Source organism: Pocillopora damicornis, chromosome 1 (assembly GCF_964200805.1).
Source record: "Pocillopora damicornis chromosome 1, jaPocDami1.2, whole genome shotgun sequence".
NCBI lineage: Eukaryota > Metazoa > Cnidaria > Anthozoa > Scleractinia > Pocilloporidae > Pocillopora > Pocillopora damicornis.
The window spans coordinates 7266533-7336536 of NC_142670.1; the positions used below are offsets into that span (position 1 = coordinate 7266533).

General features: G+C 38.1%; 7 protein-coding genes across 11 annotated transcripts in view; 3 read left to right on the forward strand and 4 right to left on the reverse strand.

The window, feature by feature from the left end:
* Positions 1–1929, forward strand: part of LOC149051698 (adhesion G protein-coupled receptor D1-like) — a 14082-nt gene extending 12153 nt beyond the window's left edge. For all 3 annotated transcript variants that reach the window (XM_089184596.1, XM_089184605.1, XM_089184608.1), the window contains 4 exons: positions 119–207; positions 397–517; positions 823–864; positions 989–1929. In XM_089184596.1, coding sequence (XP_089040722.1) covers positions 119–207; positions 397–517; positions 823–864; positions 989–1141 — 405 coding nt within the window. In that variant the 3' untranslated portion in view covers positions 1142–1929. The remainder of the gene's footprint in view (positions 1–118; positions 208–396; positions 518–822; positions 865–988) is intronic.
* Positions 1930–3555: 1626 nt separating this feature from the next.
* On the forward strand, positions 3556–15944 carry LOC149051699 (uncharacterized). Its single transcript, XM_089184391.1, has 12 exons — positions 3556–3786; positions 8540–8575; positions 8968–9345; positions 9866–10264; positions 12417–12481; positions 12578–12637; positions 12918–13116; positions 13854–14554; positions 14621–14670; positions 15156–15259; positions 15587–15689; positions 15798–15944. Exons 1-8 carry the CDS (start codon positions 3726–3728, stop codon positions 13970–13972), a joined length of 1317 nt encoding a protein of 438 aa, XP_089040517.1. The 5' UTR covers positions 3556–3725; the 3' UTR covers positions 13973–14554; positions 14621–14670; positions 15156–15259; positions 15587–15689; positions 15798–15944.
* Positions 15945–24882: 8938 nt separating this feature from the next.
* Positions 24883–28704, forward strand: LOC149051700 (stimulated by retinoic acid gene 6 protein-like). The gene is made up of 4 exons (XM_089214593.1): positions 24883–26366; positions 26905–27068; positions 27449–27563; positions 28548–28704. The coding sequence occupies exons 1-4, from the start codon at positions 26239–26241 to the stop codon at positions 28702–28704; spliced, it is 564 nt and encodes a 187-aa protein (XP_089070719.1). The 5' UTR covers positions 24883–26238.
* Positions 28705–33722: 5018 nt separating this feature from the next.
* LOC149051701 (uncharacterized) lies at positions 33723–37916 on the reverse strand. The gene is made up of 5 exons (XM_089214598.1): positions 37889–37916; positions 36763–37790; positions 36237–36522; positions 35516–36116; positions 33723–35275 (listed from the first exon to the last, which is right to left on the reverse strand). The coding sequence occupies exons 1-5, from the start codon at positions 37914–37916 to the stop codon at positions 33727–33729; spliced, it is 3492 nt and encodes a 1163-aa protein (XP_089070724.1). The 3' UTR covers positions 33723–33726.
* A 2988-nt stretch (positions 37917–40904) lies between these two features.
* On the reverse strand, positions 40905–49039 carry LOC113681209 (replication factor C subunit 1). Of its 3 annotated transcripts, none has more exons than XM_089185995.1 (3): positions 48897–49039; positions 47158–47313; positions 40905–46758 (listed from the first exon to the last, which is right to left on the reverse strand). In XM_089185995.1, the coding sequence occupies exons 2-3, from the start codon at positions 47282–47284 to the stop codon at positions 46493–46495; spliced, it is 393 nt and encodes a 130-aa protein (XP_089042121.1). In that variant the 5' UTR covers positions 47285–47313; positions 48897–49039; the 3' UTR covers positions 40905–46492. The 3 variants fall into 3 exon arrangements, with proteins under 3 accessions (XP_089042121.1, XP_089042115.1, XP_089042126.1); XM_089185989.1 differs by lacking the exon at positions 48897–49039 and adding an exon at positions 47811–48537; XM_089186000.1 differs by lacking the exon at positions 48897–49039 and adding an exon at positions 47811–48408 and having other exon boundaries at positions 46522–47313.
* Positions 49040–65216: 16177 nt separating this feature from the next.
* On the reverse strand, positions 65217–69079 carry LOC149051702 (adhesion G protein-coupled receptor D1-like). Its single transcript, XM_089184997.1, has 8 exons — positions 67983–69079; positions 67729–67879; positions 67528–67609; positions 67303–67369; positions 66528–66616; positions 66222–66342; positions 65912–65953; positions 65217–65802 (listed from the first exon to the last, which is right to left on the reverse strand). Exons 1-8 carry the CDS (start codon positions 68040–68042, stop codon positions 65680–65682), a joined length of 735 nt encoding a protein of 244 aa, XP_089041123.1. The 5' UTR covers positions 68043–69079; the 3' UTR covers positions 65217–65679.
* A 24-nt stretch (positions 69080–69103) lies between these two features.
* Positions 69104–70004, reverse strand: part of LOC149051703 (uncharacterized) — a 4740-nt gene continuing 3839 nt past the window's right edge. The window contains exons 7-10 of the mRNA XM_089214612.1: positions 69876–69983; positions 69557–69644; positions 69224–69314; positions 69104–69157 (exon numbers count right to left, since the gene is read on the reverse strand). Coding sequence (XP_089070738.1) covers positions 69104–69157; positions 69224–69314; positions 69557–69644; positions 69876–69983 — 341 coding nt within the window. The remainder of the gene's footprint in view (positions 69158–69223; positions 69315–69556; positions 69645–69875; positions 69984–70004) is intronic.

Sequence of the window (70004 nt, forward strand, 5' to 3'; positions counted from 1 at the left end):
TTATTTTTATTTTTCCGACCTATACTAATCGAATAACTTCTATAGTAAGACTGTCTTGGCTTCTCGAGTACCACATCCAGAAACTTAATTCAGTGATTTAAATGGAATTTGATTTTAGCTCAACATCTTGATACTCGTACGAGTCATAAAGGAGATGACCAATTTGGTGCAGCCAACAGGTGAAGACGACCATATTAAGCAAATACGGTAGGATTCACAACATGAAATTATTCAAAATAATGAAAACAAATTGCTTTGTCAAACTGTACGGCGACAATCGCCTGGCTCCCTCATTCCTTGACCAGTTTGCCTTTACGATACCTGTTAATGAGACTGCGAAAAAAAAATTATCATCTCAGTCTTTTACATGTCTCTTCAATTTGTTGTCGATCTCAGAATTGGTATCAAAGCTTGTGCACTGATGATTCCTTTACTGGGTGTCACGTGGCTATTTGGTCTTCTTTCGCCTGTGCAAAAGGCTTTCGCTTACATTTTCACAATACTCAACTCTACTCAGGTGAGTGTCCGATTGAAACTCTTAATCTCAATCAATCTAGATTGTTCAATTTACACAGCTCTAACCAAAGAGAGAAGCCTTTGCAATGATTAGATGATTTAAAAAAAAAATTTTAAAAACCTGTTAACTATTCATTTGACCCGAAATATATTCGTAGCAGTCTTATTAGACTTATTAGATATTGATTTTTGAAGACGATTATTATATGCCTTGTGCACTGAGATACCCAACCAACGCACGCTCCGCCGCTTCCTACTTAGGTGGAATATTGTAAAAAAATGATCTTCAAATTGTTTCTGCAACAGGGTTTCCTGATTTTCGTTCTACACGGCTTACGAAACAGTCAGGTAAGAAAAGAAAACTGAGTCAATAATAAGGAAAGTGCATATTATAGCACAGATGTTTAAGCATGAATAACTATTTGAATGAAATTTGAAAGAAATGTATCGTTTGTTGCTTGTCTATCTGCAGATCAGAGAGCGATTGAAAAGAAAGATGAACGTGGTTTTTACCACTTCAAATAAGGAGGACTCCACAAGGAAGAGCCCACAGGTCAATTTAAGTGACGTCGGCGATGCACGGGCAGTTGAATTGCAGTCTCGCAGTGACATTAAACCGAATTAACACTCTACTTAAGTCAATGGATTTAACTGTTCGCTAATAACATTCTATTGCATTGAACGATTGTGTAGTAAATAGCGATTAGTCGATGGCGATCGATCTGAGTTTCAATCTGCTGTTAAAATGTCACGTAGTAAAAGTAAATTGACATTAGGTGCATTGTGCATTATGTAAGTCGTTAGTTTTTAGTTAGTATGACGGATGTAGAGCTACCGAGTAGAAATGCTGTCAATAAATTGTCATTATTATTATTACTATTATTTTATTACTATTAAGTGAGATCGTTCTCTTGTTTATTGTTTTAGCAATTAACAAGCTGCAAGTTAGTGCTATCTTTTATCTAAATGACTTTTCCAGAACATCGCATACATGTACTTGCTTAAGAATTTTTGTTAGCTACAAGCTAAGTTGCGCGCACTAAGGATCAAATTATCGTAACTACAGGTTGGTCTGGCTTGTCTGTTATTAATTGACTTTCATTAAAGGTTAGATCTACTTTAGAAGTTCAATGAACTCATGGAATGAACTGAGTTATTACAAATTCTTCTGCCTCCTTTCAATCCTCGTGCGCTACATTTTAACGCTTGCTACATGATGCTTTTACGTTTCATATCGGAGAGGATACTTGTCAAACTGTATCTTGTAACTGTAATATTAGCAGCCTCGTCCAACATCTAATGTTATTACTCATAAATAAGCAGATGAATAGATAGATGATGCTGAGTTAATGCATAAATAACTATGTTAAAAAAGAAAGAAATTCTAAGAGATTACATATTTTGACCCTTCAATGCCCAAGATCTCATTTTTAATCCTCCTCACTGTCTGCCATACAATCATCAGGTGCTACTTCTGAGAATTTGGTACTGGATCAACTAGAAAATCCTCAAACTTAAATTGTTCCTTATTCTCATAACCTGGCTGATCGATATTGTATTAATACTGTAAGGAGAAATTCTGTGTTGGTCACTCATGGGAGTTAAAGGATTAAGGATCACTTGAATTTTTCGATATTTATTATCCGCATTCCTTAGATAAGTATTTCTATTTCGAATCGTAAATGTATCGATGAGTTCTGATATTTAAAATTGGAACTATGATAATCAAAATTCATTTTACAGCGATCGAAGAAAAATCGCACACAGTAGACAATTTAAAGGAACAAAGTGCAGTAATAGATATGTTAGGTATTTTGTCTTAAAACCTGCTAATGCATCTCCCCAAATAAGTGCATTTCTTGTTCTTGTAAACACTTCTTGAACAATATTATGGTTTTGACATGTGACTAAAAAAAATAAAATCGGATAAAGATATTATACGTACATTTCTTCCCCTACCTTCAAAGGGGTATAGAGAAGTGTGCATCATAGGAATTGACGCAATCACAGCGTATGTTACAACTAAAGTATTATCTTTGCTAGAAAGACAAATTGCAAAAATTTATCCTTCAAGCTTTACTTTTTCCTTAATTGGCGTCGAGCACTGCTAAGAGATTAAGAGATATTTGAGCAGTCTTTTTCCAGCTCAGTTTATGCCGCAGCGTGATAAGCACGAACGCCTTGCATAAGCTCAGCTAATGTAAACACGACAAAACAATCGACAACATTCTATTATTAGGTCATACCTTTTTATAAATTAGCATATAAGGCTACTTCTTCAGAAGAGAGTAAACAAAGGAAATGATTCTGAAATGCAAGGAATTATTCCTCTACACTGGTCAAATGTGATAGGTATAAACGCTTCAAGGGGCGACTGACTCAATGAATTGCGGATGAGACTAAGAACTATTTGAGGATCATCTTGCAATTATATTATGGGAGAGCACTATAGATGGGGATGAAGAGGCACTTGAAAAAGGGATTTTCCTCCTCACAGGACACACATGGCAATGACTGGGCGTAGACTGGAACTTAGACCTGAATGGAAAAGGTTAGCATCCAAAGAGATGGACTCAGAAGCGATGGTCTTCATGGCGCTTTTACCGTATAAGGGGGGAAGGGTGGGGGGAGGGATTTGTTTTGCAAACTGAGAGCTTGACTATTAGTCGTGAGGCGCCGTTGGTTTTCTGTCCAATTGACGATCAACCCTATTAAAGTTATATTTAACTCACGCTTTAAGAAGGCATCCTTTGACTTGAGGTTTTCCACGTGTGCGAAAAATTAATGACATACGAGGTTAGACCCATCAACTAATACGGCAGTATTTCATCTGCGAGTTGAAATCTAAGAAGTAATTTTCGTTTATTTGGACGAACAGATGGGACACACACATCGGCCACCGGTGAGTAATACAGCATTTTCGTAAACTTTGAAAACAATAAAAGTGTTTTTGTCCCGTTAAATTCTCGATCTTAGAAAGAAAACCAATGCTTTACACATGGTGCAAGTTTCTTTCCGTTTATTGGTCTATCTATTGAAAAAAGTGAAAAAAAAATGATGACTCGTGTCATGAGCTGTCGACCGAGTGTTATCATTTGCATTTATTCTAACTCCTACTAAAGAAATTTCCTTTCATTTACCGCGCCCAAATACAGTAACTTTTGTCTGCCGACAGCTGCTCGTGGCAACTTGTACATTTCTGGGGCTTGATGAAGAGTGAAACTGAATGCTGCAAAATGGCAAAAACCCTTTTTATAAGTTGTGCGTTTGGTAAGTATTACCTTTAATATTTCTGTCAGTTTATCATAAGCAACGAAAGCCAAGCGCTTGACTATCATTTGCAAAAGATTCGACTTATCAACTTCCTGCGACACGCGGGCAAATCTATTAAAAATCTAATTCATGTTGTGTTTATTAGGTATTCTAATACAGAATGTTCCAAGCTCTACAGATATATGCTATAGGCTTCCAGATTATCTCCAAAATAAACGGATTTTTAGCATTAGTTTTCAGGCCCCGGTTGTTCAAAGGATGGATAACTTCTTATCCGCTGGATAAATCGCTATCCTGCGGATAAATTTTACCCATGGCTTCATATCGGTTGTTCAAAGTATGGATAGCGCTATCCACTCGCTATCCAACGGATAAATTTATACATGGTTAGGCAGGTAGTATAAATTTTTATCCACCGGAAAAAAAAAAAAAAATGGCCGCTCGACGGTTACATCTTCTTCGGTGTAACTTGCCCGACAATCAACGTCGTAGAAAGAGAAGAATTTTTCGCTGCCAGCTCGATCCCTTAGAGTCTTACACTGACTCTGAATTGAGATCCAGGTATCGTTTTGGACGAGAAGCAATAAAATATACCATTGCTGCATATAATTTGTACAAAATGTATGAACCCTTTAATTCATAAGTTTCTGTTAGCAGTTCTACCATAAAGTGGTATACAGTTCTTGCAAATTGCTCGAGAAAATTTGATGCAATACTCCTTTTCATTTAGACAATATATTTATTGAAATAAACGGGAATTATTTTCATTTAAAAAAACTATTTGTTGTCAAGAACCTCTTTAATGGAGAATTTCTGATAAGCAGGTTAGAGCACAACTGTAATGCGAACCGTCTAGGAAACTATTTTTGAATAAAAAAACTGAGGGAACTAGACACTTGAAGCAGTGTTTGTTCACAGCACTAACAAAATGGAAGAAAATGACCAGTAGTGAGTCGAAATGTTTTAAAAGTTGAGGTTTTTTTTAATCTAGAAGCCAGGATAAAAAAGGCAACTTGGCTCTTCTCGATCGATTTATTTAAAGAAAGGGTTCATTGAATTTTAGGAACGCAGGCAAATTACAAGGATTGTCTTTTTTCTTATTACACCCTATCATCATTGAACAATCTTTACTTAACTTCCTACAAATTATAGTTCTATAGCATCATCCTTTCCTGGGTCTAACACTGGCCGTAATGTTTTAGTTCGGCCGCTCGCGACCGTACGCTTCTTTACAAAAATTACATTTTTATCGAGTTACAGGCTATTTTTTCGCCCCAAAAAATTATAAATAAAGCAAACTCTTCAAAAGAAGGAAAGATAATTAGTTGTCTTGCATCATATTACAACAAAGTACTGCAGACATATGCATATTCAGCACGTTGCGGGTTACACCGAAATATTACCACAACCTCAACCAATTTGTAAACATTACCACGCGTTAACAGAATCGATGCCGCCCAAAATGCCGCTGAAAGTTTGTTTCAAATGGCTCGATAATTTTTCCCGTTGTAGCCTTTAAGGCATCTGGTTTCTTTCCACCCCTGGTCTTCTTTCTTGCAGTAGAACGTTTGCTATTTTCTTTATTTGCTCCACTGACCATTTCTCTCCACTTTTCCTTCACTTCCATGGTAGTTCTTTTTTGCAACTCCGGGCGCATTGGCTTTTTCAGTTATTAACTCCCATACCCGACTTTTATTTTTGTTTGAAAGTGTCGTGGAAAATTTACTATTGATGATTTTAATATTTTCTTCCACTTGTTTGAAAATAACTGCACATTCGACTGGTGTAAAGTTTGGTTTTCTGGCGCACTTTGCTGGGGAAGGAGCAACATTTTCTGCCACATTGTCTCGCAATTAGCACGCGCAAGCGAAAAGATCACGCAACGCCTGAGTTATCACCATGGCAAATGCCTGGAGAGCGAGTTAACCATCGGATAGTTATACGCTTTGCTATCCGTGCTTTATGCAACAACTTTTTATCCGCTGGATAACTATCCAGTGGATAGTCTTCTTATATACCGGATAAGCTTATCCAGTGGATAAATTTATTCATCCTTTGATCAAACGGGGCCGGGTGTTTATCTACTTTCCGTTCAATGCAAAATTATTGAAAAAAAGTAAGCCAGAATGGCACATTCGTGCGGCAGTCATAGTAATTTTTAATTTAGACGTCATGGCGGTGTGTCAAACAGCATCAATTAGGATCATGCGACAAAAGATTTTTGCTGTTATCCTGTCTTTGCTAAACGGCTTATGAAACCGTTCGCTTTCAATAATTTTTTTGTAATTTTTTCTTCTGGCGAGCGAACGTTATAACTTGGTTCAATCAGAATTCGAATAAGTTTAAACAGATGCAAAATTTAACAACAGTTTAACTCGGAGTTTGGATATAATTGGAGTGGTACATATGTTTTTTCATCTACCTACCTAAAACATCTGACTCATGTTTTTATTCTGACTTTGAGGCAAATTAATAACTTGGTGGACTACTTCCATTCTTTTTTAACGCTGAAACATCATTTACATCTATTTAGATCGATAAAACGATGATCAGTAGAAGCTGAGTAGTTAAAGCTACGTACAATCACTTATATTTAATGAAAAGTTTTTTTGAGTTTCCAACAAAAAATTGGTGACAAAAAGGAACAAGGGTTCGACCTCACCGGCCTTCTTTTTTTTTTTTTAGTCCTTCTTAATTACAAAAATTAACATATGAATATGACAGTTAAAAAAAAAAAAACGGACGAGAAAGTAACAAGCATTTAAGATATGTTAAAAATTATATAATTACAACTTTTAAAAGCAAATTGATATTCATTCATATCCAATGACACACCTACACAAACAGTCAAATTTTGGCCTAACATTTTGAGGCTCCTATAATAGATAGGCGCTACAGTGATATCTTTTGTTTGACACCGAATGCAATGAATTAAAATTGGGTTATAATTGAAGTGTCCCTTCCTGTCACATGGAGTAGATTAGGAATTAAAAATTGTCAATTTGTACACAAAAAATAGAACCACTACCGCATCGCGGCTAACAAGGCAAATCTCTATTAAAGTTCGGAAATAACGCGCGCTTTCTTTGGTTGATTTTTTGATCGTGGGCATCCACACTTCTGGAATTTCTATTCCACTATCCCTGTTGACGTTGTTAGGGTGAAGTCTTATGTGAATTGTCTCCTTGACCCTGCGATCGATCGAGACATTCGACTCGCCCGTACCGAGACCTCCGCCGTTTCAGAGCATTCCCACAACAACGGACACAAGCCACTCTGGAAAGAAGTAAAGTTTATTGATCGTGGCCCTTATTACTACACGCGCAGGGTCAAAGAGGCAATTCACATAAGACTTCACCCTAACAACACCAACAGGGATAGTGAAATATAAATTCCAGAAGCGTGGATGCCCATGATCAAAAAACACAACAACAGGAGAGCCGTGTGACAGCGGACCGCCGAGGTAGCAAATCACTGATCAGCAAGGATCGAAATGCACCAATCAGAGCTGTTGAAAAACAACTAATCACGGCAGAGCATCATGCTTTATAAGATCACGCATGACCAGTCGACCTCATCGCCTAAAGAAGACTAGCAGTATGCAGTCGAAACTTCGGGATCTACATCACACGTGACTACATCGTGAGACAAACGAAAAACTTAGCTTTTATTGTTATTCACCACGATGAATCACCACAACCTTTTCTACAAAACATAACTGACATAACAAAAGTAGTCAGTGGCATAACTGTCAAAATTCATCATAAATTATGACGGTATCAGAGCGACCACGACCATTCTTAGGTTCATTGCAGCTTGCTCATCATGGCGTTCTCCGGTCATTGCAGTGAAGCAAGCCTCAGAAATTACATTAGCCGCCCTTCGAGGGAAAGAATAAGAGCTTGCTTTGATATCCTTTTGGTTGCGTTGAGTGGAAGTCACAGCAGCCGAGTTTTACGGTTCTGTCCCGAGCAATCTTCATGTTCCTGTGATTTCGGTTGTCGTCGGTTCATTAATAAAACAGATGCCTTAAGCAGTTCGTTTTCTAATTGTCATATGTAAAAATTTTGGTGTTTTAGTGAGTAACAATTCGGCCGGATTTCACCAAATATTTCAACTTCAGACTGTGCCTGAGGACTGAAGAACCTTAGGCGTGTCAAACTCAACCTCCCGAGGTATTTTAGTTTGTGAATCATTGCAGCTTGTGAACTTTGATGGCCTAACATTTTTAATGGCTTTAAACTAGTTCAACCAGTCAGATTATTTGAACCATTCTAACAAGGATTGTGATTGGCTTATTTCAGCGTGCTTTATGAGAGTATAGAGCAAGTTGACGGCACTGTTGTTCCCTATGAAGTCTATTTCTGTTTTGAAAATTGAAAGTAACGCGTGGGGAATTTAACGGACTCGTTATTACAAAACAAGTAGGGAAGCCTTGAATGTGCGCTGTTCTGTAGTAAAGCAGTTAGGAAGTGGCTAGAGCGCTCAAGAAGTGGAGAGAAACACGACTAGGAATTCTCATCAGTTTATTGTCGTGCCTTCCTCAATGTGAATTTCCATAGATAACCACGAATAACAGACAACTTCAGTCATTTTAATCAATAAATTGAATGCGTCAAAGAAATACTCTGTAGACGTGTGCCTCCTCCAACTTCGGCAATTGCGATACAAATAGGTGACTCTGATGATATGAAAAGTATATTTCAGTGAAAGTAAGAAACTAAATTTATTTTTTACATTCGTACTTCAGCTATCCAGACTTTGATGATGCAATCCGTGAGAGCAGGTAGGGCTGTGATTACTTTTGGTATGTAAGTGTGAGCTAAAATAAAATTTGGCCCAAAAAGGGGGAGGTTGCGATTCTGTTACATTGATAAGTCGTTGAACTGACATGGAACAAAGCTGCATCTTAAACTATAGAACCACCACCAAGGTTAATGAGGGTTACTAAGATGAAAAAGGTTTGAAATTGTACTTTAAGACGAGATAACGAGCTTATTTTGAACTAGTGAAAGGTTCATAACACATATACGAGACACAGACACTTAGTTAAAATGTCTCTATATTCTACTATATACATATACGTAAAAACATATGAAGTAAAGTGACTACATTGATCTCATGCTTTCAAGAATTCGTTTTCAAATGCTATTTTATGTTCTCTCCTGTAATCTACAGACAGCGAACATGCTTGTTTTGAAAGTTCATGCTATAAGTTTAATCTCACGCATAAAACATGGGACGAGAGCAGAAGGACTTGCAAGGACCACCTTGGTGGTGATTTAGTTTCCATTGAAACCGAAGAAGAATGGGACTTTATTAATGATAAGATTCAAAACCGCACTGAACACCGGTGGCACATCGGTTTGGTAAAAGAGAATGGGGGTTGGATCTGGGTGAGTGGAAGACCACTGACTATTTGTAAATCGGGAGAACCAAGTTGGGGCAGAAGTAAGGGCATGTTAGCCAAGAATGAGCAACAGGGCCACCTTGCAAGTCAAGTCCCTCCCAGCAAAAATGTTCCGACTTTGCCATTTATTTGTGAAATACCAAAAGGTAAGACCACATTAAATCTATATACTACACTGTAAAAACAAGGGCGCGTAGGGAAAGGTTCATCACGCCATAGGAGAGACAGCTATACATGTTCAGGTGTAAGTGTTAAATGCGTGCGAGAAACCCGGTTTTTCTTTTGTTTCCCAAACGTGAAGGAAATTTACTTTGGTTAATTGATGGACAAAGGTATAAACAAATGCTTGAGTTATTGTTGAATATCATGGCATTGCTGCTCATCATGGAGCAATTCCTACCATTATTATATTTTTTTGAAACATAAGCCTGTCTAGACGTTTATCTCGTGAAACAGCCGGAGTGCGATAGTTGACAACGCAATAGTAGCGGCAGAGCGAAAAAAGAGGGAGGTCTGGACTCGGTCGCGCGACGAACGCGTTCGATACGCAAGATGACCCAAATGTTTTGATCCACAGCGACTTTCCTGACGTTTACTATCGAGCTTCGTTATAATAATTGAAAACCAGGACCAATCTATTGAAATATTGTCTTGCATCTTTTTCAGCTATTGGGGAAAACTCTTCCCAGATCAATTATCAAGACTACGTTGAAATACCTTGCACATTAGAATATGGCAAGAAGAGATGGATGCAGAATTGCAATTTCACTGATGGCAAATGCAATCTTAATTGTTCCGTAACCTTCTGCAAGAATGGGCAAAATCACAAGTCCAAGCCCTGCGAACAGTATTGTAGTCAGACGTATAGCCCATTGGTATATCAATGCATTCAAACGGGACACAAAGGGAATATCATTTTTAAGACGTGCAAGGCTACAAAATTTAACCTTACAATCGGCGAACAGCATTTTTTTACCAAAAAGACCTGCTATTGTGAAGATGATGAGTGTTATACAGAATGCAACAAGATAGAGTGCACGCGAACCTGCAGAGAAAAAAAAACTGGTGAGTGCCTAATCAATCTAACTGGCGACCGAAACTCTCTATAAAAGAGTATGATGCTTTTCAATAAGTTATACATCGGCGAAACAGGAAGACGACTGGGTGACCGATTCCGAGAACACCTTCGCGATGTGGAAAGAAATGACAAGGACGCATCCAAACCAGTCGCTAATCATTCTAAACAGCATATGACAGTTTGCGGCCTTTCCTTACATCTAGGCAGTTCGGAAAGCCGTAAAACACTAGAACAAAAATTTATATTCCAAATCGGCACCCTTAATCTCCACGGAATCAACGAGCGCTTTTCATTCAACTAATTTATTCCTGTTTTCTCGTCACCACACTCCCACCAATGGCGTAGCTCTACTTCCTACATATAAATCCACACACAACCCACAATTCCTCTAATCGCTCTGACGAAGGGCTAACGCTCGAAACGTCAGCTTTTTTACCCTTTACGGTGGCTAATTTACGTTTTCAACCCAGTTGTTAACACTAAATTACCTGATGCTTTTCATGTTTAGTAATCGGAAGGCAATATGTGAATTGAAAGATTAAACGATGCGTTTCGTGTACAAGTTAGTGGTTCTACAACAATCGTTTAATTAAGCAAAACATGACTATCACCCCAAAGCATACGGCTTTGCTGTGGTTAATCCAAAAATCTAATTGTCCTGTGATGTATTTATGTAACCATCATCGATTTCTTTATTTATTTTCAAACGTTTGCCTTGAATCGCACCTGGGAAAACTGTTCTACTTTTCTGAGATAAAATACCACGGAAATACGTAATCGCAACCGAAAGGAGTAGAGTCGCACCAGTGAGAGGAAATTGCCAGTGTTTTCACACAATGAGAACTGAAGTAGACTCGAAACTAGAGCTCATGTTCACAGCTCGGAAGAAAAGATACGCGTCCTGTGGATGAGATTTTCCATAATATAACTGACGACCATCCATATCTTAAGCGCAAAGATTTAGAAAGTTCTCTCGTGTTCTCCAAGGTTCACTTACAAGCGTTGACAGTCACCGCTGGGATTTCTTTTGTTTAATTTGACTCTTTTCAAATCTGCCTGCCCCACCCAAGCACTAAGGTGCTTTTGATGTTTTCTACGATTTCAAATTAATCTTTTTTTTAATTGCAAAAATTAGAGCCGCGCTTGGAAATTTTCTTCGACGATAGGTTTCAACCGTAAAGTAAACATAATTTGGAAAACTTGTCCCAAGTGCGACCCTTCCCTAACATATCAAATTTCTTAGAGTGTTACGGCTTAAAAAAACCGTTGTAACACGAAAAATAAATACGGTAGAAGGCTAGAGTCACGTTTTCACTTACTTTTCACTAAGGTTGTTATAATGAGTAAACAATTCGAGTTTCACTTTGCGTTGTGCGTTTCTGTTTGCTTGACTGAAAACATGCACAGTAGTTTTTTAACCTGTAAACCTAAATTCAAGCAAAGAAGTTTCTAGTGGTCATTACAACAGAAGATCAGATAGATACTTGCTTTTATGTGAATCCTCTCACAACTGACATATTTCAAAGCCTGGACAAGGAGCTTCCTGATCATTTTCTCTCGTTATGCCTTAATTAACAAATCCATCAAATTATTCAAATAAAAACGCTGAATCAAATATTTTCCACAAAGACGATCTCGGTGAAGCTAAAAAAATTTAAAAAAGGGCAGTAAATCGGAAACAGTTCGAGACGAAATAAGAAATGAATACGTCATATTCGGTGGTTTGACAATAAATACACGCGCAAATTTTGCGTATTTTTCAATCCCCATGGAAGCGAGCTGTTATGACAAAAAGTGGGCAAATGTGTACTCATATTATATGTTTAAACACTGATTAAGGAATGTTTTTTTTCACTATTATTTCATTTACTAATATTTTTGCATCAAGTTTTCGAAAAACATCGTGTAGCCGTATCTGAACATTGATCTTTCAAGTCGTGTGCGAAAGACCGAAATAGTGCAAAGAAAACAATAAGAGTGTTCTGCCTAACCAATCAAAAATCGAGTGCATTTAGGAATTTTTAAAGTTCATAGCGGCCATTTCCTTACGCCGCTTAAAGTCGGCATTCTTGCTCTTACAATGTATTACTAAGGCATTTTTTTAGTATGAGGTAGTCTTGATTAACATTTTCTTTATAGATTCATCACTTACAACCTCGCCGTCGCCGTCGCCGTCGCCGTCACAATCGCCAGTTCAGCTGCTGGTATGTTTCCTAAATAGTCATTTAGCGTTTTTATGCATGTTCATTTTCAGGATCTTCTCCGTTTACAAATGTGACAGACATTAATTTTTATTCCAGGCAAATGAGTATGTTTCAAGATTTGGCGGAATAAATATTACCAAAAGGGCTTCCATACAAGTATGTAATTTTCATAACTTAAAGGCGTTTTAACCTTGATATATGTTTTTAAACGATAAAAAGTAAATATCTGACCTTTAAGTAGAAACCACCATTAAGCTATATGAGAGAAAATGATGAGGCTTAAAATACAATCCAGGCTCCTAAAAGAGTTCTTTAGCCAATGAATACCCTGGACACCATTTGGGGCCTCCTGCTAGACTTTTTTCGCGTTCTTAATATTTATTGCACATTTGAGACTGGCTGGTTAATAACCTGGAAATATTTTATGTGATTGTAGGAGGCTGTAACTGTGTTTGAAGATTTCACCTTCAAAATCAAGAACGTCACAAAAAACAAGGCCGATATAGAAGAGGTTAAAACTCTGAAAAAATCCATCTTTAAGGTGGCAGAGGCCGTGGAGAAATTTGCTGTTAATTATAGCAAACGACACCTGAGTGGAATGAGACCTTCAGAAAGGATCATTTCCCCAACGATGGGTGAGATTTCGACCTCTAAACCTGTTTGGTTTCAAAGTCTGTTCCTCTATTTTGTACTGACTTGCTGACTGACCGAATGGGTTGTTATAAGCCCAACCTACATGAAATGTTATCGTTGAATGTCATCGATTCATCTGTTCTTTCAATTTGTTTAATACTTTGATTTTTTGCGGTGAAGAACGAAATTCAAGGTATTCTTGAACAATCAACAATAGAAAATCAGAATCTTTCAAATTGTGAAACCCTTCTTCTCGCTCTGTTTATTGAAACTTTTCTTAAATAATAGACTGGTGAGTAACACTTTACTAACTGAAATTGTCAAATCTTACAAATACTTTCCGCATACTTCATACTATACACTGAGCTCAAAATTTGCCTATCGACTGCGATGCATATACTTGTAAATGCAAGATTTTTAACTGTACTCCTAAAAACTCCCTAATGAACTTTATAGTTCTCCGACCAAACGGTTTGAGGAATGAAGTGAGTTTTCACAATTGGGGTCAGTGCAGCACTACTCACTTTTAATCAGTTTTACATTGAAAAAACGTTTTAAAATGGTTGAAATTGTCGAATAGTCGTTGAAGGGCAAATAAGATACAAAAAAATACACTTCCATTCAATAAGATTATGACATATTTTGGGTACACCGCAGAACGTAAGTTTGTGTATATGTGATATTGTAAATTTCACCGTAAGTGCTTTCATTTGTCATTGACTGTTTTTTTTTTCGACAGTTTTGGTCATTCAAAAAGTCTATCGCCAGAATGCGAGTGGCTTCCACTTTGAGGAACAACAATGGCAAGCGAGAATCGATATCGCTTCATCAAATTTTGAGGACAGTGGTTCGTATTAACCAGCGTGTTAACTTTACAACTTTTCATTACCTTGGTCTCTCCAATCGAAATTTCTGTATTGAAATAAAGCCTCATAAAAATGTGTACACAGTCTATTTTCTTTAATCATTCGCCTTCCTTCCAATTTCACATACCTCAGAGCCTGATGAAAATCTCAATTTTGTGGGTTTTTTTAAATTTGATTCTTTGGGGTTTTTAAGGATCATTGGTAGTTGCATTTGTGTACAAGAATCTGCATGAACTACTTCTGACAGATCAAGCCATCACGAGTGAAACAGACAATCAAAGGTGACGTTATTTTCATATTACTCCACTTCGTTTACCCCCAAAACACATCACACGATAACACATAAGATCTAAGTTCAACTAAACTGAACATACAAAGGCTCCCTGCTTGTCGCTGACCATTCCACCTTGCTTAAATCTACCAAAAGTATGTAACATTGTTTCCTTGGTTCTGGTCCATTTTCAGATACAATTTCCTTTATAGGTATCTCAACTCCAGGATAATAGCCGTAGCTGTGGACCCCAAACCAGAGAAATTGCGAGAAAATGTCATCCTTAAGTTCAAAAACCTGAAGGTAAGATGAAAATTAGTTACTATGCGTTGTTTTGATTTATTCTCACACGATAAAATCTATTTTCAGGTCTTGACAGCAGAAAAGCGCTGTATGTTTTGGAGTGGCTTAAGCGAAAGGTAAAAAAACTACAAAACACCATTGTAAAGTATATATTCCTTCTCAATTAAATTAACTACGGAGGAGAATGAATATACTCTCTCAGTCAGATACTTTTGTGCAAGTTAACACTTTCGTGAAAGAGAGGAGGAGAAGTCTGATTGAAATGTTGTCCCAACTAAGACTTCAATGGAGGAAAAAGCGCGAAAAATTATAGAACATTACCTCTTCCCCAGACAAGAAATAATTTTGTGCGCCTCGTTAACTTACTTTTTTTCATGTGTGACAGCTTTTCAGAGGAAGGATGCCATGTAATTACATCAAAAAGCAACTCAGAAGAAACAGTTTGCAGTTGCAATCATTTGACGCATTTTGGCGTCTTATTGGACTACGACGGCAGCACAAAGGCAATCAAATAATTTTTGTCTTACCCAATAATTTTATGGGCTCAATTAAGTAACTTAATGTTTTCCTTTCATTTTCTTTTTCTTTTTTTTTGTAACAGCTCACCGAGGAGTACGAAAAAATTCTGGAAACTATCATTTACGTGGGACTGAGCCTTTCCATCGTCGGGATACTTTTAACATTAATACTTTATTCTTGCCTCACGTAAGTAGTGTACCTGAATATTAATTAGGTCGATTCTTAACTCTCCTCAACTATGCTGGTGAGAAAAGAGATCTCAATACAAGTCTCTATGCAAATGAGAACATGCATGTCGAATACTTCACAAATTCAAACTTCATTTCACGCCTCATCAAGAGTTTCTGAACAGCTTATGGTTTCACGGTTTATGAATGTTTTCCTTTTTTGTCCTTTCTGCAGCAATTTGCTGACTTTTTTTCCTTTGCTGTTCTTGTTGTCTTCACTTTGTTATTGTTATTGTTGTTGCTTTTGTCTCATTCATTCTCCTTGTTTTTGCTATTAATTCACCAGAGATGTTCGTCAACCTCTCTCTCAAATTCGTCTGAGTGTTTCTACGTCTCTTGGAGTTGGACAGATCATCTTCCTCGCCGGAATGAACGCCACAGAAAACAAAGTCAGTGGCCTCTCCTTCTATCCATAGAATGAGTTTACTCTTTGCAACGTATATATCTTGTCGAAAGGAGCACCACGGGAATTATACGAAAACTCTTTCTTTCCACAGGCTGTCTGTGTTACAATAGCAGCTCTGATGCAGTATTTCTTGATGACCACTTTCTGTTGGATGCTGATTGAGGGAATTTATCTCTACTTCTTCGTTGTGAAGGTTTACAACATTAACACCAAGATGTACATGTATCACGTTACCTCATGGGGTGAGTTTATTATTTTAAAGCACTGGTAACTGTAACCATGCTTTCGGATCGCAAAATCTGGTGTTGTCATGCAGTAAAATGTTTTGATTTCCTTCCTTTCTTTATGGGTAGGTCTTCCAGTGATCATGGTGGCCATGTCACTTGGCATCGCTGTTGGAAAAGAAGGGTTACGAAGCTATACGAGTGATAAATAGTAAGAAAAAACGTCGACGATTTCTTCTTGCTCTTCTCCTTTTAATTCGTTGCATTTAATTCTTTGTTTTGTTTTTTCATATATTTTGAGACAGGTATCATTTCATTTGCTGACAATTTGTGTTTCTTTCGTGTCTCTCACCTCTTCGAGTTTAGTTGCTGGCTTTCCTCGTCTGACAACCTGATCTGGATATTCGTCGCTTTTGTGGCTTTCATTGAAGTTGTGAGTTTATGATTAGTGCTGGTAATTGTGATTGGTATACCTGGACTACTTGCTGCTAAACATTTTTTTCTCTGATCTTTAAAAAAGGAATTAAATATGTATGATATGACCTCACACATCATTTACTATTTTCCTTTTCCTATTTATTCACAAAAAAATTTGGACGCAGCTGCTGTTTACAGGGATGCTGGTCAAATTTGACTAAGTGATGGCCTTTAATAGCGAGTAAAGCCTGTTGGTACAAAGTCTACACGGGAAATAGATAGCTTCATACATTCTCCAACTTTAACTACATAGTATGAGGAAAAAGATTCTTCCCATTCCTCGTTGAAGTTTTCTCACTGTTTCACACTGATATACCAAGATATGTTTTTTGCGCAAAAGTAACTCTTAAAAAACATTGAACAAGATGAAAGGAGCAGGAAGTTTAGGAGATATTAAATATTATATTTGTAGGCAAGATTCATCGAAGTAAATCAATTCATAAATTCAAATTTCTAATAGCTCAGTATCTTGATGACTTTCCTTCGAATAAGACCACAGTCTACTACAGATGAGGCGGGAATTCATGTCAAGATATCACGAATTGTCTTTCTTTAAGAAGCACTCTAGCACGCACCTTTAATTGAACGAATTTATCTTGTGATTCTTACGCGCCAACTTTTTGCGCTTACGGCATGATTATTTCATATTCGACGTTTCACTTATTGAGTTTACAAACTTCTCACCAAACGCTGTTATTAAAGGAAAAAGCTTGGCGATAGAAATGCCGAATATTTCCACTGGCCCGGTTTCCAAATATCACTACAGCGGAGACGTAGTATTGAAGAGAAATTTCAACAAGCCAGAGAAGGAGTCGATTATATAATTGTGCCTAAAAATTTACAACAGTCGAGGTTATGTCACACCCATTTATAAACAAACATGAATGACGAAGCATACGATTAAGACGGAAGAGTAAAAAAAAAGAATTATTCTAGAATATACAAGCACATTTCTCTCTACACCGCTCAAATGCGATAGGTCAAAACGCTTTAAGCTTCGATTGACTAAATAAATCGCAGCTAGGACTAGGGAATTTTCCAGAATAAATTATCGATTATTCCATGAGCGCAGAGACATTCTAAGAGAGTAAAATGTCGGAGTTTGCCGCGCTGTGAAAGTAATAATACTCGCTAATTAACACATGAGCGAATTAGTCCATCAAAGTTGAAGGCATACGAATTAATTAGACCCACCAACTGAAACGCTAAGTATGTCATCGGCGAGATGAATGAATAATAATCATTTTCATTAGCAGAGCTCATAAAGACAATAGTTCTGAACATCAATTATTTTTGAGCTGCTTCTTTACAAAACTTCAACTACAAAAAGTGGTTTAATGCCGTGAGGTTTTTCGATTGTATTAAGAAAAACAATGGTCCACATCTGGTGCAAGTTGCCTTTTGTCTATTGGTCCGTCTATGACAGAAAAGTAAAAATGGAGACTATAGCCATGAATATGCGAACACAGACCATGATTTGCATTAAACTCAAACTAGTACCAAAGCGTTTTACGAGGATGCTGCAAATCCAAAACTCTCAGGTGAGATGAATCAAACTTTAGTGTAACTACAGCTCTTAACAGCAACCTTTACATATCTTAGGCATTATGAAGTGGATGATAAATGGAACTAAATCCCGAAAATTTTTCAAAACCTTTTTAATATGTTGTAGACTGGGTAAGTACGACGCTAGTTATCCCTGTTTGTTCTGCTGTAGCTACGAAACTGTCGAAACTAACTTTCCAATTTGTGAAACCAATCTGAGAAAAAATGTCAGGTGGCGGTTATTTGGCACTCTTAATTAAAACAAAACAAGCCAGCCTGTAAAGATGTGCGCAATAAACTCTTAGTTATTAATTAGAGAAGGATCTCTCGTAAATTGGATTCCTGAAGCCTTTTAGATTCCATATAGTGCAAAGAAATCAAAGATCAAATAGCACAAGACAGACATTCATGCGGTGGTCATGTTGTTCGCGTCGTGGTTGTCTGCACAACAGCTTTTGCAGCTATATTTAAGATAACAGGAACAGATAGCTTAGTTTCTATCGTTTTATGTCACTATGACAAGATGTGAAAAGGGAAACGTGTCTCCTCTTTTTATGCGTCAGATAGCTGCTAAACATTTGACGAGCTTAGACAAGCGATCGAACTTACTTACCCAACAGGGTCCACTTAAATTAGCATTAGGTTAGACAGATACATACTTTAACTTTCCATCCGGGGTTTGGAAAAAAATTGATTGGGTTGGTGTACTTTTTCCTTACTCGTAATAAGTTAAAACACCATCACTATTCATGAATTTCGATGGCTGATTTTAAGAATGCGCTGAGGGGTTAAAGTGAAGTGCATTCACAGAAAAAATAATTAAAACAACTCTTAAAATTAAACAATATTTACGTATTAAAATTCAGTTATGGAATTCCTTACAGCCACTCGGAGATTCTATTTTGATTTATGCTTAAATTAAAAATTATAAGATTGGGTTTTTAATACAGCCCTCTTTCCAGTCATGTTTAATGGTTCACCCCGAAATTCTACGAGGATCACGGGCGATAATGTTACTTTACACCTCGTGTTCCTCATTCCAGGGTCATTTACAACGAATTCCAAATTTTAGGTTCACTGAGAGCCTTCGGATGAGGCGTTATTCAAATATCGCGGTACCCAAACCGTTACAGCTTTCGAATTATTGTTCAGTTATTAACACTCAGAGTAGATGACTGCTAACTGCTCGCCAAGTTGGACGTCATGGACAATTAATACATATAATTTCTTTTAAATTTTTCTTTGTACCCGCAAGCAAACTTATACTTATCTCAATGCTCTTCTTTTAGCAAAACAAAAAAACCAAAAACAACAAAAAACAAAATATGTGGGTTCCGCAGGTTCCACGGTCTGCTGATCCACAATTTAGTAACACCCAAGAATATGGAAAAATCCTCACAGATTTTGGAAACCAACCATCAAGATTCAAATTGTGCGGAAGTTTTTATTCAAGCGGTCAGAATTGATACCCGATTCATTTGGTTAAAGAAACAGCCGTCGTCCGTTTTGAATTGTTGTGAGCTAAAACGAAACACTATTTTTTCTGGATAGTGCATTTTACATCGTTTTCATTGTTTTATAATCTAGCTGCACTCTGAATAGCCTGTTTAAAGAATTTTCCGATGGACATTCGCGAATGTCTACCGTATCCTTAAAAAAATTTTACACAAGTTTTGTTCAGCTGGTTGGTAAATTGCGGAGATGCGGCATTTTTTAAAATTTCTCCGTCTCCTCCCTAGGGAAGGTAATAAAAGTCCTGGGTAGATGTTAAAGGGTATGTAGCAAATAAAATACATTAGCAGCGTCTAAATCGAAATCTGATAAACTTTTTCATTGTTTCAAATGTTATTCTTGAGTTAACAATCAATTTATTTATTTTTTCCTTCATTTGTTGGTGGATTTGTCAGGAACAGGTGAGGCAGCTTAATTCCAATTTTATCATTTATGCACCTTAAATTGAACGGGAAAAAAAATAATATCTGACCGATTATGCACATAATTAGTCATAGACTTCCTGTTAGAATTACGTGATTAAAACGTAAGTTGGAGAAAAAAAGAAAAAATTCAAAGAATAACGGCGCTACTACCCTGATCTGCACAATTTCCACTGGTAAAACGAAGCCTAATTCTAATTTTTGCTTTAGTGAGGTAGAGGGTTTTTGATGTCCATCGTTTGTTTAAGGATCGAGGATCGAGGATCGCTTCTATATTCGTGTCAGCATTATCGTTATCGTCAGTAGAAAATTTTTCATTTATTTATTTATTTGCTTCTCATAGAATGCCAAGCAACCTGTTTCAAAAACTCCTCTTACATCTTTTCAACATGGGAAAGAGTTTGGGTTAACAACAGGAATGTCTGCTCCAGTCAGGGAGGCTACTTAGTCTCCATCGAAACTGAAGAAGAATGGCAGTTTATCAATTAAGAGATTCAAAAAGGTGGTACTTGGAATACTAGTGCGTGGCACATTGGTTTAGAGAAGAAAGGCGGGGTTTGGACTTGGGTGAGTGGAGAACAACTAAATATTTCGAAATGGCGATATTTTCAGCCAAATAGTAACGACAAATGGGCGGAAATATCTAAGAGACCTCTTTCATGTTATCTCTACGCCTAGAAGAAATGCCTACATTTGCGAGACGCCCGGAGGTAAGATAACATTCCAACCATAAAGTATGTGATGTGCTGACATTATATACTTGACATTAGAGTCTTGCACTTGTGTCATGAAAATTTCTCTTGCCTCTTAAAAGTAGAAATATAGTTCGCAGAATATACTCAGCTCCTCTGATTTGTACGTGTGAGCGATGAATGAACTTTTAAGCGCGTGTTAGTAGTTGAACATCAAACCCACGAGATTTCCGGGACACATGTTAAAGAAAAATAAATCATTCTAGAATTGTCCCTTTTTGCATCGCCTGCAGCTGGAAAAACAGCGATCGAAATGGCACGTTTCACTACTTTTAACGAGCGCGCTACGATTTGGATAATCTAGCCAACGGAATTTTCCCTTGCCACAAGTTACAAGGCGTGTTCACTGGGGTCAGTGAGTGTATATATGTTGTTTGGAACATAAAAAAACCAAATGGTTTTATTTTCAAGTTTGTGTGTGTGTGTGTGTGTGTGTGTGCGTGCGTGTGTGTGTGTGTGTGTGTGGGGGGGTGCGTATGTGTGTGTGTGCGGGGTGTAGTGGGGTGGGGGTTGTAATGATATTACAGAGTCTTATGGGGGTGATCAGATCCAATTGATCATAATGAACCAAAATCCTCCTGCCCCTACCCCCTCCCCCAGGTGATGAATAATGACCGGCTCCCATTTAATTATTTATTAATATATATATATATTTTTACTCTTTTATTCTATTTATTTATTATTTATTCATTCATTCTTGAATTACTTTTTTTATCCACTAAGGGAGAGTAACAGAAGGAATTATTTTACCTGACATATCTGGGGTCAGTTCTAATCAACCTTTGCCTTGCATTCATTTAGATGAGGTTCGGTATCCTGCTTTACCGTGAAGTGAGAAAGAAGTGGTTCCCATCTGAGAGAAGGGTAAGTCATTTGTGGGGAACACGACACACAGCAGTTCAACATCCGGCATGTGCGAGGGGATCAATTCTGGCTAGCCGTGCGCCAATTTCCGCCTTAAAGGATAATATAAGAAACCACCACTCTCTCGCAAAGTATGCGAAAGAAAATTGAAACGTTCCTAGAGATCTGAAAAAGGAAACAGGGTACATAACGATAATGTATATCAATGAGTTGAAAAGATGTATCGCCCAGAGAAAAACTCGTTTGAATGGTTCAATACTATATCGTCATTGTCTTAACAACAGCTTCTACCTTTCAGAGCCATACGACAAGTCCAAGTAAAAAAAACCAAACATTCTGAAACGCGGGATTGGTTTTAGCTTTGAATCTGATTGGTTGAAAGAATAGTGCAATTTTTCTGGACCAGTCAAAGAGCGAAGTAAAGCATAAACAAAGCGATAATGGTTACTTTCGACATTTACAAGATAAGTGTTTTTATGGCGCGATATTTCGTCGATCACTCGCGATTTTCGTGATAATCGTCTCACAGTTTTGTACGCTGGCTATAAAAAGCTGTCCAAGGATGGAGATTGGGAGGAGTTACTGCTTGCTCCCTCTCTGTACTTCATAAATTGTCTGGAACCATCCTCAGATAAGGGTAACTGTGGTTAAAGTTTGTGTGGAAGCTTTTACTGCTGACAAAATATCATCAGCTTTTCTTTTCCAGGGTGGCGACGAAGTCCGCGGTACGCGTTTGGCCAGAGAAACGAAGATCGCTCACACGACGGAAGTCCTGCATCCAGGATCAATTTCGTAAGCGGTTAAAATTAATAATCTAGCAGGGTTGGATACCAAACCCTGACAATATACTACATGAAAATTTTTTCAGATAAATTGTTGTAAAATGGGTTTTTCCCACGGTAAGATTATTCGCACGAGATCTCTAGCACCTGACAGCTTATGAGGGCAAAGCCTGAATCGAAAATCAAGCACAGAATTTTCAGGAAAATAACAGTATTCTCTCAGTAGAAATCAGCCGAGCATTAATAACTTAACCGCAAGACATGTCCCTTTATTTTATAATCTGTACATAGGCTATTCACGTTACGCACTGTATATCACTAATTAGTATTGAATATCAGTCTCGGATCAAATATGTCACTGTTGACGAGTTGACCAATGGTATTGGCGAGCTGACATGTCGGAGAAGTGACCGGGTACAGAATACATCTATCAGCGTCATGATAGAGAGTTAGTTTTTTTTAAGGGATTAGCCTGACACTATACGGTTGTAAACAAAGAGGATAAAAACACAAGCTTATCTTGTTACTAAGTTTTCTATGATTTGTTGGTTTATTCTTAACCGATAAGATTTGTTGCTTGTGGTTTTCTCTGCGTTATGATTGATTCAGACATCGCACTCGTAACTGCTACGCCTTGTAGAATAACTTAGATACTACGCCCTGATTAGTTAAAACCCTACCGTTTATTGTACTGGTTAAGCCATCTGCTTTGTTCTAAGTTATACTGTAAAAGCAACAGACCTCAATTTTTAAAGGTTTACCAGCGTGAAAACCCACTTGGGATGTTAAAAGAAAGCGGGAAAAATTTGTTAATAAAGAGCCTGAGGTGAGTGATTTACAAACTTTTGTCGTGTTCTCCCAACAACTCAAACAGGTTACTATGCCGGTACACCGGTAGAAAGTTCGGTCTGTTGCTCAAATATTGCTAAATAGTGAAGGATTAACAAAGCCAATCAGACTGCAGAATTTTTGACTAAAAGCTTTTACATTTATACTTGAATCTTTCAATTCACTCATTACTCTTTATGATTGGTCTGGAAAGCGCTCCAATCAGTCTTGATTCCTTTGGCCTACGTGTAACGCTGTCATGTTTGGTTGAAAAGAACGTGTACGTAAAGAAAAGAGCTGTCATTGATCACCAACGATAACATAAACGTGGGATTGATGCATACATCGGTGATGAATGATTTAAGCCATATGTCCATATGTGACGGTGACATATTTCTTTCGTCGTCGCCTAAGCTCGTTCAGATGATCATGATTTTCTAATTACTCAGGATCGGTGGTATAATTTCTTTTTGTTTTGCTTCAAACAGGGGGAATATTGTTGGATTAAACTGGTTTTCAAGGCTGCCTCGTCGTTTCTACAAACAACGGAAATGTAAAGATGTTTTGCCGCGCCATGTCTTTGAGCAACGATCAGGAACCATTTGAATAAGGAGATGATTTAAATGACACCCAGTCGTTTGTTGTTAAAATTTGTTTTAACTTTGCCTGAATTTCACTTTTAGATCTCAAATTTTCGATGCAATTCATTGGTTGGCGCTTTAACGATCTTTCAGGTGAGTTAGATAATTTTATTATACTATTGTACATTTGCTTTCGCTGTTGGTAATACTGTGATGGCAGAATGACTGATTGACCGACTGACTGTGCGAATTGCTTACGGAGTGAATCACGCTCCATGGTCATCGTCACCGTGGTCATTAGTTTATCACGCTCATTACTGTTTTTGTGCTCGATTTCTTTTCTCATACATACCTACATACATAAGTGCATTTTATGTATTACTTTCGATACAGATTTAAAGTTTCCAGCCCACAGGTAGCTCGAGTGCTATAATCTAGGGGAGAGAAGCAATGCAAAAGTGTAAGAAGATCGTAAAGATTTCCTCGCTCGAAGTTTGACAATTTCAAAAGGGCTAAATTCTGTTATAATTGATCCTTTAAGAGGAAGAAATCCTTCGGACTTACCGTAACCATCTTTACCCAGATTTTTCATTTGATCAGTGAACTCTAGAAAAACGGGGTGAATTCTATGAAATTCATCCTTTAAGTGGATTATATCCTACCGACTTGCCGTAGCTATCTTTACCCCGATTTTCGATTTGATCCTTGTGTAAATTTGTCATAAACGGGGAAGATTATGACAAATCCATCCACAAGTGCAATGTATCCTTCAGTGATTTAGAAACTGTACTAAAAAAGAGATGTGTTTAGGTGATGGGATAGAAAACGAGCATGGCTCAGGGGATAGTGTATATTCGTGAACGGCTGCCGTAATGGCTTTCATGTGATGTACGTGCTCATAAGTTTCACGTGAGGAATTTGGTTTTCAAAGATCATTGTCTTTCAGATCACTGAGCTTGAAGTGCTCTGTGGAATAACAAAAGAGCGCTCTAGATTTGTGACAGTATAAAATATGCAGCAAGGTGTAACAACTATAATCAGCGGAACCGCAATAAAATCACAATCTACTACTTTAACATTTTTAACGGAGGGCTCAGTGCGATACAGCAAAAACCCACAGTATTCCAAATAAATAACTGAAGGCCAAACTTCTCTGACTGAAGGAAGACCTCGTGACGCAGACAAATAATCACAACTTTGACCTCTCAGTCGATCTCACCTCTAGCAGATCAGGATGAAGCGTCAAAAAATATATAATTTTGCGTCGACGAATCATAATCTATGATCTTCAACTATTAAAGAAAATAAATCAATTATGATATGGCACCACATTGAGCTTTTGTCTTAGCTTGTGGGTAAAATGTTGTCATTGGAGTCGCAAGTCGAGCAGTGAAGAGTGTAAATAAAGCAAGACTGCAGGGAAGTAATGTGTGTGAGAGAAAGGCCAATGATCTGGTTAGCAATGACCATGTAGATAGCAAATTTTCCTGAAATCAGCAAGAAGTTGTTCATCCGCTGTTACTGGAAAATACTGGTCAAATTTTCCACTTATCCCGACCCCCTTGAATGAGTACTTTTGCTTAAAGACAGAACTACAACGGAGTCTCTTAACCAGTCCCAAGCCGCGTGTTGCTCGATAGATCACAAGATATGATTGGGCACTGTATCACATTACGTCAGAGGATATATCTATAATGAGGGGGCATAAGTACAACGGTACAACCTCCCTCCTATTTTCAACCCGACCCAAACCTCCCTCTTGTTTTTTACCCGACCCAAATTTCGACGCGACATAAACCTCACTCCTGTTTTCGACCCGACCCAAACCTCTTTCCTGTTTTCGACGCGAGTCAAACCTCCTTCCCGTTCTCTACCCGACCCAAACCTTCCTGAAACAGACCAACAAGAGAGGGAAACAAACCAGTAGACGCACCAACCAAAAAGAAAAATATACAATCCTAACTCAGGGCTTCAAACAGCCGCTAATAAGACAATTAAACAGGAAAAACTATTACGAACGACAGATGAGTAAATAAACTTGGTTAGGTGATAAATTTTGATGATAATTTTTTCTTTTTTTTAATTTTCTGTGTAGGCGGGATAGAAGCAGGACTTGTCTTGTCTGCTGTCAGTTCTCTTTTGATGTTGCTCCACTTCATGAAATGCCATCGGTGTATATGTCGTATGGTTATTGTGATCGTTGCGGGCGTACTGCGTAAAAGGCGGGAAAACACAAGTGATCAAATCACGATTCGTTCAAGTTTTGAATATGATTGGTTGAGAAGGTGACGCGAGCTTTCTGGACCAATCACACGGCGAAGTTAAGCAAAATCACAGCAATCATCGATTACTTTCGACACTCAATTGAAAAATACTCTTCTACATGTAGGATGCAACTCTAAAGATTGTTTAAGCATCAAAACAAGATACAGTAACATATTTGCAGGATCAGGATTTCGTGGCTAAGCTGGTTTCATTATTATAATCATAATTTCATAATTATTGTGAGACTTGAAGGCTTTTCGAAAGACGCAATCTAGTACTCATGGAATGTTTTTTTTACAGAGCCATTTTGGCCTCAGCTATTTTTCTGATGTTGTTCCGGTTGTTTCTAACACATTTCGTCTTTCGTGACTCGACTTATCCAAACATCACTGTCACAATTGATAACAGGTATTGTTGTACATCAGTCTGATGTCTAGTTTCTTTCTCAAATTTTGTTACGACTACAGACCGAACTGGACTCCGCTCTATTTGGCTGCTGATGACCAATGGCGCAGCAAATTTTATTATTGTGTTAATTGTATACGTTATATGCTATTGTATGTTTAGTGGTCAACTCACGCCTCGCCGAGAGAACGTTCAATACAAAGCTGCGATAGATTAATTGAACGTCGACGCAAAAACTCGCCGACAGAGACGTCTCTAACAGGAAGATTTTTGGCATGTATCTACATTCTTATGGTTGTTTGGGTGTTTATTGTTGTTATTAATTTTGTTGTGGTGGTGATGGGTGTTGTGGGTTTTGTTGCTGTGATGGTTATTGTTGTTGCTGTAGTTGTGGTTGTTGGTTTGTTGCGTGTTGTACTGGTTGCATCCAGGTTAATTAGTAATTCTCCTAGATTCACATCTTGCTTATGGGTCACTTAGCTTAAAATATTCAGCCCGTATCGTGAACACTTTGTTTTTGGTCTCTTTCTCTCTCTTATAGGCGGCTATTCTCCATCATGTCGTACTATTTCTTCTTCTGCAACATAATTCCTGGACTTCTCTCTGCTTCTATGCGAATTCTAAAGGGCATGCTTTTAGGAGTGATTTTCATCTCTCGTATAGATCGAACATCACTGGTGCAGGGTTTCCAGGCTTGGGACAAAGGTACGTAGCACGCACCCAGTACAAGCAATTTATAAGTGGCAGAGGCTATGTGAAGTGAGATATATAGCATTCAGACCTATTCTGCTGCCAAGTTGCTAACTATTTCCTAAGACAGCTTTTAACCAATTAATTAATGTCTTTAAGACTTCAGGGACGAAAGGAAGGTCGAGCAGAAATTCTTTAGTGACAAGATCCAACAAATTGCCCAGAACGCAGCAAACGGTAGTGGCTTCGTAGCGATTCGTAATAGCTTCACGTCTAATTGTTCGAGAGCGTTGCACGAGATTTATAGAGTTCTCATTATGCTAACTAGAGCATAACCTATGGGATCCTTGACAACCTTCGGCTCTCACTTCAAAGTTTCTTAATTTTCTTTCTAGCTTTTGTCGCATACCTTGGTTTTGTGACTGTGCTGGTTGCCCACAGACAACCCGTGATGCTGGTGTTCTGTCAGTTGCTTATTGACAGAGAAAAAGATCATCAGCTCCTGGAAGAGTGTAAGTAAACTGTCTCCAGAATCACGACTCGGCTGGGATGATGCATTCCTAGGATTTTGATTTGCTTGATTGATAATCCGACAGATGAGCGTGCGCACGAATGGGCGGACAGACGAATGGGCAACTGTAGCTTAGAGACAATTGGCACGTTTGTTTCCCTGATAAGATCAAAACACAGCACTGTATATGCACTTGCAACCGGCACTCAGCAACCAATCAGAATACTAGAAATGATCTTTTCACGGAGGACAAGAAATACATAATTTTCTTTTGTTAAGCGTCGTTATTAGTGTGAAATCCTGGAAAATTAGGCAGAAAACGTACCCCATTCCCCAAGTCAGATTTGATAAAAAATGGGTAACGTTGAGAAGAAACTTACGATGCGAGCTATGTTCGGTTGGTTACTATTCATTTCGTATCCATTCTGTGGTCACGCGGGAATATTGAAAGTTAGCCTTTCTTTTTTGCCAGTTTGCACAGTTTTTTGAGCAACTAAGACGTATCTCACCGACAGTTACTTTTCAAGCCGACCTTTAAAAAAGTGATTGCATTCTGGGTGATATAGAACAGTTTCAAAGCTTTTCATTAGGAGAAAAAGAAACATCCCTACGTGTGTAACCTTTTTTTCACCTTGAGTCTAAAATGCTTAAGTATTCCGTTCTAAACGTTAAAATTAGTTTTCAAGTACCGTGTTTCAAGGCATCTATTTTGTCGCCGGATCTCCGACAGAGCCTGTATATTGTAGGTTTGGCATCGAGGCAGGACGCTCTGAAACTTTGTAATATTTGTTTTAAATGACTTTTCGTTGCCATTCCAGAACAATAGTGAAGGAACAAAAGACATTTAGTCTCCCTTCTTACTCAAAGTACGAAAGAAATTTCTCTCTTTTGGCCTATTTTCTCTATTGCTATGATTCCTTTGTTGTCATGAACTAATTTTTTGAAGGTTAATTAACTTGAAATACTCGACAAAGTCCCTCCAGATCTCGTCCAAACCTTTCAAACGCAGCTTATATTGCCGTTCCTCTCTTTTTGTCTTTCAGGCCCCGTCAGCCGCGCATGTCTCAAAAGGCTGTCAACTGCTGGTTCCTGGCCGTGACTCTCCTACGCAACCCATCTTTTATCAAGTACCGCCACTAAGACCGCCATTTAACGGCATCTGTTGTGACTTTTGAAAGCGTCAACTTTGACGTTCCAGTGTAAAACTTTGAGACTAACTCAGAAGGAAGCACACTGTTCTTTCTTAGTGGTTCCATTTTCCGGAGATCTGCTATAGCTTGGGGTAAAGGTCTCCCTCGTTTGTTACCACAGTATAATACAGTCTGTATCTGGGTGTTGTTGTTGTTGTAGTTGTTGTTGTCGTAGTTGTGGTTTTTGTTTTTTTGTATTTTAAATTTTTTTGAGTCAAAATGTAACTCCCCTAATGAAAGCTACTCTAAATTCTGGGCTAAACTTTATTAAACACGTAGATTGTGGTAGAGAAATGAGCAAGGAAGCACACAAAGTACTATTGAAAAACAATTTAAAATTGTGGATTTTTATTGCTGGCTTCGGAAATGGGAATTATATTATCTGGCAAACATGGAGAGGCAAATGGTAACAACCCGAACAGGCCGATGGGACTAAGTCAAGGATGACCAAGGATGAAAAGCGGTGAAAGTGACAGAGCTTAACAGGAAAAAAAAAATTCGCGAATTTAACAGCCAACCGCTTAATACAGGTTCGACTATTCATTCCGAATAAGCCAATCAGCCGACGTGAAGAGCTCTATTCACCAATGTGGTATATGCTAAAAAACCACTATAAGTGTAAATGTTTCTTTTCAAGCTAGAGTTGGAAAGTCGATTCCCGAGTTGATACACGCGCAGGCGATAATCACCAAACCAACAGCCCACGCAAAAAGCACTATTCACCTGTGTGGTATATACTCAAAACCGCTGTGAGATGGGTAGATGGAGAAGGGCTATTGTGGATTTTTATTGCTGGCTTCGGAAATGGGAATTATTTTATCTGGCAAACATGGAAAGGCAAATGGTAACATTTGCAATTTAAGATGAGTTTTTTTGTGAGTCTATTTCTCTGTAAACGATAATGGGTTCTAAATATTGATTAATCCTCTTTGGTACATTTGAATTTGATGGGTTTTTTTTTTAAAGATAATATATCAGGTATTGGAAAGTAATACATACAAAAAGAGCAAGCGGTTTATGTTAGGCTTAAAGCCAAGTATATAGGAAGGAAAAAAAGAGAAAAATAATAGATAAATATTGCGGTTTGCTTAGGCGTTTTAAGCGGAAGTTTTTTGGTTTTTATTTTTCGTTTGTTTGTTTGTTTGGTTTTTGTTGTTGTCGTTGTTTTTTTCCTTTAACTATTATGAAAGTAAGAAAAGTAAAAATTGGCGCACGATACCAAATAATGTTGTGAATTATTGAGGTCCGTGATTAGGGGAAAGACTTGGGAAGGATGGTGTGGGTTTGGAACTGAGGAGCAAAGAACTAGCGGCAAGAAAGAATACGTAGTTGACAGACAGCTGTGAGCATTAACCACACGAGTGTTTTGGCGAAGGCCGATTTCTTTCACACTTGCGAATGTATTCATATACAATTAGCGAACTCCAACGTCGTGGAGACCTCTGATCTTTCTCGAAAAAAACTTAGCGGAAGTGGAAAGTGAGGAGGAAGTGAAATATTGGATTGGTGGGACCACTGACGAAACCTGATTTCATTCAATTTTGTTTGCTCGTTTTTATCCGCGCGGGGATCCCGGTTGAATTCCCGCTGGCTCCCTGGTACAAATCTCCTCACCGGCATCCCGAGAGCGATCCCGACAGGTGTCCCGTGGGAATCTCGGCGTGAACTTGCGAAAATACCAGCGTACACTCCAGAGGGTAATGACATTAAGGAACTCGTCTTTTTTGTCTCATAACTAACCATTTAATTCTTTCACAAATTCACGAGGACGGCACAATCGAGCAACCGCTTTTAACCCGTAACTGAGTGTTATAACAGAGTGTTATCATCGTTTAATACAGGTCACCAAGAAAAGACAAGAAAACAACATTTTGTACCATAATTTATCATTTCTCTTTCAAGTGAAGCTTATTTTAAAAAATGGCTCAAAAATGTATCGAATAACATCAACAAAACGATGATGCAGCGTAAAAACAGAACGATTAATAAGAATTCTAACGGCCAGACCTCTTGGTAATTACTAAGGAAATGATTTGCGTAATTTTCTTATGTATTATTTGTTAGATACAAACAGTCCTGAGAAGAAAGATAATCTGCAATGCGTTGAGGATATTTGAACTCTAAATACTAACATTGATTTTAGGAGACAAACATGGAATAAATTTTACTTCAGAGACAATTCGTAGTTTTATTCGAGTGATTCCGCCCTAAGTGACCGTTCCATACAACAGGCCGATGGGACTCAGTCAAGGATGACCACAACCGCTTAATAGAGACCACCGCTAAAAAGTGGTGAAAGTCACAATGCATAAGAGGAAAAAATTCGGGAATTTTACAACCGACCTCTTAATACAGGTTCGACTATTAATTCTGAATTAGCCAATCAGCCCACGCGAAGAGCTCTGTTGTGGTATATACTAAAAACCGCTGTAGGGTGGATAGACGGAGTTGAGTTATGTAGCACGAGGAGAAAATTTAAGAAGAAGAAAGAAGCCTAAGTCTATCAATTTCTCAGGGAGATTCTTATCTTTACCTTCTGAAATCGTAGCTCTAAGCTCTCTCATGAATCCGTCCGGAGATGCTACTCATGAAACCACGTAGCTGTTTACACTCCCAACCCGGGGGGATAAACGGACCATCGACTCATCCTTCCCCCTTCCCATGGATCTTTTTTTTTTTTTAAATGATTGTAATATATGCTATCGTCAGTAGAGATGTTCTGCTGAAACATTTACGTTGTCGCAGTTTTTTTAGATCTCCCAGTTTAATCCTCGCCTCCAGGATTTTTCCACGGCTTGTTTTTCCCTAAAAGGTCTAATTCCGAATTCGAATTGAAAATGCCACCCTCTTAAACCGTTTTCATTTCACATCTTGCATATTTCTCAGTCGAGGGTCTCCATAGGGTTAACCGTTAGCCGTAAATCGGTCAAAAAACTAGCTGTTAGGCGTAAAAATTGACAGATTTTAACCCTTAGTTACAGCAAAAATTAACCTTAGAAATCTTTCCTTCCTACAAAGTGTTAATTTGTGTTATTTTGAGTTAACCGCAGCAGAAAAATGGCCAAAATTTAAACCGTTAGCCGCAAGAAGTTCTCCTCGGTCGACCCTCTTCAGTTCTAAGTAAGTTAAGCTGTTTTAGTTAAGTTTACAACCGTGGAAAAAAAAATTCATCAATATTTTCTACACTCGAGGAACCACACCGACCTAGGGTACCCATGATGAGGACTCTTTCTATAAATGGAGTAAAGCATCATCTCCCAAAGTGAAAGGTAATTTCTTTTTCCTTGCCTCTTCAAAGATATATGACAAAACATCATGTCGCTTTACATGCTTACAGAAGCGCGTCGCGTGACATCCTAAGGAACGGCTGCCAATGAAACTAGTAGTAATAAAATCTGAAAAAAAATCGAGGTCTTTATCTTATTTAATAACTCTATCCAAAGCGATGGGCAATAGTTGAGCGAACTAGACACAGGTGCGCTCACTACTTCAAACGACAAGATGTAACAAAACATCATATCTGTCGCATAACGTGCTAAAGAAGTGCGTCGGGATGGATATTAGCAGTTATAGAGTCAGAAAACATCGAAGTTTATCTCTCATTCTGTAAACTAATTCAAAGAAATGAGCAAAATTTTTCTTCCCTTTGTCATTGATTTCCCCTTCCATTCTAACAAAAAACCAAGCGACTTGTTTCATTGTTTGACATTTAAAAGTTAGTTTATTGTACTTAGATAATAAGTAAACAATCTAATCGGAGAAACTAAATGAAATCATTTGGCTCCAACTTTCTAGCTCGTTCTGAGCTTCTTTTAATGCTGTGTACGCCGGTAACTAAAATTAAGATAAAACTTCTCGTTTTGCCTTCGGACGATTAGTTTAAAAAATATACTTAAAATGCATCGATCGTCTTGTAAAAAAGAACACAATTTATCGCATTCAAAATTAAAGGAGAAATCTCAGAAAATTAACTAATACCAAGACTAAATCCTTGCCATTACGGCCAAAATCTGTCATTTTAGGTCCAGATAAACCAAATTCTGATCAGCAGAAACTAACTTTAAGTACCAATTACTGGGTACAAATCATCGAAAAGTTACTCACAATTCCCATCCGACATAAACTAAGATAATCGAGCAATCGAACAACTGATTATTTTCCAATTTCCATGGAAATTCTCCACACACGCACATGGCTGTAACAGCTTTACATCACTCATGAGAAAAAAACCGATTGAGTAAAAGTCTAAAACACTCTGGAAACGTTTTCAAGACTTTTCAACTTCGACGCCAATGCAACGCCCAAATCCGCTTAGTAGGTAATACATAGATTAAAAATTAACTTTTGTATAGATACTCATGATAATTTCAAGACATTATGTGAAAAAAACCAGTAGTTTCAGCTGAACATAAAAGATCAAGCTCTTAAGAGCAGTTCAGACAAGGAAAAAGTCAACTTTTGAATCAATGAAAATCCGTTCTCTTGTTAAACTTGACTTTAGTCGCCTTTTGGTTCTTCCTGCTTTGAAAAGAAGACTCTTGACAAATATTTAATCGGTAGCTTACTGGTTTATGGTCCAAATATCAGCGTTTGCGGGTATTCTAAAACTCCTTGGGGCTCCAATGCTCACTGCCTTAACTGAAAAATAAAAGAATCTAAGTTTAGGAAGGATAGTTGAGTTGCCATAAAATATTTCATAGCACATGAAACGATACATTGCACAAAAGGATTGTTTTAAAAGAAATTTGCTTTTTTACTCCTATCAGGTTTCCTAAAAAGAATGTCATCATCGTAAACGTGTCCTCTTGATTTTACTGCATCTCAACTTGCCGGAGCAAAAACTAAATATCGTAACCCAACTGAAAGGAAAATAACAAGCAAGTATCATTGCTCATAGATAAGCTATAATTACGATTTAAGGTAACTTTGTATTAAATAGAATGTATAAACAGAATATTTACTTGTTTCGGCTTCAAATATCCTTGACATCCAGGTTGACATCATCACCAATGAGTACAAATGGTGCCCAGTAAATCACCTCCTTGAACTCTTCAATTTCTCTCATACACTTCATGGCCTGATTGAGAGCTTCACTTGCTTTCTTGCCTTTGGCAAGTGCATCGTAGAAGAAACTCATGAACTCCAGGGTTCCCTCGTCGCCAATCGCCCACAAGGTTACTACAACAGATCTAGCACCGGCACCCAAAAGTGCACGCGCCATGCCCACCACACCCTCTGCCATGACTTCCCCACGAGCAGTGTGACAGCAGCTAAGTACAACCAGACGAGCTCGCAACCCAGCTTCTATGACATCTTTCATCGTCAGTAGATAGTCTTCCTCATGCGGCTGAGGGTTTACTCTTGTGGTGTTTGGCGCTAGGATAACTTCTCCAGTTTCCATTTTACCGTGTGCTGCTATGTGAACTAAGGCCACTGATGATATTCGTTTTAAAACTTCATGTTTTGTTGCCATTTCTCCAGTGAGGGGGGGAACATTGAGGATACGTCTGATCATTTCCACTTCTTCCCTTGCTCCTGGAAGTTGTTCCAAACGTCTTCCCTGATAGATGATATCTTTGAAACATGGGTCGCCGACAAGCAATGCACCAGTCTTGATGTGAAAGTCAGCTGGACAATCATGAATTAGTTGCAACGTCGTCAGAGAGGGAAGCACACGAATTGTGCAAGAATCACTCAGATATGATGACTTGGAGTCCAGCAACGCTGCATAAGGTACAAGGCAAAATGGCCCCTCAGGAACGAATGTTATCTCGTTGCCTTCGATCAGGTCAGCAATAGGAGCAACGATAATGTCATGCAGCTTCTTTAAAGCACTTGATTGGGAGTGCCTCACATCAACTCGGATCACATCATTGGCCTTTTCCTCTTCTGTCGGCGAATCAGGAGGAAGATTTTCGATTTTAACAGTATCTCTTTCACGGATCTCCTTCAGAGTAGTTTCGTTCAGCAGCTGGATGAAACGTTCCAATTCATCCTCAAACTTATAATCGTTGACGTGTACCTTTTTCATCTGGATGTTATCTTCACTGAGGCAAACCCAGAAGTAAACGCATGGTCCATTAATAGCTATGAAAACTGTGCTCAATGTAACGCACCTCAGAGAAATGTGGGATGCGCCTTCCGTTAAAGAATCTCCAGGCTGATATTTTGTGGTCATGAGATCTCTCAGAGCTTGAGCACGTCCTTTCTCTGTGGCAAGAAGAGCCTTTAGAGCTTGACCTCGTTTGAGATTTATACGCCACAAACCTTTGTATGCTATTTGGTAAAGATTACGATAAGTAATCTTCCACTGATCGTTGAGTTGAAGACTGGCCCTGATATCATCATACAATTCTACACTTGAGTAATAATAGTCAAAGGCCATCATGAGATTTCCTTGGCACTCAAAATGGTTTCCAAGGGAACAGAGTGAGCACGCCACTCCAGGCTTGTCTCCCACTTCTTTAGCAACTTCTAGACATTGTTGATGGTACTTGATGGCTGTTTTGAACTCTCCTAGACTGCGATAAGCGTTGCCGAGATTGCCATAACTTTTTCCCTCTACGGCCTTGTCTCCCACTTCTTGAGCGATTTCTAGAGTGCCTTGATAGTAATCCATTGCTGTTTTGAACTGTCGTAGAACTTGATAATCGTTGCCGAGATTGCAATAACTTGCTCCCTCTCCGGCCTTGTCTCCCACTTCTTTAGCAATTTCTAAACATTGTTGATGGTACTCGATGGCTGTTTTGAACTTTCTTAGCCTGCAATAAGCGTTGCCGAGATTGCCATAACTTTTTCCCTCTCCGGCCTTGTCTCCCACTTCTTTAGCAATTTCTAGATCACGTTGATGGTACTTGATGGCTGTTTTGAACTCTCCTAGACTGTCATAAGCGTTGCCGAGATTGCCATAACTTGCTCCCTCTCCGGCCTTGTCTCCCACTTCTTTAGCAATTTCTAGATGACGTTGATGGTACTTGATAACTGTTTTGAACTCTCCTAGACCTTGATAAGCGTTACCGAGACTGCCATAACTTCTTCCCTCTCCGGCCTTGTCTCTCACTTCTTTAGCAATTTCTAGACATTGTTGATGGTACTTGATGGCTGTTGTGAACTCTCCTAGACTGTCATAAGCGTTACCGATACTGCCATAACTTGCTCCCTCTCCGGCCTTGTCTCCCACTTCTTTAGCAATTTCTAGATGACGTTGATGGTACTTGATGGCTGTTTTGAACTCTCCTAGACCTTGATAAGCGTTGCCGAGATTGCCATAACTTTTTCCCTCTCCGGCCTTGTCTCCCACTTCTTTAGCAATTTCTAGACATTGTTGATGGTACTTGATGGCTGTTTTGAACTCTCCTAGACCTTAATAAGCGTTGCCGAGATTGCCATAACTTTTTCCCTCTCCGGCCTTGTCTCCCACTTCTTTAGCAATTTCTAGATGACGTTGATGGTACTTGATGGCTGTTTTGAACTCTCCTAGACCTTGATAAGCGTTGCCGAGATTGCAATAACTTTTTCCCTCTCCGGCCTTGTCTCCCACTTCTTTAGCAATTTCTAGATCACCTTGATGGTACTTGATGGCTGTTTTGAACTCTCCTAGACTGTCATAAGCGATGCCGAGATTGCCATAACTTCTTCCCTCTCCGGCCTTGTCTCCCACTTCTTTAGCAATTTCTAGATGACGTTGATGGTACTTGATGGCTGTTTTGAACTCTCCTAGACCTTGATAAGCGTTGCCGAGATTGCAATAACTTTTTCCCTCTCCGGCCTTGTCTCCCACTTCTTTAGCAATTTCTAGATGACGTTGATGGTACTTGATGGCTGTTTTGAACTCTCCTAGCCTTTCATAAGCGTTGCCGAGATTGCCATAACTTGCTCCCTCTCCGGCCTTGTCTCCCACTTCTTTAGCAATTTCTAGATGACGTTGATGGTACTTGATGGCTGTTTTGAACTCTCCTAGACCTTGATAAGCGTTGCCGAGATTGCCATAACTTTTTCCCTCTACGGCCTTGTCTCCCACTTCTTTAGCAATTTCTAGATGACGTTGATGGTACTTGATGGCTGTTTTGAACTCTCCTAGACTGTCATAAGCGTTGCCGAGATTGCCATAACTTGCTCCCTCTCCGGCCTTGTCTCCCACTTCTTTAGCAATTTCTAGATGACGTTGATGGTACTTGATGGCTGTTTTGAACTCTCCTAGACCTTGATAAGCGTTGCCGAGATTGCCATAACTTCTTCCCTCTCCGGCCTTGTCTCCCACTTCTTTAGCAATTTCTAGATGACGTTGATGGTACTTGATGGCTGTTTTGAACTCTCCTAGACTGCGATAAGCGTTGCCGAGATTGCAATAACTTTTTCCCTCTCCGGCCTTGTCTCCCACTTCTTTAGCAATTTCTAGATGACGTTGATGGTACTTGATGGCTGTTTTGAACTCTCCTAGACTGCGATAAGCGTTGCCGAGATTGCAATAACTTTTTCCCTCTACGGCCTTGTCTCCCACTTCTTTAGCAATTTCTAGATGACGTTGATGGTACTTGATGGCTGTTTTGAACTCTCCTAGACCTTGATAAGCGTTGCCGAGATTGCAATAACTTGCTCCCTCTCCGGCCTTGTCTCCCACTTCTTTAGCAATTTCTAGATGACGTTGATGGTACTTGATGGCTGTTTTGAACTCTCCTAGACCTTGATAAGCGTTGCCGAGATTGCCATAACTTCTTCCCTCTCCGGCCTTGTCTCCCACTTCTTTAGCAATTTCTAGATGACGTTGATGGTACTTGATGGCTGTTTTGAACTCTCCTAGACTGCGATAAGCGTTGCCGAGATTGCAATAACTTTTTCCCTCTCCGGCCTTGTCTCCCACTTCTTTAGCAATTTCTAGACATTGCTGATGGTACCTGATGGCTGTTTTGAACTCTCCTAGACTGTCATAAGCGTTGCCGAGATTTCTATAACTTGCTCCCTCTCCGGCCTTGTCTCCCACTTCTTTAGCAATTTCTAGATGACGTTGATGGTACTTGATGGCTGTTTTGAACTCTCCTAGACCTTGATAAGCGTTGCCGAGATTACCATAACTTGCTCCCTCTCTGGCCTTGTCTTCCACTTCTTTAGCAATTTCTAGATGAAGTTGATGGTACTCGATTGCTGTATCGAACTCTGCAGCATTATGGTAAGTACATCCGAGACTAGCATAAGTGTTTGCTTTGACCTTTAGTTCAGTATTCGATTTCCTTTTTAATTGAAGCAGACGTTCGTTATTGTTGTCAATCTTAAAACGTGTCAAGGGTAACTATATCATGAGCGGATCTGCGAACATACAATGGAAATATGTTTTAAAAATAATGAGTGTTGGATAAAACCTTAAAATTGGAATGATAATTCGAGTGTGGTTTTCTTGAAGAGATTTGATTTCAAGTTATTCGAGAGTGTTAGCTAGTTCTGAAGCGCGTTTATTAATTTAGATTCGGTCGAAATGGTGATGCTCGTCTCAAGACAAAAACGAGGGGCATTTAGCAGAAACTCTGGGAATTAGTTAATATGGCCTCTTCTTTTAAGTAAAGTTTCGTCGAACAATCGAAAGAACTCCTTAATAATATTTTAGCTTCTTTAAACTGCTCAGTGCAGTATAAGAGAACATGGCTTGCATTATGTGTAGAAGAATCTGCCTGGAACGTATTTTTTTATTCTTGAAATATTATTCGCATTGCATCTCGTATCACGCTGGAAACATTCGTTAAAGGATACGGTCAATCCCATATGCAACCAGCTCCTTGCTTCTTTATACCAGCAAAGTTCGACACAAGCTCTGGCTCCTGAAAAGGAGAGAATAACTGGTGGTGCGAGGTAATTTATCACTGTTAAGGTATAAACGTATTGATAAAATGGACTTAATTTTTCATTTAGCTGGGAACAAAAATTGTGATAATGAAGGAAATTTGAACTTGTGGAAGAACTCAAAATGAACAATAAGGAACTAATACAAAGCGGCTACCAATTAAGCTTCAATTTATGATGATAACGACGAATTTATCTCGCGCATTCTTTCTTTTAATGTGCTGTTATGCACTTTTCAGCATTTTTCGGGGAAGTTTTCGGGAAGACTGCATTGAGCAGTTTAACTCTTGATAGGGAATCTTTCAGGTGCTTCTTTTTCGGGTTTTGTAACGTCCCCTGCTAATAGTTACAGAGAAGATTTAGGAAACGGGGCTCACAGTTTTCCGTCCATATCCGTGACAAGAATATCAAACCATTTGCAGATGTCACAGCTTAGGCGGCAGCACATTGCCCTCAGATATTTTAAGACTCAGGGTGATGGTCCGGTCCAAGGCTTGAACCCTCGACCTCCGGCGCTCTACAACGTGAACTAACCAGGCAGCGGTATTTGAGAGCTTATTGACATTTTCTTATGCTTTATATCCACATAACAGACATTGACACACCAGATACAATTGACACTTGGAGTGCAGTTACCTGCCACAAACCACACAATCCTCTTTTGACGAAATCAGAGAATAAAATGTTGATGGCTTATGTCTGAAAAACCCACCTTTCTTAATAGCTTTGATGAAAGTGGGTTCCAATTGAACAGCAACTGTTGCATCATCCAGACATTCCATGTAGTTTGCTATGAGATTCAGGAAATGAGGTTTAAAAAAGTTTCATCCAATGAAATTGCAGCAAAGAAGCCTGAAAAATTACAATTGCTTAAATTGCAGTCTAATAACGAGAATCATTTCTTTTCTTAATTTTCATCCACTAAAGCGGGATTCATGTATTTGTGCTTTTCCTCTGCTGTTGCTCAACTTCTTTCTTTTTTTGATGCAGATTGTGTATTCCGTTATCTTGTAACGCTGCATGAGAGATTTATATATTTAGAAATGAAATTGTTACCCAAACGGAAATGAGCTGTTGCCCTGTTACTGTAAAGCTTGGCGTTGAGTCGTTTATCTTTGCAGTTCACATGAAGTCCTTCCGTGTAAGAGTTTATCGCGTTATTAGCTTCTCCTTGTCTGTATTCTTTGTTACCTTCCTCGAGACATACTTTCGCTATCCCTGAAAACATACCGTTTTAATGATTTAGTAATGATTTAGTAATGAGTAATACGACCCTTGACCGATGATGCAAACTTTATACTTCCAAACAAACTTTTAGGTTAAAGGAACTTAGAGCTATGAAAAACGAAAAATTAGAAAAGTTTAATATCTGTACACTTTGAAATTAGAAGATCCTCGCAGCTAAGAACACTACTGAAACTAGTAGTTGTAAGTAGGACCTGAAAAAAATTTCAAGCCCGTACGGGATTTGAACCCATGACCTCTGCGATACCGGTGCAGCGCTCTACCAATTGAGCTAACAAGCCAACTGGGAGCTGGTCAATGAATTGGGTACAAGTCAATTGGTAGAGCGCTGCACCGGTATCGCAGAGGTCATGGGTTCAAATCCCGTACGGGCCTGAAATTTTTTTCAGGTCCTACTAACAACTACTAGTTTCAGTAGTGTTCTTAGCTGCGTGGATCTTCTAATTTCATCTTTCCACCGCAGTGCAAGTATGTGAATTTTCATATATCTAAATCTTCATCTGTACACTTTGTTTGTGTGCAAGCTGTTAAGAGTCTGGGCTGCAGCTTGGTTATTACCAGTTCAAGTTTCTCGGTTTACATTTAGGTCGAGAGGCTTTCACAAACCCCTTTTACAACTGGCTTACGTTTTCCAAAATAACAAAAATTTTACCGGGAGCTCCTATTTCAACTCAACTTTGTTTACAATCGCACTTCAGAAGAGTTTATCTTTGCTCTTTGTTTGTTTAAAAATATACACATGCTCTATTAGAGGTTTTAGCTGTAGCTTGGCTGTAAGCAAATCAAGTCTGTTCGGTTTACATTTAGATAGAGAGATTTTCCAAAAACCCTTTTACACCTCGGTTACGTTTTCCCAAATATCAAGTTAGAATATAAAACCCCATAATTAGTGCATAAAGCAGAGCAAAGCCAGGAACGAAAAAGTTAAAACTTGTGAATGTTCTGTTAAAAAAAAAAACAAAAAACATCGCGCTGAGAGTGACCAGGGTTCGTGGTTTTCCCATCGTTCAGAAAAGTGCGCTAAAAAAAAAATGTTTTTTTGTTGCTGTTGTTTTTTGATCACTTGGTTTTTCTCATACATGTAACTGTCTATTGAGAACATACTCTTAGAGGCCAACTGGAGAAATCTGATTGGGAAAGTACTGCTTTCCCGCGAAGTGCCATTTTGCCTGATGTGAAAGTCAGGGGTTCTATATTTTGTTGACTGGTGGTTTATAGCGTGGGCCTGGTGTTGACATAACTGTCTAACGAGGCGTGAAATATTTAGAAGACCAAAACAGGCGATACGGCCGAGACAAAATGCCTCCTCTTCGCTGGAGGATTCTCAAATTGCATAAAATTTCTGCCAAACATGCATTGAACAATAACGGACAAACAGGTGTTAGCATAACTTTTAGTCAAATACTTTCTTCGTGGCGGCCTCAAAAAGTTATCCGTTTGCCATTTTTTTCAGCCAACAGCTCTCTCTCGCTGAAAACGACTTTCACATTAAAAATGACCAAATTTTGAGTATCTTCAAATTCAAAAGGAAAATACTTCTACTTCGCAAATATTATTCATTTTAGGTGAAAATTGTAGCTACATCTTTAATCTTTAAAACGCCGTGCGTTGATTTGGAAGGAAGCACTTCTAAAACTCAGAAAACTGAGTTATACAAAGCTTAGTGGGCCAAGTTGGACCCATTCTTCTCTAATTTAGGGCTCTTCAAAGCGAAGTCGCGTTCAAATTTGCCGCTTTGTGGCTTGTAAATAATTAATGATGTCATCGAATTCTGCTCCATTGGATCGAGCAATAAATTATTTTTTTGTTTCGTTTTTATTTTACTGGTAACAAAGTTTGAAATTTGAAGATATTTTGCTGCTTCAAAAACTCATTCACAAAACATACGCAAATTTTGATGTAAAAGGGACAAAAAAACTTCACTAGGACGTCTTTCAAACAATCTTACTTCACCTAGTTTTCTTACCTCTTAAAGGGTCATTGTATACATCCAGTTCAGCGTCACTTGACGTAACTTGACTTTCCTCTGTTGCTGAAATTACAGAGAAGATATTTCAACTTGTTAGTGATCACAACTATGTGCAATTACAACTAGCGTTCTAATACTGACGTATTTAGTGGATTCCTTAAAAACCTTCAAGTCGAAGTAATCCAAAAAATTGTGCACCGGAATTAAGATATACTTAATTAACAAACTGTACAAAATCACCACAACGAAGTCTCTCCCTGTTGCTTTTTCTTACCTGTGGCTGGAAACTCATTTTTCACCTCCAGTTCTTCTCCCGTTGTTGGGAGGTTGCTTTCTGCCATTGCTAGAAATAAAATTGAATCGATTGTACTGCGCTACATTGTTTAAAATCAAAAGAGGAGACTCAGATGAAAGTAACCTAAAGAAAACATTTTATACTTAATCATAGAGGAAGATTGAAAATCTCAAAGTTTCCTCCGTCACGCTATTGTAATTGCGTGACAGCTCCAGTTAAGTTCTGCGGGTTGTGTCATGTTTGTTTGTTTGTTTTCGTAGTCTCATCTGTTGAAACGTCGTTCAAGGCTGTCCCTTATCAAAATGCGTGAATTGCAATAAACAACCTTGTTGTACCCGGTAGGCATGGATCAAAAATAATGCAATAAAAGACCAATTCCTCTGCTATTTATACGTTAAGGTAGGACCCGCGAGCGAGCAAGAAAGCTGTGCTCTGATCAGCTACCCAAGAGTGCAAAATGTGTATTCTTTAGATTCCCACTTTGATTCCTCACAGAAGGTAAAAAAGAAATGCTTGTAGCCTGTTGAATACCTCGTATAATTTCAAAACTAAACAATATATTTTTGTCCTATGAATAAAGGCTTTTCCAGCATTTTTGGCTAAAACACAGGTCACAGATTCGTCCTAAATGAAAACAAAACAAAACAAAAATCACAACGAAACTCACAGATTTATTTGGTACTTCCATAATGCATGAATATATTGTGTTATCGTGTGATACATCCTTTGATCCGTTGCTGACGAAGCCTTCGTCTCGGTCCCGGCTTAAAATATAGTGAGGGAAATTGGCCGATGTACAGCCTTCTTAAGCTCACACTTGTTCAGTAATACACACGCATACATGAGATATTAGATAACCGCGCGTGGATACGAATTTTACCATCGAGTGTTCATGACATCTTTACTCCTTCAAATAGATAATTCAATTTAAGCGGATAAATTCGTATCGATAGGCCAACATGTATCATCCATTTTATTCAAAAGATATTGATTGAAAATTTGAATCAAATATGATTTTTTAATTAGGAGCATCGATTAAAGAGATCCGTTACACCGAAACTCAGCTCGCCGAAAAATCCATTCAATTTCGGACATTGTAATACAACAGTTTATCATTACAAGAACTATTTTCTTTAAAAAAGAATTGAATTCAGCTTCAGGTAAAAAAAATACAATTGAAAAAAAAAAAAAAACAGCCCGCATGGAAGGTAAACTGTCATGTTGATAAATCCGGTTGTAATGACGATATTGATACCTTAATATGTGAAGATATAAATGGTAATTTACAGCGTGCGGTGGAGATGTCACGTTTTGGAAACTGAACCATATTACCGTTATTATTACTATATATCGCGAATGTTACCATATCAAAAGAAACGTAGGGATTGTGTAATTTTTTTTCAACCTCGAGCTTTGTTACAAACTTACAAAGAGATATTTGCTGATTTTGATATTGACGAGAGCTCTAATTATATACGTCACGTTATCTAGCTCTGTCACATGCTCATCACGCCCTTCTGCCGCATAATCATCACGCGCAGTTAAACCTTTAACTCCAGTGATCTAATTGTTAATTCTCCCCTCTAGCTGCTACATGTTTCATTTCAAAGTAGATACAGAAATTTGGTGTTAGTTCAAAGATAACGAATTCTACCTGATAAAACTTTGAGTATTCTCATTGCCTGTTTGCTGGATAATGTATTGATATTATAAGGATAAGTTACAAGTTTTATCACTTCTAGGAGTTTGAAGCTTTAGGAAATTGCATCGCGTGCAGACTATTAAACCAGTCAAATGAGAGAAACCATTGAAATATCTTCACATCTGATAACAATAAACCGGGGAATTCGACTGAAATTAACCCTGATTGTTGTCAGCCGCAAGAAAAATAAGATTGTGATCTTTCATTATAATTAAAATGAGCTCCACAGCACTAATCAGTTGCAGAATGAAAATTGATTTGTACCTGTTGAACTGTTATCCTCTCAATCCTTCTATTCTCCAGACGATGTCATTTGTTAATTCTACATGCCTGAAAATATAAAAAAATAATATTTTGCTTTACAACAATTCGATGAAAAAATGAAGGTAACATATTCACGAGTTTGAAAGATGTAACCTCATCTAATGCCCAGTATTGTGCTTGTATTTTTGTCTGTTTGTTTTTTTTTTATTCTTTTTATGATTATTGCTTGTTTACATGTCTCTCCATGGCGATTAATTATTTCTGTGATTTAAATTCAGCTCTTTCTCTTTCAGTGCAAAACACTCGCATCCGCAAAACCCCTTTTCTTCTTTGAGCAGGACATGTTACACCCTGCCATAACTGAATCGATAAGGATGAATTTACACCGTGAGTTATATTGTACCAATGCAATTTCTCTTCAAGTGATCAACTCAATATATCCCTCGTTCAATATGATACACATTTGTTTTTGGTCATCTTCCCATTAGCGTTACAGTTCTCTCAAATTTTCATTTTCCGCTCTCGCCGTGACAACTTCAAAAAGTTTCTAAAAATAATAACGATAAGCTTTTTTCTTGTAAATAACTCCCGTCAATTCTGCACTAAATATTTTTGCAGTCAAAAGCGTAGGTGTCCGGTGAAATCACTGGAGGGAGATACAAAGCTAAAGAAATCGCATCAATAATATGTATTCATTATGTAAATTTTTTTCCAATTTTCTCGTCTTTCGATTATATTATGCTACATATTTCTCCATTATCTTTCCTCACCTCAAGATTACTTGCAATAAATTTAACTCCAATCACGTTCTTTTCCAAGAAAAACACTTGACTTCTCGTTGTATCTAGAGAAAAGCATATTTAAATCGTATCGTGTCTTGGAAAGAATTAAAGCGAATACCATAAGTACTGTTCTTAAAGAAATATCCGAGGAAGATATTCAAGATTTGTTTAATCTGTGTACTCCATGCATCTTTGTGTACAGAAACCCTCAGTGTATCTTACAGGAGTTGAATAAATTGTTACTGAAGCAGTTGTCTCTAAGTTGGAAGAGAAATCGCAGGCCGTAGCTTTCTGTCTCTTTGAGCTCCAGCATTGTCTGCTGAGTTTGGATGCAGTAAGCGAGGTCATAAATAAATGTATAAAAGTTCATACAGACAAGTGACACACATGATACTGGAATCAGAAATGCTGCAGCTTCATAGACCCCTCATGGGAAGATAAATAAGCTTCCTCAAGCTCTGGTATGTTTATCTACATGTCAGCATTGATATTTAATCTGTCGTTTAACCTGATCTGACGAGTAGGGTTTTTTGTCGGTCGTCGGTTACAAATGATTTTTTCCTTCGTCACGAAAGAGCTTAAAATTTCCTTTCTATCATTATGTATTTGAAGACATGAAACTTTCGACATTGATGATCAAAGCAGTATGCAGGATGATCCTTCATGTATCCACTGTATGTCGTGGCTCAGTAACGAGAAATATATAGCTATGTGGGTGAACTTCAGATCGTAAAATCCGATGGTCTAAGATTCGATCCTGCGTTCGTGACGAGTAAACAAGATCGATATTTCTTTCATTCTTTTGTCTCATGTTTTAAATTATTTCTATTTGTATCTTTAGTCAATACCCGTTTATCTCATTCACTGCATTAAGTCGCTATCAACTTATTCTGTCCTCACCTTAACTCCTGTGAAAATGTGATTTGCCCCACAAGTGTGTAACAAAACGGTGCACTTGGTAACACCAGCAGTGTTGAAGAAGCTGAATATGAGCTCATCGAACTCGAAACAGAAAATCGTGTATCATTGTTTATTTCGTGATCCATGATTCTATTTTGTAGCTATGCTGTTTCACTATTTATACGCCAAGTGAAGACTGGGCCTCATATTACATTTTTGAACTTTTTATTTCCATCGATCCGGACTGTAGCACAATGGCATAAACATCCTACTTTTTTATTTCGTCTTTTTTTCCTGATGTGATAGTCGTTAATCCATCGCCTGCTTAGGTTGATCAAAGGGCGCTGAAAGGACTGGGGAGAATGAGCATACTTCCGTTGTCTATAAGTACATATTAAAAACCATGACCAAACTGAAGGCTTTGCGTATGCGCCGCAAATCAAAGCGGAAAAAAAAAAAAAAAAAAAAAAAAAACCGCTCCTGAACTTACAGTACACACGTGGAACTCGGGTGAGTAAGAGATGTGGGTTATTCACTTATTATATAACCAAAACTAACGAGACCTCATGTGTTACTTAGGTGTTCTACACCGCAAGAGAAACACTCACATACCGAAAGCATAGTGAAGGAAATTTTCTTATTGATGATGAGGGCGACTTGTCGGCTTGTAAACTTCACAAGTTTTGTTGGAAAAGTTGACCAATAGAGCTGTTATTTACGTTACTAACTCAGTTGATAATAATAAATTAACTAGAAAGTCAGTTTAGTAAGACAGGAGAATGAATGAAGCATCTTTAATAATATCAAAGTCATTCCAAATGTTACAGAAATTTGACAACCTGTCAGAAGGCTATCCATGGTTTTATTGCTCAGTGACTGAGAAATGTGTTCTTCCAAGCTCTTTTTCCTCTGTGTGTCACTAGCATTCATTTCAATGTACGTAAAACCAAGCTCTTCACAAACCAGTGTTGCTGTTATTGTTTTACCAACTCTTGGGTCTTTGTTGAAAAAGAAAGCTGTGCAGAATAAAAATGTTTAAAATTGTGATTCCATTACTAATATACTAATTACATGTATAAGCGACTGTCGAGTGAAATAAATTCATCAAAGTTCACAAGTTACAGCTGTTTAAAAAATTGTATCTCTGAATGTGGGAATTAGGAAACATGTATTTATGTCATCAGTAAGTTGTACAAATGCACTTGGATGCACACAAGTAGGATACATGTAGGATGCTCACTGGTCAGGAAATTTAAGGCATTCAGCTGAAGTGTGAATTAAATTTACTGTGAAGTCATGCTCTTGTGCTAATTGTTGGAAAGGTTTGAAACACCCTCCTTTCAGTGTAGGTGATGATGATAGTGTTTGTGTTGATGGAGACGACACAGATCTTTCACTCAGTTGTGACAAATCACCTTCAAACTGATCTCTTCTCTGGCTGAGGGACTCCACTGGTTCAGCTTTCTCCTTCTTCCCTTGGTGGTTCATAGCTGGTCTTATTGCCTGGTTTTGTTCTGACAAGCTCAAACGGACCATCTTCATCTATTTGTGATGTTCCACATTGCCTTAGCCTAACAGAAAAGAACCAAAGTCGGAAAAAGAAAAAAAAAAGAGCAACAACAACAAAGAAAGCATAGCTTCCTTTTCCAGTAATGTTTAGCTGTTCAAGGTCCAGTAATATTTAGCTGTTCAAGGAAATAGAGACAACCTTAAATCAGTTAAAGGGTCTCTAAACAAAGCAATGTTTAATGACCTCTTCAGCAAGAAATATAAGCCTATGCCTATAAAAAAGAACATCTCGTTTAGAAGCCAACAAACTTGCAGAAGAAGTAATTAATTTCTTCCCTTGTAAATTTTTTAGTTCTTGTCAGTTTGCTATACAGACTTATGAATTGTCAATTAATTGAGTTAATTTATGCAAATTTGTGGCAAGTTTCCCTAGTATTTTTGCAGCAAGCTGCACCCCACATTTGTTGCAAAAATTTAGGGAAAAAGGTGCAACCTATATGTTGGTGTTCATATTTTTGTTTTTGTTTTTTCCTTTTTTGATCTGTGTATTACAATGTACCTTAAAAAATTTATGCCCTCCAGGATCCCGTCCCACAACGACATAACTCGTTTTCTTGCTGACTGATTGAGTAAAATTTCCACCATATCTTTGAATCAAATCAGTGGCCTCCTCTCTCTCAATACTTTCCAAGACTCCTGTAATAACAAATATCAGTCCATCCAAACAGTTTTCCACTCCCTAAAAATTACATTATCGATTGCGAGCATGATTCAGATATTCAGAAAAATAATTAATTCTACCCTTGAAGGCCTCTTAACACTGTTCAAACTGAAAAGTTATAAATGATGAAAAATGAAAAAAACTCTGTAGATACACCATAAACATTTCAGATCAATGTCAGCATCTGTGCACCTAACAACCCCCCCCCCCAACCCAAGAAACCATCAACTGATAACAAGTAAGGGTTAATGTTGGCTTAGGGGAGGGGTAGGTGGGCAGTTTCTCAGATACTGACATTGAACCAACATTTGAACATCAACTGAGAGTAAAAGGATAAAATACATTTTTTTGTTTAACCCTTTAACTCCCATGAGTGACCAAGACAGAACTTCTCCTTACAATATCAATACAATATCATGTAGACAAGTGATGAGAATAAATAATCAAGCAGGGGATTATTAGTTGATCCAAGACCAAATTCTCCAAACTAACATTACAAGAATTGTATGACAGACAGTAAGGAGAATTACTATTGACATCTCAGACGTAAAAGGGTTAATCAAAGCATGCATTTTACAATTTTTTTCTGTAAACTGTATCTGCAGATTTTCCAAATAAGCCTTAATTCTGATAATCTTTATTTTCCTTTGTCTTGCATCTCTCATTAAAATTTGAAAGGATGGAAAACAAACCATAAAGAGCTTTGAGAGATAATAATAATTTAACTACCAGAAGAAATTAACATGTAACTTCTCCCAAGAATATTCATAGATTATCCAGCAAACAGGTAATGAGGATACTAAAACTTATCAAGTACATGTAGTTATAATGATCTAACAACAAACTCTCATTATTAATTTACACAAAAATGTGTAGCAGCTAGAGGGGAGAATTAACAATCAGATCTTGGTCTTTGAAACCTACCTAAGGGATTTCCTTTGAACCAAGTGCCCTAGGACCATCTCTCGCCATAAAACCACGGTAATCAGATTTTTTTCCTTTCCAATGAGAGTGGAACTTCAATCACTTCCTCTGATTTTGAAACTTTTGGTGTGCCTTGGGTTGGAGTTTCCTTACTAACATCTTTTTTTCCTTTTTTGAAGTAACAGTTTTCTTTGGACTTGGTTTTGAGTCTCTAACTGGAGTTTCTGGAACTGTGGCAGCTTTGGCAGCCAATTTGCTAGCAGGAGTTGTCTTTGGTACTTCCTGAAAAGTCCATGGATAGAATTCGAAGTGAATAAAAGTTACATGTGTATCAAACATTCTAACAGCAAAGAGTCGTCCTCACAAGGCAAGAGTTGTCCCAAATAGGAATGTTGATGGTAAAAGACACTACTGCTTTGAAAAATGGAGACAAGGCAGTAACATCTTCCTGGATTGTCAAAGTTAAAATCACCAAAAATGTACCTAAAAGTTTTGTCACTATTGTTACTGTTTTTGTATAAATTCTAGGTACAGTAATGGTAGTATTTTGAGTAGTGTTAGTATTGTAAGTAATGTTTTGTTGCAAGTATTGTTAGTAATGTGTCATTAGTAGGACAGGTTTACATATACAAAATGTAACACCAGTTAACAAATATGAGTAAGCTTTTGGATCTTAAACAAAGCCAAATTTAGTCATAAAGTGTTACTGTTTCATCTAAAAGTAACTTATGTAAGTGCTTAATGACACATACCTTACACGTGCAATCATATCAGATCTAATCCATTCCAGTACCAGGGTAGCTGGTCCAATTAAGCATTAATAGTAATGATTAATTTTGCAAGAACAAAGTATACATTGTAATCAAAAGGCTTACAAACCTTTTTCTTCTCAGGGGAAGGCTTTTTAACCTCAGACTTTGATTCTGAGAAGTCTTCCTTTCTTTTCTTTGATGGTTGCTCTGTTGTGTGACAGCTGACATTCCCATTTTCTCTTCCTTCTTTTTCTCTCCCATTTTTATACTCTTCTTTTCTATTCACTTTGGGTGAGATCTCTGTGGGAAATGAAAACAAAAAAATGATTGATGGTTCAACAGGGAATTAAAGGATGATCGTATAGTGGGCTTAAAGCTCTGGATCAAGCTTAAAAATTTGTACTCTTAAGAGTGATCAATTTTCTAATTTCTCACAATAATACCAATTCACAGTCAACTGAGCAGCAATGTGACGAGAAGAAAGAAAATAGTCAGACAAGAGGATATCACTTGATTGAACAACATAATTATTTTCAACGATATTTTAATAACACTTGTGTGACAGACAGTGAAGAGAATTGATTTTAATATCTTGGAGGTGAAAGGACTTGTTCCTTTAAAGCAGCCCATGGCGTTGTTTCTGCCAAAAATATTCCTCAATTGGTCACTACCGGTACCCATTGATTTTGTGACATGGTATGTGTTCACTATAGACCATCCTGATATAACTATAACAGATTGGCAGAGGGTTTTACAAGGGATGCATTATTATGCCCAAAAATTAACATGTGATGCATGAATTTTATAGAAAGGCAAGGTATGGTGAGGTTTGAAGTTTCCCCTATTCAATGCATGATGCATGAAATACTGTTAAAAATACACTGGATGCCTGAATTTTTCTTTACAAAAAAAAATTGTGGGTAGAAAAAGTGTAGTTAGTTATTCACCAGTTTTTTTTAGTAGCAAATGTTTTCCTGGATTCCCTTTCAACTGGAGTAGGACCAAAGAAATCAAGTGCAGAAGTTGCTTTTTTCTCTTTAGGTTTGACTGGACTGAAGCAAGAATAACAATCCATGTGTTAAATATTTCAGTACCACAACATTGTATTAAATTCACCTTTGATGACACTGTCTTTATTATTTTGCTGTTGTTTTTGGGGTTTGTTTGTTTTTCATTTTCAACCCTGAGCACATTTAAAATCAGTATGCACATTCTCTAAACTGTTCTCTATGTGTTTCTGAGGGTACTGACAAGGAGAATTTATTTAACAAACAAGAGCTTAGTTGGTGATCATTTCCTTTATTCTTGTGCCCTTAACCTTGACACCTGTGTGTAACATGTGCCTATCTAAAAGTTAAAATTTTGGAGAAACCAGAAAAGCAAACACAATTCACAGTAAGTTTTAATAAATCATCTTTCCCCGAAAAGAAGCTCCAGTGAAAGAAGACCATTTAAATAACTTACTTTCAATGAAAAAAAGTGATTGATGCACATTAATGTTTGATTCAGGAGGGATATTGTAAAGAGAAATTAGATGCTGGTAATTCTTCACAGTCAAAGGGTTAAATGTATTAGCATAAGAGCAATGTCCTATGACAGGTCTAACATTTGCAATGCTTGATGGAAGAAAGGAAAGAAACAAAACAAACAAACAGAGAAACAAAATTTAGCAGGATATTATTTTTTAGAAGAAGCCTGATGCTTCTCCAGACCAATATCTTATGTTCTAAATGAACACCATGGTTTGGTGCTGAAATGTCAAATATAATGAAAGAGAATGATGAAAGATACCTCTCTTTAACTTGCTGGACCTCTTTAGAAGCTACGATGTCTGTCTGTTTTGCAGACTTTTTTAATTTGCTGGGCACAACTTCTTCCTCATCTGTAGAAACCACATCAAAATGTAACTCAAGTGCTATAATATTCAAATTCTATTTGAGGCAGAGTGGTCTAATGGTAAGTGTGCTGAACCCTGAATGAAGCAGATGGCTTTGTCTTCTTTAGCAAACTAATACACAAGCAAAGTTAAAGGTCACACAATGTTAAAAAAACTGACATCATCTTACTGTACCTCAAGCTCACCTCACTCTAAATATTTCCCTATCCAACCCTCCCACTCCATCAATAAGCAGAGTCTGCTAAAAAAACCCTTGTGTCGAACTCAGTCATGTAAAAATATTTAGCCATCTTATTCATCATGAAAAGTATCCAAAATGTTTTCACATTCACATGAAATTCAAGACGATCACATTTTGATAAATAAATAATAAAGATAAATAAAACCAAAGAAAAAAATTAAACCAAATTCATATTTTCACTCTTTCTAACCTGTTAATAAAACTGTTAATCCTATGAAAATTAAATATATTTATGTAAAAAAAGATGAAATCACAATTCCCGTGAAGATAAAGTCTCCACATCACCTTTCACATAAAAAGTATCACGTACCCTCAATAAGTTGACATGATTTCTTTACCTGAGTCCAAGCTGATTGCTCTTCTATTTTTCTTAGCTTTCAAACTCTCCTCCTTCTTTACTGATGAGGCTTTTCTGAAACAGAGATGCATGAAAGAGAACCAGGTTCTGAATACAACCTGACATCAGTATGCATATTCTCCATACTGTTCTCTATGCATTTTCTAAGGAGCTGATAAGGAGAATTTGTTTAATAATCAAGAACTTCTATAGTTGGTGATCATTTCCATGACTCTTGATTCAGGGGTGATATTAGGGTCAAAGAGTTTAACTACAACTGTATGAAATGGAATGAAATTGAAAAACAAATCACATACCTGATTTTTGGAGGAAGAGGATCTTCATCAGAATCTAAAATAGACGTAAAATTAATTTAGAAATAGGGTCAGGACATCATTGTGATGTTGTACGTATAATTATGTGAATCTTTTTAAATCATGTTTTTGTAATAATGCAAATTACACTTGGAATTGACAAGGACACTGTACAGCACAATACACCATTAAAACTAATACAGAGGTATAACAGTTTGTGTAGAATTTATTGCTAGCTCCTTAGTCACACCAGGCTTGTGAAAAAAATAGTCTGCATAAGATAAGTCTCAAGGTTTCTTTATCAATCACCTTTCAAGTTAATCAACAATTTCATTTTCCCTTCAGTCTTGTCAAAATTGTGAAATAGGCATTAGAGTTGTATAATGCAACTGCTCTGCAGAATTAGTAAACTGCAGTTTGAACAAATTTGTAGGGAATGCTAAAGTCCTGGATATTTCAATGTTGAGTGAAATTTATGTAGCAGTGTACCACATCACACTGTTTAACCCTTAAACTCCCAGATGTAACTAACATATAACTTCTCCCTAAAATATCTCAACAATATCCAACAAAAGGGTAATGAAAAAAGTTGTTATCTTGATCTATCAACAAATTCCTGTAACAAATGTAAAAGGAAATTTCTAGAAACTAGTGGGGAGAATTAGAAAACAGATCTTGGGAGTTAAAGAATGAAGACAAAATTGCTTCATGTTATGACCTTGTTAAAGATAAAAAACAAAGGCAAACATTGTAACTTATCAGCCTCACTCAGCTACCCTGACATACTCAGAGTATTGAAAATTATACCTACAAAGTTAGTTAACACACAGTACCACACCATTTTTCACGTTCCAGCCCAGAAAGATACCTTAGGTTGGATATATGTAGTGGAATGAAACTCTTGGTTAAAACATGTTGTAAAATTACCTACCATGTGTTAAATAAAAGATTTATGACAGAGGAAATTTTACCATGTATGGCAATACATACCAATTTTAGCGAAACTCTGCCGCTGAGAACTAAAACGACCAACAAACTATTAGTAAAGTGATGTGTTCACATCACTCTCCGACATTTCGCGCCATCTTTGAGAATCTCCTGTACTTCAGTCAGCGGTCACCAACTTAGCTAGTTTCCAGACTCCTGCTATTTCTCTTCCGCTAATTTTCCGAAAAAAGCAATAGGTCATAAGATAACCATAATTTAATTCAAATTTACGGAACGAAATGAAAGGAGCTGTCAGACGAGGTTGAACCACGTGCAGTTGCCCCAATAGATTGCTGTGAAAATGGCAAATAGATCCGCGGAGAACACTTCTCAGGGGTACGTACTCTGTTGTGGATGTCGATATTTCCATGAATGGCTGCGCCCTAGATTCGCGCTGGCTCGTGTTAGAATACATGCCCGGATATTCCGAGCACCCACACTTAAGTTACTTAACACTTGATTTCCTTTGTGGTGAATGCCTGAAATGATTATCGTTCCGTTCTAATTACGCCTATCTGAAAACCTGTATATGATGTGATTCACTGTGAGAAATAAATCAGTTATTACTCCTAGCATTGGTTGATGTGCCATTTTGTGTAACTACTATGGCGACATCGAACTCTTGGAACCTAACAGGTTATGGGCCCAGGAGAACACTCCTGTTTGACGGGGATGACAGTAAATACGAGCTATGGGAGGTAAAGTTTTTGGGATACATGCGCCTTCAGAAGCTGTACAATGTGGTCGTTCCCCCAGAAAGCGAAACGACAGCCCCCAGTGCTGAAAAGAAAGCGCATGCCTTCGCCGAACTTGTTCAGTGTTTGGACGACAGAAGCTTGTCCCTCGTCATAAGGGAAGCCAACAACGATGGGAGGAAAGCTTTGCGCATGTTGCGAGAGCACTACCAAGGGAAAGGAAAGCCCAGAATCATTGCCCTCTACACAGAGCTGACTTCGCTTCGTATGAATGACGGAGAGACCACCACGGACTACATTATTAGGGCGGAGACCGCGGCAACTGCTCTGAAGGCAGCGGGGGAGGTGATCAGCGATAGCTTACTGGTAGCTATGGCACTAAAAGGTCTTCCTAGCAGCTACAGGGCTTTTGCTACTGTAGTTATGCAGAGAGAAAAGCAAATGACCTTTGCTGAGTTTAAGACAGCCCTTCGAAGCCATGAGGAAAACGAGCGATGTTGCCGTAGTGAAAACGACGGTGTTATGCTGGCTAACGCGTCCAAGGCGCTCCCAGCGAAGTTCCAAGGCAACTGTTATAAATGTGGCAAAAAGGGGCACAAAACTGTAAACTGTTACTCCCATAAAGTAGTGGATAAATGGTGCCAACAATGCCGGACCAAGTCCCACAACACTAAAGAGTGCCGAGTACGGAAGACCGATGCAGCGAAAACAGCCGCGGAACCCCAAAGAAAGAGGGAAATATCAAAGAACATGGACTCCGTTGAACATTATTTTACTTTCACCGTTAAAGACCAAAGTGGTCTAGGTAAGAAACAGCAAAATAGTTTACTTTTCGATTCGGGAGCTACTAGTCATATAGTAACTGAGGAATCTAAGTTTTTAAAGTTTGACTTAGACTTTAAAGCAAAGGATCATGTTGTTGAGCTCGCCGATGGAAGTAAGGCTAACGTAGTTTTGGGGAGGGGAGAAGCTAAGGTTAAGTTATATGACATTAACGGTAATTTGCATGATGTTATCCTTAACAACGCTCTGTATATCCCGTCCTACACTCAGAATATTTTTTCTGTTTCCGCGGCGGTAGAAAGAGGGGCGAGCATAAATCTTAACAGGAAAGAAAAATATTTCAAAGCACCGGATGGCACAAAGTTCGAGATCGAGCAAAAGGGGCGGTTGTACTATTTGAATAGCATTTCATCCTCCCACAACAATGCAAGCTCTTTGATGGAGTGGCATAAAATTATGGGCCATTGTAATTTTCAGGATTTACGAAAATTATCTAATGTTGTTGACGGCATGAGAATCAAGGATGACAAAATATGCGAGTGTGCGGTTTGCACGCAAGGTAAAATGTGTCAATTTCGGAACCGGAAACCCGATGAAAGAGCTAAAGCAGCATTAAATTTTGTCCACTGTGATCTGGCTGGTCCAATCAGTCCGGAGGCCAGAGATGGTTTCAAGTATACATTATGTTTCGTGGATGACTATACTGGAATCATTATGGTTTATTTTCTTAAGCAGAAAAGTGACACAGTAGAGGCCACAAAGAAATTCCTGGCTGACACAGCCCCGTATGGCAAGATAAAGCGCATTAGGAGCGACAACGGAGGCGAATTTTCGAACAAAGCGTTCCGATCATTATTGCGCGAAAACACCATAAAACACGAGACATCCTGCCCCTACTCACCGCATCAAAATGGATCGGCGGAACGGGCATGGCGCAGTCTTTTTGAAATGGCCAGATGCCTTTTGTTAGAATCAAAATTGCCAAAACAATTTTGGACATACGCGCTAATGACTTCCGCCCATATCAGAAATCGATGTTTCAACGCGAGATTAGGCAAAACTCCCTACGAAGCGCTTGTAGGCAACAGACCGGATATTAGCCACATGCAAGTTTTTGGCTCCACTTGCTATGCTTATGTTCAAAATGCAAAGAAGCTAGAAGCGCGTAGCAAGAAAGGTATCTTTGTAGGCTATGACAAGGAAAGTCCATCTTACCTAGTGTATTTCCCGGAATCAAACAAAATTGAGCGGGTAAGATGTGTAAAATTTTTCCGAACTGACAACTCGCCACATTTTGATGAGGACGCTCTACGACCAGCTGTTGACCCGACAAAACTGACAGAGGGGGAACATGATGAAGTGACTAGTAACTCAACTGAGACAGAGAGTCAGAGCCCCAGTGAGCAATCTGATAACGGTGAAAATGACAAACGCTACCCCCCACGAACCCGTAACAAACCCCAACACTTAGAAGACTATGTTTTAGACACTGACTCAGACGATGATATTAACGTCACAGTAGATTACTGTTATAGAGTTTCAAACATCCCGACAAGTTACGAAGAAGCCATAAACTCTATCGAGGGGTTGAAATGGCAAAAGGCCATGAGCGACGAAATGACTGCAATTCGAGACAATGACACTTTCGAATTAGTCACGCCACCTGCGGGTAGAAAAATTGTCGGTGGCCGCTGGGTGTTTGCAGTAAAGGTTGGCCCGGACGGTGGGGAGACCCACAAAGCTCGATATGTAGCAAAGGGTTATTCGCAAACTGCTGGAATTGACTACCACGAAACCTTTGCTCCAACCGCACGGATGAGTTCAGTTCGACTACTTATGCAGCAAGCCGTGCAAACAGGCATGATCATTCATCAAATGGATGTAAGATCAGCCTATCTTAATGCACCAATCGGTGAATGCGAAGTTTTTATGCAACAACCAAAAGGTTTTGAAGAAGTCGGAGAAAATGGCGAAAAATTAGTTTGTAGATTGAAAAAGTCCTTATACGGTCTTAAGCAGAGTGGCCGAAACTGGAACAACATGCTTCATAATTATTTGTGCGAAGAAAAATTTGTTCAATCAGCCGCAGATTCCTGTGTTTACACTCACAATTCCGAGACAGAAGGTCGTGTTATTATAATTGTTTGGGTCGACGATCTAATTATTTCCGCAACAAATTTGCCATTGCTAGAGCGGGTAAAAGGCGCTTTGAGTAATAAATTTAAAATGAAGGACCTCGGCTCACTTGCATGGTTTTTAGGCACGGAGTTTAAATGCAGCGAAGAGAGTATTGAAATAAACCAGACGCAATACATCGATAAGATTTTAAAGAAATTTGAGATGTCCGACTGCAAACCTAAATCGGTCCCATGTGCCCCAGGGATAGAAAAAGAAAGCGAGGATTCGCGCACATTAAGCGATCCCAGATTATATAGAGAAATTGTTGGTAGTCTTATTTACGTTATGACAGGTACTAGACCTGACTTGTGTTATGTTGTAACTAAACTTTCACAGAAGATGTCTTGCCCCACTGAATCAGACCTCAGTATGGCCAAGCACGTGCTAAGGTATTTAAAAGGCACGCGTGCAAAAGGCCTAACATTTTGCAAATCAAGATCAGCATTGAAGTTAGTTGGATTTTGTGATGCTGATTGGGGAGCGTCTGTAAAAGATAGGCGCAGCATTACTGGGTATAATTTTCAGCTATCTGTAAACGGCCCTTTAATTTCATGGAAAAGTCGCAAGCAGCCAACTGTTGCACTTTCGACTTGCGAAGCTGAGTATATTAGTCTAGCGAACGCAGTTCAAGAGGCGAAATTCCTCAAACAGTTATGTAGTGATATGAATGTAGTGATCGATAACGTACTTATTAAAGTTGACAATCAAGGAGCGATCAATCTAGCTAAGAACCCTGTAAATCATCAGAGGTCAAAACATATCGACATTAAGTACCACTTTATTAGATCTGAAGTACTGAATGGAAATGTAAATTTAGAGTATGTTGCAACGCAAGATAACGTAGCAGATATCTTCACAAAACCTGTAACTAAAGTTACGTTACAAAAGTTCACAGGCATTATTCTAGGTAGTTAGATTGTTATGCTCTGCGATTTGGTTCTTTCGTTGCGCTGTCGTCTCCTCGAGGTATATCGTTTGTTTATTGAAAAATATTCAAATTCGCAGCATGAAATTTGCAAAACGTTATTTGAAGTTTTATACGCTATTATTCAAAAACAATTTCATGTAATATACAATGACCCTATAGAAAAAAAAAACTACGCGTAAAAGTTCTACCGATTGGACTTGAATGGAATAAGCGAGGTCGTGCACGTTTTCCCAAACTTAAAATTACACTGGTTTCTAAATTGTGTTTGCTTGAGTGGTAGCAGATGATGGAGTTTATGCGCAGAATTGGATACAACTGAGTCAAAGAGTTAACGTTTGTAACACTCTTTTTTGCGTCTGTCTTTCAAATATCTGATTTCATAAAATGTATTTAGTCTCTATTGAAAAACCAGAATCGACCATATCTCCGGAAGTTTTAGGGCTTACTGTGATTTGATAAACGAAACGAAACGAACTGAAAATATGAACATCTCCGTGGGGTTCTTAGCTAATCAAATCCTCTTCTGTATTTAAAGGAAGGACTGCGCCATTTAGCCATAAAATGTAGATCTATAATTACAAAAAAAAAAACAGAAAAAAAAAATCCGTGAGGCTGCAGCATCGATGTTCGTAGTCGACGAATGATTCGATTGCGTGACATGACACCTTCCCTGAAAAATATCGCGTGACTAGAGTTGTTTTGCAGCATGTTTCTGATTGGAAAGTAATAACGATAAAAAGAGTTTTCGTTGAGGTTTCAGTAATAATAATGGTTGTTGTGTTATCATTTGTATGAGTTCTGGACTGAACTGACCGATTCATCCATAAGGGGGGCATTGGGATTTTCGATATTTTTTTAAGGATCGGTTTTTGTGCCATGGAATTTTGGTTTTTCAGATTGTGTGTTCATTACGGCTTGCGGATTTTCCGTTCTTTAGCATATGTTTTTCGGTTTCGTCATAAATACTTGTCTTATGGGTTTCGGATTTGGTTTCCAAAGTGGTTTTCGGATTTTCCCATTTGGATTCCGGTTTCTCTTCGATCCAAGCGGCCACTGATCTCGAATAGCCGCGAAACCTCTGTGTGTTCCACTTGTCAACACTGTATCGGATCCATCAGGGTTTTGAGAACTGGGATGTGAACACTTATAGATTTTGACCGTTTTGCATGAGGTTTTCGATTTTGATCGAATTTTTTTGCGGTTTTGCGGTTGTGGATAATTTTTTCGACGGCTTAGAGGTTTCTAATGGACCCTCTCATCCTTCTGTACAGTGGATTTCCACACGGATTCTTGTTTTGCAAATTGAAAATCTCTCTCTCTAAAATTACAAATCTTCATTTTCGTTCTGTTCCGTGTCTTAAATTACAGTAGGCCTCGTTTAGTTATTTCCTCTGAAATTGTATGTGGATCTTTTTATACAGATTTTCATTCTCAAAATTATCAATTTAGGTGCCTCACAATTATCAAAGAGAGTCTGTTTGATCTTGGCTGTCTTCTTCCAGCTCTAAATGAAATACTGAAGTAACCTTTATCAGACAATGATGACAAAATTGTTTACATATCATAATAATTTGATTTAGCACCCTTCTTCCAAAAAGCAACCCCTTTGGAATAAGTACCCCCTTCCCCCCTGTTTTATGTTGGAAAGTTAGACAGGTGATGATGTTTTGCTAAAAATTCACTTGTAATTTCATGCTTGTACAATTGATCATTATTATTACATGTATTATTATTATTTTTAAGCTTGTCATTATTTTTATACTGGCCTTTGTCAAGCAAAGGGTCAAATCTGGACTTCAAAACTGCAATGGATATCCTGGTTTGCTGATGTGAGTACAGAATTGATTAATAAAGCAAAAAGGTCAAGGCTTACATGTATATTGAAGGTCATCACCAAATAGTCTGATCATTGTGTACTTTTAAGTAGTTGTACCTTAGTCTAAGTGACACCCAGCTACATGTACTTTTTTTCAAAAAAGTTGCTACTTGTAATAAAGGCAAGGGGATGTGCTGCTGGTTTAGGTGGCATTTTCATGACTCACTTAGCTACAATGGGGTTACATTTTCAATAGAGTTACTAGAGTGGGGACTAACACATTTTCATTATTTGGAAAATTTTCATACATCAAAATAAGGATTTACAAACAGGAAGATTCAAACTAGATTGATATGTATCAGAATATTAACAGCACTGAAGATGAAAAGTAAAGTGTTCTAAATTCGCATAAACAAATATGTCACTTCATTTTAGGATCATGACCTACTTAAAAGACTTTGTAGTATAGCTAGATAGATGCATCTATAAACAAAAATTGACTAAGTTGGGATCACAAGTATTACATTTCTGGTAAAGTGACTCACTTAGCAGATGGGGTGTACAGTTGGCCACAGAATAGACTATAATAGGGCAGGTATTCCGAGAGGCCAGCAGCACATGGGTAGATGGGATCACAAAAGTAACACTTTCCACTTCATTGACCAAAAAATTCCCCTACCCCTAATCTACCAGGAAATTGTGCCATTTCAGTCAGAATATAAACACAGTGCAATAATATGAGGCATTCCCTTATTGAATGGGTCTAATGGGAGTGTATTTTTAAGTGAGCTATTTGGGTGCCCATGTTTTACTAATGTTTGTGTGGTTTCCTTTCAGAGCATTTGATTTTTTTAAGTGGTTTTGGCAACAGATTCACCATGGCTGTTATGTTTGGAGCCACTTCCAGCACATGCCTGAATATGTTTTTACAACTAAAAAATGGAATTTCTCAGATGCCTGACCCAGCTGGATGGGTGCAGGGTAAGTGGTCATACCATAGCAGCCTAATTTTGAATAAATTGAGTGTTTGTTTGTTTTGTTTGTTTTGTTTTGTTTTTTCTCTCACTGTTAAAATCATTTTAAAGAGTATAGTAGCTATAGGTTAACTCAGTTTCCATGGGTCAGTATTATTTTATGAACAAATTTTAATATAGTTATTAAATGGAATTTAACATACAGTTTAAATGACTAAGAGCAAATACATGCATGGTCAGTAGCGTTTTCAGACATTTGGTTTATGTCTTAGCCAGCTGTTAGCATCCGTGCAGTATTTGTTGCATTCTGCATAGTTTGCATCAGCACTGCTGTGTATGTTAGGGCCCTGGGGCTGTCCTCATCCAGCAGTATACCTTATCAGTGTATGTGTTGGTTTACCGTGTGCCCGTGTTGTGTTTGCCGTTCTGTAGTGTGGGATTCCTGTCCTTGAGGATAGCAGTTCTCGGTGTTTCCTCCCCGCAACCCCAACTGTAGGGTTTGTTTTGCAGGGTCTATTTCAGCAAGCTGTCACTTTAGCATTGGGTAGGCCAGTTGTGTGTTCTAGCATCCTGGGGTGTGACTGTAGTTGCAGCTCCTGGGCCCCTTGGGCACCTAGCCTCCATTTGTGATGTGGGTGTGAACTTGATATTAAGTTATTTACTTGGAATATTTAGACAGGCTGGCTCAGTTTGGCTTTTAAAAGCAGGTGTAAACGTGGGCCCTATAAATGATAACAAGGCCACACTGGGGGCCACATTTGTTACTCTTTGTTGAAGTCTGTGAGTTGTTTTACTCTTTACTCTCAAGATCTGATTATAAATTAATTCTCCCCTCTAGCTGCTGCACAATTGCATATTCATCAGTTATGAGAACTTTTCTGGTGGATTAAGAAAACACCTTCTACCTGAGAAGTCTGGGTATTCTCATCACCTGTTTGCTGGATAATGTAAGGATATTATAGGGAGAAGTTACCTGTTAATCATTTCTGGGAGTTAGGGGGTTAATTTACCCTGCTTATAACCAGTACTGAGAAGATGTAGGAGAGTATGGGGCCTATGGTTTATCATCCTTAGCTGAGAAGACTAGAACATCTAACCATTTGCAGATGTTGTATCAAAGGCAGCATGTTCTTGTCAGTTATTTTAAGACCTGAGTGTTGTTGTGGTCAGGGGCTTGAACCCTCAGCTACCAACATAGCCATAACACCTTTGCAATGTAAAAAGAAATCCCAAGGACTCATCCAAACCAGTCGCTAGATACTTTAATCTGCACAATTATTCTTGGCAGCTTATGGCACTTTGTGGCCTTTCCCTACATCTAGGTAGTTCAGAGGGCTCATAACTCTAGAACAAAAATTATCTTTCAAATAGGCACTCTTAAGCCACATGGTATCAATGAATGCTTTTCATTCAGCTGATATATTCTTGTTTTCCTGTCACCATATTCCCACCAATAACATAGCTCCATTTTCTGCATATAAATACACACACAACCCACATTCCTCCAATTGCTCCTATGAAGGGCTATTGCGCTCAAAACGTCAGCTTTTAAACCCTTTACTCTGGCCAATTTACATCATCAACTCAGTCAAAAATACTAAATTACCCTGTTATACTCTCCCACTGATGCAGCACCACATTTTCTTTAGAAATTTACCCCCTTTACCTGCACAGCAGTCCTGCACTCAACACGAGCAAGCAGAAAAAAAATTCCTCTGTTTTAATTAGTTTTTCAGATTATTGTCACTGTTCTTGTATACGGGATCCTGTTCTACCCATTTTTTGTTGTCTGACAACTGACACCAGACTGGTTGGGTCCTTGCTGGGTTTTCTTTATGTTACAATCAGGTGAGCTAGCTATTACTTTGTTTATGAATACCAATTTGATCAGACTGTGAGTTTGTTTTTGAACTAGCAAATACAGTAACAGTGGAAATTTATAGTTAAGAGTCTAGAGAATATGGATATTGATGTTAACCCTTTAACTCCCATGAGTGACTAAGAGAGAATTCCTCGTAATAGTGTAGTCTGATCGTCCGGATGAGTGTAGTCCTGAGGAGTACTGATGTCGGTGACTGACGTTTCGACAACCTGAGCAGAAGTCATCTTTAGAGCCAAGGAATAGTTGTTGTCAGTCGAATGTTCTTAGTCCGGTTTGTATAAACTGATCGGTCGGTTTTGCCGCGATGTTATTGGCTGTAAGACTCAAGTGGCGTAGGTCGGTCGTGATTGGTCAGTGTCGATCCGTTAGTAAAGTTCGGTTCGTTTGTAATGTTAATGTCGTGGATGAGTCGTTTAAATGGTGCTGGTAGTGGTTGACGCCTGTTGAGGGGAGTCTGTTCCAAGTTAGTAAACCAGATTTCCAGAGTCAGGCGTTGATAGTAGTTGATGCTGTAGGTTAGGCATTGCGCAGAGTCCCAGTCAATAGTGTGGTTCGGAAGTCGGTGATGTTCAGCAACGTGAAATTTCCATTCCTACAAAAAATCTTGAAAGGTTTTCACATATTTTAGCCTTCTTGATCAATCATCTTGTATCAAGAGCTGAAAAATGTAGGTTTATTTGGTCAAGTGACCGCCTAGAACAAGAATTGCGTGACAGGTGTAGTTGAGAGAAACTTGTCACAGTCGCAGATTTTAAAAGGCATCCAAGACAAAAATACGGTAGTGCCCAAAGTTTTTTGATGATTTTCAGAGATAAAATTATGGATTATGAAGGGGTATCAAGATTAGTGTTGTAGCTTTCTGGCAAGGGGAGATATTTGACCTCAAAGTTGTCAAATATTTGGATGAATCGAAAAGTCTAAAACCACAGTCGTTTATTTGCCTCTGTTGATTGACAAGCCGTCTATCAAATTGACTGATACTTGCGGCGGACATTAACTAAGGATGTAAAAGTATGTGTGCAAACTCTCAGAGTAATTGGTTGAATACCATCGCAGTGAGGGCTTCATGCATTTTACCTATTTTGAAGCGATTTCCTCGATGAAAACTAAGAAAAACCGTGGGGGTGGTCTATCTCCCTCAGGAAAAATCCAAAACAGAAACCAGTTCGTCTTTTTGAGTTTTGGGGTAGACCCTTTAAACCGGCAAATTTTCATTGAAATCGGTGAGATGGCATGTAGCACGACTGCCTGGTGCTCTCGTGGACTCGCTCTTAAAGGGATTGAACAAAACGGATCCAAATGTGAATATTTATCTAACTGTTCCCTCAGGCTTTAGGCGGGCGCTTGACTGTTTGTTTTTCCCTCGGTGTTTTTATAATCCCTTAGTTCTTAAACGACTGTGAATATATGAAAGTCATATACACCCCTTAACTCTTCTTCTCTTTTTGAAAAACAAGGAAGACTAACTTCTATGTAGTTATTAAGTCATCAAAAAAAAAAAAAAAATGAAAAGAAATCAGCGGAGTACACCAATGCATGTGTGAAGTAAAACGAGTGACTCAGGCATCGCACCGCTCGGAATGATCCTAAATGATTGAGCCATTTTTTTCGCGCTGTTTGTTCTCTTTACGTGGCCCCACGTAAGAGTAAGATCGCCCTCAGAGTAAATTAGCGCAAAAAAGGATTCATCTGATCTCAGGCAACTTGCTGATTAAGCACCGCTATTTATAACCCCCTACTGCCGCAGTTCGCACTCGAAAAAAAAAAACAAGAAATTAAAAATGGCTACCTTCTCGCAGGTCCTAACCGCTTGTTCGACATGATTCTATTTCGATAATTCAGATAACGTTTTTACCAACGGGAGTTTGTGAGTCTGTTGTAAACCGAGTTAGGCACATCTACATAATCGACTCCTTATTTCACTTGTTGAAATTCCTCTTCAATGATTGACTCTCCGTTGTAGTGATACTTGAAAACAAGGCCCATGGAAATAATCCGCATTTCTATCGCTAAGCTTTTTTCCTATAAATTGTCTACTCTGAGTAATTGTTCCTTAATCGCTGTTGAATGAAATTTGCGCAAGAGGTTATAATCTATTGGTTTATGCCATTTCCGGCTAATATAGCCCTTATCATATTGAATTCCTAATCATTCGATGTATTTCCATTCAAAAATGGTCATCCTTATCTTAGGGATGCGGAAAATAGAAGAATATTATAATAAAGTTCGGGTATAACGCGCGCCGTAATTGCGAAAAAAAAATTAAAAAATTAAAAAACGGGCAGACGTAACTGCTTCAAAAAAGATCCAATCATAAGGGTTTTTTCCTGTTGTTTTAAAATTAGTTTATTTATTCAAACATTTACGTATTCATCTATTTATTCATTGAGCAACAACTTTGAATGTCCGCTTTAGCTGCTACTACTATTAGTATTATTTATTACGGTACAATTTAACCGACAGAAAGAACAATATTAAACAACTTGTAATATTCTTATCGAGGAGCGACTCTTAAAGGAAGTATAGTATTTATCCTAAATAAACTTATTTAAGCCCATTAAAAACCATATCTTAGCTCAACCCACTGACAAAATCTCACAGTTGTCTCCAAAGTTCCTCGAAATTATATCAACAATCTTCACAGTAGTTGTCCCTGTAGTCTTATTCGAAGGGCAGCCATCAACTGACTGAGCCATAAAAAATTTTAATTTTTAGATTGGTTTATTTCGATGAGTTTTGCCTGCAAATATACGATCGTCCAGAAAATAAACTTATAACTTACAATCACGAAGAAGACTGGTGACATTTACAACTGCATGAGTGCTTAAACAATAATAAACAGAATGACCTTTACCTGCAGATCGTAACTCAGACCGATCACAACCGACTAATAGCTGTTAACTGAGTGATTGTACTAAGTAATTGACTATTATTTCCAGTTTGCTGGATCCAGTTACCTAAGTTGTGCGATATTTCGATTCAAATTCAGCACAAGACTGCTATTCAACTGTCCATGCAATGTCTATCTCACTTGGTTTGACCTGTGAGCTATTCCTTATGGAGGTGTCCTTTATCGAAGATAGAAAAACGATGTTCATCTTTCTTTTGAATCTTTCTTTGATCTGCAGATAGATGAGCGACATGAAATATGGTTCTTAGTACTCAGGTATTTATCGAAACACTACAACTTGATGATATGCAGTTAGTGTATAAACAGTTTTCTTTTCTTACCTGAGTGTTTCGCAGGGAGTGTAGAGCGAAAATCAGGAAACCCTACAGAATAAACATTCCTTTTTACAATATTTAAATAAACTAGGCAAATATATTTTAAGATTTACATATGTATGAAGAGAAATCTAAGAAGAAAAGGAAATTGCGTAACCCATAACTGAGGAAGAAATCTGTTTTCTCTGGCATATTTAACAGCTTTTTGTTTTCATAACTCCAATAAATATCATGTAACAATTGTAATGTTGTATCGCCTGGTTAAAAAGTTTAATCGAGATTGAATGATTTTTGAGAGAAACCATTCAACACTCACCTGAGTAGAGTTGAGTATGGTGAAGATGTAGGCGAAAGCTTTATGCACAGGCAAAAGGAGACCAAATAGCCACGTGACACCCAGTAGGGGAATTATCACTAAGCATGCTTTGATGCCAAGTCTAGGAGTTAAAAACAACCAAAAAAACACCATTCTTTTTTTTTTCTTTTGACAAAAAATTGTAATTGTTAGAGATCGGAATGCCTTCCTGATTAAGGAATGAGGAGGTTAGGCGAATATCGCCTCACAGGAGCACATGACAATCTTTTCCACTGTTTAGTTTTAGTTTTATGATGTAAATCTTACCGTATTTGCTGAAAATGGTTGGCTTCTGCTATTGGCTGCACCAAATTGGTGATCTCTTTTATAACGCGTACGAGTATCAAGATGTTGAGCTGAAGAATACAGTAGAAATAAATTGATTATTTAGAAATGGTTGTCAAAAAGCCAAGGCAGGAGAGGATCCTTGCCAAAGACGTCATTTGTTTGGTAAGGAGAGTGGAATGAAGAGTCATTTACAGGGAAAAGAACTCTCAGCTAGGGTACCTAGATTATGAGCTTGGATGCTCTGGCAATGAGCTAAAGAAATCGCGAACAAAAGTGTCTAAACTAAATGAACTATGCAAAGTGAAGCCTCATGTTAAATTAGATAAATTCAATATCTTCTACTCTTCCTGCTCGTTTTACCTTTTTCAATTTTTTTAACATTATTAATTTTTTTTAATGAGTAACTTTAGCACGAAAAATTCATCTTGGTATATCAATCCGAAACAGTGTTAGAAAATTAACATGGAGGATGGAGAAGCTATTTTTTTTTACACTATGTAGTAAAAGTTGGAGAATATTTGAAGCTATAATCTGGTGTTAGATCAAGGCAACAACTTCTACCTGATAAGTTTAAATATTTTCATCAGCTGTTTGCTGTTTGATGTAAGGATATCACAAGGAGAGGTTTCATGTTGATCACTCCTGGGAGTTAAAGGTTTAATCCGCTTTTTTAAAGAGCAGAGAAAAAAAGTCTTTTGGCAGAAATTAGTCCAAGTATACCAATCACAATCACCAACACGAATCATTAACTCACAATTTCAATGAAAACCACAAAGGCGGCGAATATCCAAGTCAGGTTGTTAGTCGAGGAGAGCCAGCAACTAAACTCGAAGAAGTGAAAGACAAGAAAGAAAGCCAAATTTTTAGCGAATGAAATGATACTGATTTCAAACTATGCACAAAAAGACAAAAGAAAGAATGCAATAAAATGAAACAAAAGAAGAAGAGCAATAAGAAACTGTTGAATTTTTTTCCTTACTATTTATCACTCGTGTAGCTTTGTAACCCTTCTTTTCCAGCAGCGATGCCAAGTGAAATGGCCACCATGATCACTGGAAGACCTACCCATAAAGAAAGGAAGGAAATCTTAACACTTCAATGGATTACAACATCAGATTTGGTGATCCGAAAGCATGCATGGTTATAGCTACAAGTGCACGCTGTAAAATAATAAACTCACCCCATGAGATGACGTGATACATGTGCATCTTGGTGTTGATGTTGTAAACTTTCACAACGAAGAAGTAGAGATAAATTGCCTCGATCAGCATCCAACAGAAAGCGGCCATGAAGAAATACTGCATCAGAGCTGCTATTGTAACACAGGCAGCCTGTGAAAAGAAAAAGTTTTCGTATTCTTATCATGCTCCTTTCGACGATATTTACGGTGCAAAGAGTAAATTCATTCTATGGATAGAAAGAGAGGCCACTAACTTTATTTTCTGTGGCGTTTATTCCGACGATGAAGATGATCTGTCCAGCTCCAAGGGACATAGAAACACTCAGTCGAATTCGAGGGAGAGGTTGACGAACATCTCTGATGAAAAAAAAGTAAAAAAAAACAATGAATTAGACAAAGGCAACAACAACAATAACATCAACACACACTGAGTACATCAGAACAACAAAATTGAATCAAAAGATACAGCAAAATATGGCTAAAGATATCAACTAAATCTTGACACCAAAGGAAAGAAGAAAAACAGTAAATAGCTCTAGAAAGGACAAAAAAAAGGAAAGCATTACGAGGAAAATAGCTTAACCGAAAACAATTCATAAAACGTGGAACCATGAGCTTTTCAAGCGCTCTTGATGGGGCATGAAATCGACTTTGAATTTCTTAGTTATCTGGCTGGCTGGCATGCATGCTCTTATTGGCATGGAGATTTGCATTGAGATCTCTTTTCTCTCTAGCCTACTTGAGGGGAGTTAAGAATTTACGTCACTAATATTCAGGTACATTACTTACGTGAGGCAAGAATAAAGTATTAATGTTAAAAGTATCCCGACGATGGAGAGGCTCAGTCCCACGTAGGTGATAACTTTCAGAACTGTTTCGTCTTCCTCGGTGAGCTGTGTCAAAAAAGAAAAAGAAATTTAAAATAAAACATCGAGGTATTTAATTGAGCCCATAAAATTATAGAGTAAGGCAAAAATTATTTGATTACCTCTGTGCTACCGTCGTAATCCATTAAGACGGCGAAATGCGTCATATGATTGCAGCTGCAAACTGTTTCTTCTGAGTTGCTTTTTGATGTAACTACATGGCATCCTTCCTCTGAAAAGCCTTCTGAGCTGAAAAAAAGTAGGTCGACAAAGCGCACAAAATTGTTCATCGTTTTGGAAGAGGCGATGTTTGACAATTTTGCGCTAAGTTGTTCCTTCATTGTAGTCTTAGCTGCGAGAACATTTCAGTCAGACTTCCTCTCTCTAAAAACGCCAACATGTTGGCCTCCAGTGAAAATCTTACTAAGAACGTTCATTCATTCTCCTTCATACTTAAATCAATTTAAGAAGGAATAAATACTGAACAATAATATATTGCAGTTTTATTTTTACCTATTGCTGCTGCCACTCCAAAACATACAATGCTTCTCTGCTGTCAAGACCTGAAAATGGATTTCATCTTGTCAGAATGAATCATAATAACGCGTAACTACTAATTTTAATGTTACCTTAAGGTTTTTGAACTTAAGGATGACATTTTCTCCCAATTTATTTGGCTTGGGGTCCATGGTTATGGCCATTATCCTGGAGTTGATATACCTATGAAGAAATTATGTTTGAAAATGAACCAAAACCAAGGAATCAACAAGCATATACTCTCGCTAGATTCAAGCGAATTTTTATTGAAGGTGGAATAGTCTGAGACAGGCAGGGAGACTTCCAACCTTAGTTGGAACTTTTGACAGTTTCTAAGTTCAGTTTAGTTGAACTTGGGTCTTACGTGTTTCTGTGTTGTGTGTTTTTGGGGAAAGGGACATACAATAAAATGAAAATAACATCACCTTTTGTTGACTGTTTTATTCCTGATAGGTTGATCTGTCAGAAGTAGGTCATGCAGATCCTTGTACACAAAAGCCACCACCAATGATCCTTAAAACCCCCAAGAATCAACAAAAAAAAAGTTATCAAAAAAAAAATAATAATAAATCACAAAATTAAAATTTTTATCATGACATTAGAAGGAAGGCAAATGATTCAAGAAAATGACTATGTAAACTAATAAACCGCATTTTTTTGAGTATTTATTTCAATACAGAAATTTCGTTTGGAGAAACCAAGGTAACTAAAAGTTGTACAGTTAACACGCTGGTTAATACGAACCATTTTCCTCAAAATTTGAAGAAGCGAAATCGATTCTCGCTTGCCATCGTTGTTCATCAAAGTGGAAGAAACTTGCATTCTGGCGATAGGCTTTTTGAATGGCCAAAACTGTCAAACCGAGCGAGAAGA

What these genes read in the sequence shown, in the direction of transcription:
- LOC149051699 (XM_089184391.1), top strand. Translation starts at nt 3,726, where the DNA reads ATGAAGAGTGAAACTGAATGCTGCAAAATGGCAAAAACCCTTTTTATA. An exon ending in TATTTGTGAAATACCAAAAG is followed by an intron (nt 9,346 to 9,865) that starts GTAAGACCACAT and finishes CATCTTTTTCAG; the next exon opens with CTATTGGGGAAAACTCTTCC. An exon ending in GATCATTTCCCCAACGATGG is followed by an intron (nt 13,117 to 13,853) that starts GTGAGATTTCGA and finishes TTTTTTCGACAG; the next exon opens with TTTTGGTCATTCAAAAAGTC.
- LOC149051700 (XM_089214593.1), top strand. Translation starts at nt 26,239, where the DNA reads ATGGAATGTTTTTTTTACAGAGCCATTTTGGCCTCAGCTATTTTTCTG. An exon ending in ACTGTCACAATTGATAACAG is followed by an intron (nt 26,367 to 26,904) that starts GTATTGTTGTAC and finishes TCTCTCTTATAG; the next exon opens with GCGGCTATTCTCCATCATGT. An exon ending in GATCATCAGCTCCTGGAAGA is followed by an intron (nt 27,564 to 28,547) that starts GTGTAAGTAAAC and finishes AAGTCCCTCCAG; the next exon opens with ATCTCGTCCAAACCTTTCAA.
- LOC149051701 (XM_089214598.1), bottom strand. Translation starts at nt 37,916, where the DNA reads ATGCTGCAGAGTTCGATACAGCAATCGA. An exon ending in TCTCGGCAACGCTTATCAAG is followed by an intron (nt 36,117 to 36,236) that starts GTCTAGGAGAGT and finishes ACGCTTATTAAG; the next exon opens with GTCTAGGAGAGTTCAAAACA. An exon ending in CTCGGCAACGCTTATTGCAG is followed by an intron (nt 35,276 to 35,515) that starts GCTAAGAAAGTT and finishes CGCTTATCGCAG; the next exon opens with TCTAGGAGAGTTCAAAACAG.
- LOC113681209 (XM_089185995.1), bottom strand. Translation starts at nt 47,284, where the DNA reads ATGAAGATGGTCCGTTTGAGCTTGTCAGAACAAAACCAGGCAATAAGA. An exon ending in GAGAAGAGATCAGTTTGAAG is followed by an intron (nt 46,759 to 47,157) that starts GTGATTTGTCAC and finishes TATTCTGCACAG; the next exon opens with CTTTCTTTTTCAACAAAGAC.
- LOC149051702 (XM_089184997.1), bottom strand. Translation starts at nt 68,042, where the DNA reads ATGTCCCTTGGAGCTGGACAGATCATCTTCATCGTCGGAATAAACGCC. An exon ending in GTATCACGTCATCTCATGGG is followed by an intron (nt 67,610 to 67,728) that starts GTGAGTTTATTA and finishes CTTTATGGGTAG; the next exon opens with GTCTTCCAGTGATCATGGTG. An exon ending in ACTCCCTGCGAAACACTCAG is followed by an intron (nt 65,803 to 65,911) that starts GTAAGAAAAGAA and finishes ATCTATCTGCAG; the next exon opens with ATCAAAGAAAGATTCAAAAG.